The 72,089-nt window shown below is 48.6% G+C and overlaps 2 pseudogenes; one reads left to right on the forward strand and one right to left on the reverse strand.

Moving 5' to 3' along the window:
- Positions 1-3,734: 3,734 nt before the first annotated feature.
- Positions 3,735-3,862, reverse strand: LOC136601136 (U2 spliceosomal RNA; annotated as a pseudogene).
- A 20,341-nt stretch (positions 3,863-24,203) lies between these two features.
- LOC136601125 (U2 spliceosomal RNA) lies at positions 24,204-24,331 on the forward strand (annotated as a pseudogene).
- Positions 24,332-72,089: the final 47,758 nt, after the last annotated feature.

A 72,089-nucleotide genomic window follows, 5' to 3' on the forward strand; every position in this document is an offset into this window, starting at 1 on the left:
GAGCATGAAAAAAATCTGGACCATGCTCCATTTTCATGCGGGTCTCCCGCGGGGACGGCTCCCGCGGGCTTCTATTGAAGCCTATGGAAGCCGTCCGGATCCGCGGGACACAAAAATCATATTTTACTTACACGCTCCGGTTCTTCTCTTCGGCGCCGCGCCATCTTCTCTCAGTCGCGGCCGGATCATTTTGCTTCGGCCCGGCGCATGCGCGAGGCACGTCACCGACGTCATCATGCACATCCGCCGAGCCGAAGAATGAAGATCCGGCCGCGCCGAGAGAAGATGACGCCGCCGCGAAGAGAAGAAACGGAGCGGATGGGAGGTGAGTTTATTCTCATTTATTCCCATTTTCAGCGCTCATGTCCGCGGGGCAGGAGGGACCCGCTGCAGATTCTACATGGAGAATCTGCAGCGGATCTGATTTTCCCCGTGGACATGAGGCCTAAGTGTGTTGAGAAGAGGGACCCACAGTTAACTACAAGGAGAATACCTCCCCACCTTACTGCCAAGTGATCTGTGGAGGAATATCTGCATAGCCAGACTGCTATATAGAAACTGTCAGCAACCCACAAAGACAGACCCTGTGCCAAAGGGTACTGACAGAAAAACACTATATAGCCTCCTCAGCATTACAAAATAGCCTGGAAGCAAGTCCCAGCCCCCGCAACACCCAAGGAAGCAATACATCGCGCGCCTCGCAGGCGCAAATATCAAATTCCCGGTGCGACCCAGCGGACTCCTCAATCCCAAACACTTTCTTCTCAGCAAATACTGATAGTTCTAAAAAAGAAAGGACTCTTATCAGGCAAAGCCACACTTAACAAATCTTCAAAACTCTACAGGAGCGCTACCTAAGGCACTCAAGATGGAATAGCAGGACTCTATGTTCTAACTCCACCCGCCACATGAGGCTCCTCAGCAACACATAACAGGACCACTCAACATCAATGAGCTTCTAAAGGAACTTTTAACAAACAACTACGCCTTCCAACGCCTCCATAAAGAATACGCCACCCAGTAGACCACTATACAACAAATAGCGACCAATCCACAGCGCATATCCAAGAATTAACTATTCAGGATGGTTAAGCGACGTATTAAAGCAACGGCCCCCAGGAGACTCTCAGAGTACTTCCCGCCTGGCACACAGAGCAACAAAAACAAACCCGCCACATCTCATTCAAACATCCCCGTAACCGAAGAAATACCCAACACCCACAGCCCTGCGGCTCTGTCTCCATACTCCTCCACAGGATCTCTCCCGCCTACCCCAGCCAATCCCAACACCTCCCCTGGAAGCGAAGGGAAAAGGAATGTTCAGGACCCCCTACCAGCCTCCCCCTCCCCAAAAGGACCGGCGGCAAAAAAGAGCCAAAATAACAATCCACAAGAAACTCCCCCGCAGACAGATCCTATCAACAATCTCCAAGCTTATCCCGACTCTGAAAGCCCCTTAACTATAAACGCTCTGAAGACTATGCTAATCTCGCTGCAAAAGGACATTTCTAAAGATATACAGAGCCTCTCTGGTCAATTACAATCTAACATCGACCACCTAGCTACCAGAACTGACCACCTTGAACGGAAAATGGGAGAATTTACCAAAGCCCACAACGAGTTGGTAGATGCGCATGGCAGTATGGAAGAAGTCGCATATTTGAGAGAGAAGGTCATAGACTTGGAAGACCGATCCAGAAGAAACAATCTCAAATTTAGGGGAGTTCCAGAGACTGTGACCCCCCCTGACATTCCACAATATATACTCAAATTACTCCAAACGCTCCTCCCGGACCTTCCCGAGATCGAATATGCAGTTGACAGAGCCCACAGAATTCCAAAAGCACGCTCTGTCCCTGAGTCAGCCCCCAGAGAAATCTTAGCAAGAATACACTTCCATAAAATAAAAGAGGAAGTCTTGGCAGTTGGAAGGCGTAGAGGCACACTACCGACTCCATATGAAGACATACAAATATTTCCAGATCTTTCAGCCGCCACTCTGCAGTCTCGGAGAAAGTTTACAGAAGTTACAGCAGCACTACGAGAGGCGCACATCAAGTATAGATGGGGATTCCCAACCAAACTACTGATCTCAAAAAATGGAACCATCCAGGTTGCCACCTCGCCAGAAGAAGGCGTCTCGTTCCTGAAACAATGGGGGATCCCTATCCTTCAGAAGCCTCTGAGGACGGCGGTAGAATCTCCTACAAGAATCGAACAAGACTGGAAAACATCAGATAAGCATGGCAGACACGCATAAATTGATGTTGTAAAGGGTCTTGAACCCATAGTTATATTTCTCCTTTACGGAGCCTAAAGTGGATGGTTTAAAATGCCACCCCTACCTAAGGTTCATTCATCCAGTGCAGATAGGCGCTGGATGAACAATATTTTGATTTTGTTAACTGTTAATGATGTTTTTTTTCCTTATGTCAAATATAGTTATAAAAGGTTCAGTAGGAGGCCACTTCCCTACCCCCCCCCCACCATACTTAATATGAAAAAACACAACGACTCCCCAGCATATAAACCACCTACCAGTTATGCCCATTAGCATCACATCCCTAAATGTAAAAGGCCTGAACAGCCCCTATAAACGTAGCATGCTTTGGAGACAGGCTCTTAAGTCCCACTCAGACATCTTCCTCGCCCAAGAGACACACTTCCTGAGAGATAAACACCCCCCCTGCAACCACCCTAAATTTCCAAACATTTTCCTGGCATCAAATGAAGGGAAAAAAAAGAAAGGCGTAATGATAGCCATTAGCCGGAACGTTACATTTTCCCAAAAAAACGTATACGTGGACCCAGGCGGGCGATTTCTAATATTAGTCTGCGTAATTAACGCCACCACCTACACTCTAGTAAATGTCTACTTCCCATTTAAAAGGCAGGCCAAATTCTTCAAACATGTTCTTTCCGAAGTGGCTAAAATTCGAGAGGGGAATTTGGTGATCGGAGGAGATCTAAACTCAGTGGTGGACCCTACCTTGGACTCCACCGCGAGCGGCAGGGGCATGTCACCCATTGTCCCAATCATACACTCAGAAGAATTATACGACGTGTGGAGGTGCATGCATGGATCGTAGAGGGACTACACGTTTCTCTCCGCGCCACATGCATCTTATTCTAGGATAGATATGTTCCTGCTGCCGCGGGCAGGCCTCGAGGGGGTTTTACAGGCGGATATTGGAACAATATCATGGTCTGACCACGCTCCCATATCCTTAACGCTCCAAGAGAGCCCATTTCAATAAATGGCGGCATGGTTGCGTGTTTTTTTGCGCTTGCAAATGTGCTTGATTCGTGCTAACAAAAGTACAGTAAGGGCCGCTTCACACAAACATATTTGTTTCAATGGATGCCTTCAGAATTCTCTTTACTCACACATTTCGCATGCGTGCAAAACCTCACCATGCTCTATTTTTGTGCACATTTGCGCACCAAGGGTCCCTGTACAAGTCTATGGGAAGTGTGCACGTAACCGATTCCTATCTCCAAAAAAAGTTATAATAAACAGCGATAAAGTCTTATAAACTCCAAAATGGTACAAATAAAAACTACAGGACATCACGCAAAAACACGAGCCGTCGCACAAGTATCATGCGATACTTCCGCCATGTATCACGTGGACATGAGGCCTAAATCTAAGTGCTTGGTTGTTAGCAGCCGCAGCTGCGCTGCACCTCTTGCTCATCAGTTTTTTTTCCTGCTTTTGGAAACTGCTGTAGGAAAGGGGGTGCACCAGTACTGGAGGTACTGCAATACCAGGTCAATGTGCGGAGTGGACAGAGCAAGCACTTTTTCCAGCTCCCTGTTCTAAATATCCATTTAATATATGATCCCCAGATAGGGGACGTATCAGATGCAACACGCTCAGCCAGCACTCCGGGCACACCCACAATGCACTGAGGGAGCCGGAAGACCTTTGCATGGCCCCGCCCAACGCCTTCTCAACCAGGGTGAGCCGTCCCCGCGGGAGACCCGCGCCTGAATGGAGCATGTCCGGATTTTTTCCTGCACGCGGGACCCGCGCCTGCAGGGAAAAATGACATCCGCAGGTATTTTACTACCTGCAGGTGTCTAATGCATCCATATCCATTGCATAGCGCCGATCGCAATGTCGGGGGTGGGGGGGTCCGAACAGCCCGGGATGACAGCTCCATGCTGCGGACACCGACAGCATGGAGCTGTCACGTCCAGAGCCCGAGGGGCTTTATTCTCTGCAGGACACATGTTTTTACTTCCTCAGAGAATAAAGCCCACTTCGGGAGGACGTAAAAACACTATGGCCCGGGGCGTGGCTTAGCAAGCAAGGAGAGAGGTCGCACGCTGTTTTGCTCCTCCACAGAATCTCCCTTTTCAGCCCTTTTCTGGGTCAAATCAGTGACCCAAACAGAGGCAGACAAGAGCACAGCACCTGGGGACCCACCAGAACCCACAACCGGCCCGGACAAGGCTCACCTGGTGATCTCCAGCCGCCAAAAAGAAGCCGAAGAGCCGCGGCCCTGCACAGCGGCCCGCGCCCTAACCCGACAAGTACCGCGCTCAGAAACACCCGGCGAGGACCGCTCACGGAGCCCCAAGCAGAGGACTATGGCACAAGGTAACCCCTGCCGACTTGGAGGGGAGGCTCTGTCACCCTCAGTGCCCGCGCTCTCACCGCAGCGCCTTGCAAATACACAGCCGCGGCTCCCTCCCTCTGAATATACCGCCGTGGCCACCAACCTGCAACTCGGCGGCACATACAATCATCAGGGTGATCCCCCGCTGGACTAATCCCCACGCTGGTGGTTTTCCCCCTCCTGCTCCCCAGAGCCGACAATCAGCACGGGCGGGCACACCGGAAGATCTGCACCTAGTCTCTAGCTCCCTGTGAGGCAGCGGCCATCTCGCCCCCCCTCCCCCCTGAGTCGAGCAGGCTGCTTGGCATACTAGCCAGACCAGAGCAGAAAAGTAAAAAAGAGAGGATACTGTGATCCTCCCAGCACATCAACACCAGGCAAAGTTTAAAGCAGTACTCACTATTTCTGACGTGCAGCGGGGGAACGGAGGTCCTCTCCCCGGAGCTCTCAGACCGACAGCAGGCTCCATTAAAGTGTAGTGCAATTCAAATATCAATGCACCACAGCACCATCTAGTGGCCAAAACAGAGATAACCAGGACCTGAACCTCTTCTCATCCCTTTCTCAAAGCACTAAACAAAGCCAATCCTTGCCCATTAGAAAGAGCAACGAGGCCCCTAAGGCCTCCTTCCCACGAGCGTGACGGGCTCCGCCGCGTAATATTACGCAGTGAAGCCCGTCACGGCGCCCCCCAGAGACCCCATACTTACCAGCGGAAGATCGCGTGAAGACACTTCCCTGCACACCGCCGTCGCGTCATGTGACACGCCCACCGCGTCACATGACGCGGCCGGCCGTGTCACGTGACGCGCCGGCCGCGTCATATGACGCGCGGCGGTAGGCGGGGAAGCGTTTTTTCACGCTATCTTCCGCTGGTTGCAGCGGGAGATAGCGTGAACGGAAGCCGTCAGCGCGTACACCCGCAGCAAATAGAACATGCTGCGGGTGACAACGGGAGATTTCACGGTGCGTAATTCCGCGGTGGAATTACGCATCGTGTGCATTGTGCTATTAGGTTCAATAGAACCTAATAGCATGGGGCAACGCAGCGGATTTTTGCCGCGGATTTACGCGGCGTAAATCCGTTCGTGGGAAGGAGGCCTAAGGCCTCATGTCCACGGGGAAAATAAGAATTAAAATCCGCAGCGGATTTTAACTCTTCTCCCGCGCGCGGATCCGCACCCCATAGGGATGCATTGACCACCCGCGGGTAGATAAATACCCGCGGATCGTCAATAAAAGTGATTTTAAAAAAAATGGAGCATGAAAAAAATCTGGACCATGCTCCATTTTCATGCGGGTCTCCCGCGGGGACGGCTCCCGCGGGCTTCTATTGAAGCCTATGGAAGCCGCCCGGATCCGCGGGACACAAAAATCATATTTTACTTACACGCTCCGGTTCTTCTCTTCGGCGCCGCGCCATCTTCTCTCAGTCGCGGCCGGATCATTTTGCTTCAGCCCGGCGCATGCGCGAGGCACGTCACCGACGTCATCATGCACATCCGCCGAGCCGAAGAATGAAGATCCGGCCGCGACGAGAGAAGATGACGCCGCCGCGAAGAGAAGAAACGGAGCGGATGGGAGGTGAGTTTATTCTCATTTATTCCCATTTTCAGCGCTCATGTCCGCGGGGCAGGAGGGACCCGCTGCAGATTCTACATGGAGAATCTGCAGCGGATCTGATTTTCCCCGTGGACATGAGGCCTAAGTGTGTTGAGAAGAGGGACCCACAGTTAAAGGGGTTGTCCCGAGGCAGCAAGTGGGTCTATACACTTCTGCATGGCCATAATAATGCACTTTGTAATGTACATTGTGCATTAATTATGAGCCATACAGAAGTTATAAAAAGTTTTATACTTACCTGCTCCGTTGCTGGCGTCCTCGTCTCCATGGTGCCGACTAATTTTCGCCCTCCGATGGCCAAATTAGCCGCGCTTGCGCAGTCCGGGTCTTCTCCTCTTCTCTATGGGGCTCCGTGTAGCTCCGTGTAGCTCCGCCCCGTCACGTGCCGATTCCAGCCAATCAGGAGGCTGGAATCGGCAATGGACCGCACAGAAGCCCTGCGGTCCATGAAGACAGAGGATCCCGGCGGCCATCTTCAGCAGGTGAGTATGAAGACGCCGGACCGCCGGGATTCAGGTAAGCGCTGTGCGGGTGGTTTTTTTAACCCCTGCATCGGGTTGTCTCGCGCCGAACGGGGGGGGGGGGGGTTTAAAAAAAAAAAAAACCCGTTTCGGCGCGGGACATCTCCTTTAACTACAAGGAGAATACCTCCCCACCTTACTGCCAAGTGATCTGTGGAGGAATATCTGCATAGCCAGACTGCTATATAGAAACTGTCAGCAACCCACAAAGACAGACCCTGTGCCAAAGGGTACTGACAGAAAAACACTATATAGCCTCCTCAGCATTACAAAATAGCCTGGAAGCAAGTCCCAGCCCCCGCAACACCCAAGGAAGCAATACATCGCGCGCCTCGCAGGCGCAAATATCAAATTCCCGGTGCGACCCAGCGGACTCCTCAATCCCAAACACTTTCTTCTCAGCAAATACTGATAGAATTTACCAAAGCCCACAACGAGTTGGTAGATGCGCATGGCAGTATGGAAGAAGTCGCATATTTGAGAGAGAAGGTCATAGACTTGGAAGACCGATCCAGAAGAAACAATCTCAAATTTAGGGGAGTTCCAGAGACTGTGACCCCCCCTGACATTCCACAATATATACTCAAATTACTCCAAACGCTCCTCCCGGACCTTCCCGAGATCGAATATGCAGTTGACAGAGCCCACAGAATTCCAAAAGCACGCTCTGTCCCTGAGTCAGCCCCCAGAGAAATCTTAGCAAGAATACACTTCCATAAAATAAAAGAGGAAGTCTTGGCAGTTGGAAGGCGTAGAGGCACACTACCGACTCCATATGAAGACATACAAATATTTCCAGATCTTTCAGCCGCCACTCTGCAGTCTCGGAGAAAGTTTACAGAAGTTACAGCAGCACTACGAGAGGCGCACATCAAGTATAGATGGGGATTCCCAACCAAACTACTGATCTCAAAAAATGGAACCATCCAGGTTGCCACCTCGCCAGAAGAAGGCGTCTCGTTCCTGAAACAATGGGGGATCCCTATCCTTCAGAAGCCTCTGAGGACGGCGGTAGAATCTCCTACAAGAATCGAACAAGACTGGAAAACATCAGATAAGCATGGCAGACACGCATAAATTGATGTTGTAAAGGGTCTTGAACCCATAGTTATATTTCTCCTTTACGGAGCCTAAAGTGGATGGTTTAAAATTCGGATTTTAAATCCGCAGCGGTTTTCCTGCACGCGGATCCGCGCCCCATAGGGATGCATTAGACACCCGCAGGTAGTAAAATATCTGCGGATGTCATTTTTTCCTGCAGGCGCGGGTCCCGTGTGCAGGAAAAAATCCGGACATGCTCCATGCAGGCGCGGGTCTCCCGTGGGGATGGCTCCCGCAGGCGTGTGATTTCCATCTAGTGCAGGAAACGCGTTAATAGGGCTAATTCATGTATGGAAATTCGTTTTGCAGCTGTATGCAGCATGATTTAGGTATGGGTAAGCGGTGAGAAAGGGAAGGGGGGGCCCTGAGCTGAACTTTTGCACCCGGGCCCTTGAGCCTTTAGGTACGCCCCTGACCCTAAGGGTGTTTCTCACCTCATCTTTCTGCGTTTTACATACAAAAATGACAGGAAAGGGTTGTGACCCGGCGTCCGTCGCAGGCAGAAGATGACCATCGCCACTGTATGCCACGGAAAGGGGTGAACGCGCGTGTGAACTGGCATTTCAAGCGCAACCCGATTACTGTAAACCTTGTTTCTGCACAAATACGCTCCACTGCGACAATAGTCTTGGCGTGTACATTCGTCTGCCGAAGCCCTAGGGCCTCTTTCACACGGCGTGCTAAATTTAGCAGAAAAGCGGTCGCAGAAACCGCAATGATTTTTACGTGCATTTGCGCTCCCGATATTCCATTAGAGTCTAAGGGGGTAAGCAAATGCGCTCTCATATGCATAAAATTGCGCCGAGGGCTCCTTCACACGAATGTACTTTAGTCCCCTTATAATCACAAGCATATAAAAAGGGAAAAAAAACGAAACCGCGGATCTCTATGGGATTTCAGTGGTTTCGTTTTCACCACCTCCTTTCCTGCCTGTGATTTCTGCGCATGATTTGCCCGTGCTGCCGAGCGTAGTTTCGCCTGTGCCAGTCTGAATAAGCCTTAGGCCTTATTCACATGACGAATTATACATCAGTATTTTGTGAGCCAAACCAGGAACGGGCGCAAAATACGGAAGAAATGAAAATCTTCCCAATTAGACTTTCTCTACACTTCTGGTTTTGGCTCACAAAATACTGATGAAAAATATGCCCGTGTGAATAAGCCCCTAATTCTGTGCATTGGGGGAAGGGGGGAGAAAAAAACCCCGCAGCTTTAGGCCTCTTTCATACAAGCGTTGCATTCACACGCAAAGGCATCACGTGGAAGAATTGCGGCAGCGCAGCATTGCTGCAATCTAATCCCTTTTGGAATTAGCGCTGTCTCGTCCATTCACAGGGCTGCATCGCGTGAATGGACTCCGCTGCTGCGGTCGGCAGAATGGCTTTTGTTAAGCCTTAATAGCTAAATAGAAGCCCGCTGTCTTCTGCAACAAGTGCCGGTAAACTCCCTCCCCCTCTCTGCGGTTTTTGTCAAAAAATAGGTCATGGCTCATATTTTGATGCTGTGCGGGAGGGGAGGGGGGGTAATAATCGCCCGTGTGAATGAATGCATTGGAGTCCAATGCTTTACATGGCGACGATTTGTGGGCGACATTTATCTGCGAGAAAACATTTGTATGAAAGCAGCTTTATGAGTGCGATATCAGTCTGATTTTCTTGTAGCGATATTGCGCTTGCCCGCGTATGTGTATTCGCATCTGCAGATATTTTGCTGGCTTTTGTGCATTCAGAAAGATACCCACCGCTGATCCCAGCTATTGAAATTAGTCTAACGAGTTCTGGGTGTGTTCCTCTCCTGCGCAATTACGCAGCCAGCTCCCTCATTTGCATATTACCCAGAGGAGCGTGCATGGCCAGGTGCGTCTACTTACTCAGTTTGCAGTTGCTCTCCGTTAGGGGGATTCATGACAGTTCCCTTATTTGTATATTACCCAGAGGAGCGTGCATGGCCAGGTTCGTCTCCTTACTCAGTTTGTAGGTGCTCTCCCTAAGGAGGATTCATGCCAGCTCCTTCATTTGCATATTACCCAGAGGAGCGTGCACGGCCAGGTGCGTCTACTTACTCAATTTGTATATGCTCTCCCTAAGGAGGATTCATGCCAGTTCCCTTATTTGCATATTACCCAGAGGAGCGTGCATGGCCAGGTTCGTCTCCTTACTCAGTTTGTAGGTACTCTCCCTAAGGAGGATTCATGCCAGCTCCTTCATTTGCATATTACCCAGAGGAGCGTGCACAGCCAGGTGCGTCTACTTACTCAATTTGTACTTGCTCTCCGTAAGGAGGATTTATGCCAGCTCCCTTATTTGCATATTACCCAGAGGAGCGTGCATGGCCAGGTGCATCTGCTTACTCAGTTTGTAGTTGCTCTCCCTAAGGAGGATTCATGCCAGCTCCCTTATTTGCATATTACCCAGAGCAGGGGCGTAGATAGAGGCTCATGGGCTCGGGTGCATAAGTTTAGCTTGGGGCCCTCTACAGACCCCTCCAACCTCCACTCCCTTTCACGGCTACTACTTCTACATCACTTTTAGCTCCATTACTGTTTTTTTTTTTAATTGCCCACCAATAGATCATTGGTAATCAACTCTGCTAAAACCACTGATTACCAATGATCTATTGGTGGGCAATTAAAAAAAAAAACAGTAATGGAGCTAAAAGTGATGTAGAAGTAGTAGCCGTGAAAGGGAGTGGAGGTTGGAGGGGTCTGTAGAGGGCCCCAAGCTAAACTTATGCACCCGAGCCCATGAGCCTCTATCTACGCCCCTGCTCTGGGTAATATGCAAATAAGGGAGCTGGCATGAATCCTCCTTAGGGAGAGCAACTACAAACTGAGTAAGCAGATGCACCTGGCCATGCACGCTCCTCTGGGTAATATGCAAATAAGGGAGCTGGCATAAATCCTCCTTACGGAGAGCAAGTACAAATTGAGTAAGTAGACGCACCTGGCTGTGCACGCTCCTCTGGGTAATATGCAAATGAAGGAGCTGGCATGAATCCTCCTTAGGGAGAGTACCTACAAACTGAGTAAGGAGACGAACCTGGCCATGCACGCTCCTCTGGGTAATATGCAAATAAGGGAACTGGCATGAATCCTCCTTAGGGAGAGCATATACAAATTGAGTAAGTAGACGCACCTGGCCGTGCACGCTCCTCTGGGTAATATGCAAATGAAGGAGCTGGCATGAATCCTCCTTAGGGAGAGCACCTACAAACTGAGTAAGGAGACGAACCTGGCCATGCACGCTCCTCTGGGTAATATACAAATAAGGGAACTGTCATGAATCCCCCTAACGGAGAGCAACTGCAAACTGAGTAAGTAGACGCACCTGGCCATGCACGCTCCTCTGGGTAATATGCAAATGAGGGAGCTGGCTGCGTAATTGCGCAGGAGAGGAACACACCCAGAACTCGTTAGACTAATTTCAATAGCTGGGATCAGCGGTGGGTATCTTTCTGAATGCACAAAAGCCAGCAAAATATCTGCAGATGCGAATACACATACGCGGGCAAGCGCAATATCGCTACAAGAAAATCAGACTGATATCGCACTCATAAAGCTGCTTTCATACAAATGTTTTCTCGCAGATAAATGTCGCCCACAAATCGTCGCCATGTAAAGCATTGGACTCCAATGCATTCATTCACACGGGCGATTATTACCCCCCCTCCCCTCCCGCACAGCATCAAAATATGAGCCATGACCTATTTTTTGACAAAAACCGCAGAGAGGGGGAGGGAGTTTACCGGCACTTGTTGCAGAAGACAGCGGGCTTCTATTTAGCTATTAAGGCTTAACAAAAGCCATTCTGCCGACCGCAGCAGCGGAGTCCATTCACGCGATGCAGCCCTGTGAATGGACGAGACAGCGCTAATTCCAAAAGGGATTAGATTGCAGCAATGCTGCGCTGCCGCAATTCTTCCACGTGATGCCTTTGCGTGTGAATGCAACGCTTGTATGAAAGAGGCCTAAAGCTGCGGGGTTTTTTTCTCCCCCCTTCCCCCAATGCACAGAATTAGGGGCTTATTCACACGGGCATATTTTTCATCAGTATTTTGTGAGCCAAAACCAGAAGTGTAGAGAAAGTCTAATTGGGAAGATTTTCATTTCTTCCGTATTTTGCGCCCGTTCCTGGTTTGGCTCACAAAATACTGATGTATAATTCGTCATGTGAATAAGGCCTAAGGCTTATTCAGACTGGCACAGGCGAAACTACGCTCGGCAGCACGGGCAAATCATGCGCAGAAATCACAGGCAGGAAAGGAGGTGGTGAAAACGAAACCACTGAAATCCCATAGAGATCCGCGGTTTCGTTTTTTTTCCCTTTTTATATGCTTGTGATTATAAGGGGACTAAAGTACATTCGTGTGAAGGAGCCCTCGGCGCAATTTTATGCATATGAGAGCGCATTTGCTTACCCCCTTAGACTCTAATGGAATATCGGGAGCGCAAATGCACGTAAAAATCATTGCGGTTTCTGCGACCGCTTTTCTGCTAAATTTAGCACGCCGTGTGAAAGAGGCCCTAGGGCTTCGGCAGACGAATGTACACGCCAAGACTATTGTCGCAGTGGAGCGTATTTGTGCAGAAACAAGGTTTACAGTAATCGGGTTGCGCTTGAAATGCCAGTTCACACGCGCGTTCACCCCTTTCCGTGGCATACAGTGGCGATGGTCATCTTCTGCCTGCGACGGACGCCGGGTCACAACCCTTTCCTGTCATTTTTGTATGTAAAACGCAGAAAGATGAGGTGAGAAACACCCTTAGGGTCAGGGGCGTACCTAAAGGCTCAAGGGCCCGGGTGCAAAAGTTCAGCTCAGGGCCCCCCCTTCCCTTTCTCACCGCTTACCCATACCTAAATCATGCTGCATACAGCTGCAAAACGAATTTCCATACATGAATTAGCCCTATTAACGCGTTTCCTGCACTAGATGGAAATCACACGCCTGCGGGAGCCATCCCCACGGGAGACCCGCGCCTGCATGGAGCATGTCCGGATTTTTTCCTGCACACGGGACCCGCGCCTGCAGGAAAAAATGACATCCGCAGATATTTTACTACCTGCGGGTGTCTAATGCATCCCTATGGGGCGCGGATCCGCGTGCAGGAAAACCGCTGCGGATTTAAAATCCGAATTTTAAACCATCCACTTTAGGCTCCGTAAAGGAGAAATATAACTATGGGTTCAAGACCCTTTACAACATCAATTTATGCGTGTCTGCCATGCTTATCTGATGTTTTCCAGTCTTGTTCGATTCTTGTAGGAGATTCTACCGCCGTCCTCAGAGGCTTCTGAAGGATAGGGATCCCCCATTGTTTCAGGAACGAGACGCCTTCTTCTGGCGAGGTGGCAACCTGGATGGTTCCATTTTTTGAGATCAGTAGTTTGGTTGGGAATCCCCATCTATACTTGATGTGCGCCTCTCGTAGTGCTGCTGTAACTTCTGTAAACTTTCTCCGAGACTGCAGAGTGGCGGCTGAAAGATCTGGAAATATTTGTATGTCTTCATATGGAGTCGGTAGTGTGCCTCTACGCCTTCCAACTGCCAAGACTTCCTCTTTTATTTTATGGAAGTGTATTCTTGCTAAGATTTCTCTGGGGGCTGACTCAGGGACAGAGCGTGCTTTTGGAATTCTGTGGGCTCTGTCAACTGCATATTCGATCTCGGGAAGGTCCGGGAGGAGCGTTTGGAGTAATTTGAGTATATATTGTGGAATGTCAGGGGGGGTCACAGTCTCTGGAACTCCCCTAAATTTGAGATTGTTTCTTCTGGATCGGTCTTCCAAGTCTATGACCTTCTCTCTCAAATATGCGACTTCTTCCATACTGCCATGCGCATCTACCAACTCGTTGTGGGCTTTGGTAAATTCTATCAGTATTTGCTGAGAAGAAAGTGTTTGGGATTGAGGAGTCCGCTGGGTCGCACCGGGAATTTGATATTTGCGCCTGCGAGGCGCGCGATGTATTGCTTCCTTGGGTGTTGCGGGGGCTGGGACTTGCTTCCAGGCTATTTTGTAATGCTGAGGAGGCTATATAGTGTTTTTCTGTCAGTACCCTTTGGCACAGGGTCTGTCTTTGTGGGTTGCTGACAGTTTCTATATAGCAGTCTGGCTATGCAGATATTCCTCCACAGATCACTTGGCAGTAAGGTGGGGAGGTATTCTCCTTGTAGTTAAAGGAGATGTCCCGCGCCGAAACGGGTTTTTTTTTTTTTTAAACCCCCCCCCCCCCCCGTTCGGCGCGAGACAACCCGATGCAGGGGTTAAAAAAACCACCCGCACAGCGCTTACCTGAATCCCGGCGGTCCGGCGTCTTCATACTCACCTGCTGAAGATGGCCGCCGGGATCCTCTGTCTTCATGGACCGCAGGGCTTCTGTGCGGTCCATTGCCGATTCCAGCCTCCTGATTGGCTGGAATCGGCACGTGACGGGGCGGAGCTACACGGAGCTACACGGAGCCCCATAGAGAAGAGGAGAAGACCCGGACTGCGCAAGCGCGGCTAATTTGGCCATCGGAGGGCGAAAATTAGTCGGCACCATGGAGACGAGGACGCCAGCAACGGAGCAGGTAAGTATAAAACTTTTTATAACTTCTGTATGGCTCATAATTAATGCACAATGTACATTACAAAGTGCATTATTATGGCCATGCAGAAGTGTATAGACCCACTTGCTGCCTCGGGACAACCCCTTTAACTGTGGGTCCCTCTTCTCAACACACTTAGGCCTCATGTCCACGGGGAAAATCAGATCCGCTGCAGATTCTCCATGTAGAATCTGCAGCGGGTCCCTCCTGCCCCGCGGACATGAGCGCTGAAAATGGGAATAAATGAGAATAAACTCACCTCCCATCCGCTCCGTTTCTTCTCTTCGCGGCGGCGTCATCTTCTCTCGTCGCGGCCGGATCTTCATTCTTCGGCTCGGCGGATGTGCATGATGACGTCGGTGACGTGCCTCGCGCATGCGCCGGGCTGAAGCAAAATGATCCGGCCGCGACTGAGAGAAGATGGCGCGGCGCCGAAGAGAAGAACCGGAGCGTGTAAGTAAAATATGATTTTTGTGTCCCGCGGATCCGGGCGGCTTCCATAGGCTTCAATAGAAGCCCGCGGGAGCCGTCCCCGCGGGAGACCCGCATGAAAATGGAGCATGGTCCAGATTTTTTTCATGCTCCATTTTTTTTAAAATCACTTTTATTGACGATCCGCGGGTATTTATCTACCCGCGGGTGGTCAATGCATCCCTATGGGGTGCGGATCCGCGCGCGGGAGAAGAGTTAAAATCCGCTGCGGATTTTAATTCTTATTTTCCCCGTGGACATGAGGCCTTAGGCCTCCTTCCCACGAACGGATTTACGCCGCGTAAATCCGCGGCAAAAATCCGCTGCGTTGCCCCATGCTATTAGGTTCTATTGAACCTAATAGCACAATGCACACGATGCGTAATTCCACCGCGGAATTACGCACCGTGAAATCTCCCGTTGTCACCCGCAGCATGTTCTATTTGCTGCGGGTGTACGCGCTGACGGCTTCCGTTCACGCTATCTCCCGCTGCAACCAGCGGAAGATAGCGTGAAAAAACGCTTCCCCGCCTACCGCCGCGCGTCATATGACGCGGCCGGCGCGTCACGTGACACGGCCGGCCGCGTCATGTGACGCGGTGGGCGTGTCACATGACGCGACGGCGGTGTGCAGGGAAGTGTCTTCACGCGATCTTCCGCTGGTAAGTATGGGGTCTCTGGGGGGCGCCGTGACGGGCTTCACTGCGTAATATTACGCGGCGGAGCCCGTCACGCTCGTGGGAAGGAGGCCTTAGGGGCCTCGTTGCTCTTTCTAATGGGCAAGGATTGGCTTTGTTTAGTGCTTTGAGAAAGGGATGAGAAGAGGTTCAGGTCCTGGTTATCTCTGTTTTGGCCACTAGATGGTGCTGTGGTGCATTGATATTTGAATTGCACTACACTTTAATGGAGCCTGCTGTCGGTCTGAGAGCTCCGGGGAGAGGACCTCCGTTCCCCCGCTGCACGTCAGAAATAGTGAGTACTGCTTTAAACTTTGCCTGGTGTTGATGTGCTGGGAGGATCACAGTATCCTCTCTTTTTTACTTTTCTGCTCTGGTCTGGCTAGTATGCCAAGCAGCCTGCTCGACTCAGGGGGGAGGGGGGGCGAGATGGCCGCTGCCTCACAGGGAGCTAGAGACTAGGTGCAGATCTTCCGGTGTGCCCGCCCGTGCTGATTGTCGGCTCTGGGGAGCAGGAGGGGGAAAACCACCAGCGTGGGGATTAGTCCAGCGGGGGATCACCCTGATGATTGTATGTGCCGCCGAGTTGCAGGTTGGTGGCCACGGCGGTATATTCAGAGGGAGGGAGCCGCGGCTGTGTATTTGCAAGGCGCTGCGGTGAGAGCGCGGGCACTGAGGGTGACAGAGCCTCCCCTCCAAGTCGGCAGGGGTTACCTTGTGCCATAGTCCTCTGCTTGGGGCTCCGTGAGCGGTCCTCGCCGGGTGTTTCTGAGCGCGGTACTTGTCGGGTTAGGGCGCGGGCCGCTGTGCAGGGCCGCGGCTCTTCGGCTTCTTTTTGGCGGCTGGAGATCACCAGGTGAGCCTTGTCCGGGCCGGTTGTGGGTTCTGGTGGGTCCCCAGGTGCTGTGCTCTTGTCTGCCTCTGTTTGGGTCACTGATTTGACCCAGAAAAGGGCTGAAAAGGGAGATTCTGTGGAGGAGCAAAACAGCGTGCGACCTCTCTCCTTGCTTGCTAAGCCACGCCCCGGGCCATAGTGTTTTTACGTCCTCCCGAAGTGGGCTTTATTCTCTGAGGAAGTAAAAACATGTGTCCTGCAGAGAATAAAGCCCCTCGGGCTCTGGACGTGACAGCTCCATGCTGTCGGTGTCCGCAGCATGGAGCTGTCATCCCGGGCTGTTCGGACCCCCCCACCCCCGACATTGCGATCGGCGCTATGCAATGGATATGGATGCATTAGACACCTGCAGGTAGTAAAATACCTGCGGATGTCATTTTTCCCTGCAGGCGCAGGTCCCGCGTGCAGGAAAAAATCCGGACATGCTCCATTCAGGCGCGGGTCTCCCGCGGGGACGGCTCACCCTGGTTGAGAAGGCGTTGGGCGGGGCTATGCAAAGGTCTTCCGGCTCCCTCAGTGCATTGTGGACTGAAGTGAGACTTACAAAGTGCATTATTATGGCCATGCAGAAGTGTATAGACCCACTTGCTGCCTCGGGACAACCCCTTTAACTGTGGGTCCCTCTTCTCAACACACTTAGGCCTCATGTCCACGGGGAAAATCAGATCCGCTGCAGATTCTCCATGTAGAATCTGCAGCGGGTCCCTCCTGCCCCGCGGACATGAGCGCTGAAAATGGGAATAAATGAGAATAAACTCACCTCCCATCCGCTCCGTTTCTTCTCTTCGCGGCGGCGTCATCTTCTCTCGTCGCGGCCGGATCTTCATTCTTCGGCTCGGCGGATGTGCATGATGACGTCGGTGACGTGCCTCGCGCATGCGCCGGGCTGAAGCAAAATGATCCGGCCGCGACTGAGAGAAGATGGCGCGGCGCCGAAGAGAAGAACCGGAGCGTGTAAGTAAAATATGATTTTTGTGTCCCGCGGATCCGGGTGGCTTCCATAGGCTTCAATAGAAGCCCGCGGGAGCCGTCCCCGCGGGAGACCCGCATGAAAATGGAGCATGGTCCAGATTTTTTTCATGCTCCATTTTTTTTAAAATCACTTTTATTGACGATCCGCGGGTATTTATCTACCCGCGGGTGGTCAATGCATCCCTATGGGGTGCGGATCCGCGCGCGGGAGAAGAGTTAAAATCCGCTGCGGATTTTAATTCTTATTTTCCCCGTGGACATGAGGCCTTAGGCCTCCTTCCCACGAACGGATTTACGCCGCGTAAATCCGCGGCAAAAATCCGCTGCGTTGCCCCATGCTATTAGGTTCTATTGAACCTAATAGCACAATGCACACGATGCGTAATTCCACCGCGGAATTACGCACCGTGAAATCTCCCGTTGTCACCCGCAGCATGTTCTATTTGCTGCGGGTGTACGCGCTGACGGCTTCCGTTCACGCTATCTCCCGCTGCAACCAGCGGAAGATAGCGTGAAAAAACGCTTCCCCGCCTACCGCCGCGCGTCATATGACGCGGCCGGCGCGTCACGTGACACGGCCGGCCGCGTCATGTGACGCGGTGGGCGTGTCACATGACGCGACGGCGGTGTGCAGGGAAGTGTCTTCACGCGATCTTCCGCTGGTAAGTATGGGGTCTCTGGGGGGCGCCGTGACGGGCTTCACTGCGTAATATTACGCGGCGGAGCCCGTCACGCTCGTGGGAAGGAGGCCTTAGGGGCCTCGTTGCTCTTTCTAATGGGCAAGGATTGGCTTTGTTTAGTGCTTTGAGAAAGGGATGAGAAGAGGTTCAGGTCCTGGTTATCTCTGTTTTGGCCACTAGATGGTGCTGTGGTGCATTGATATTTGAATTGCACTACACTTTAATGGAGCCTGCTGTCGGTCTGAGAGCTCCGGGGAGAGGACCTCCGTTCCCCCGCTGCACGTCAGAAATAGTGAGTACTGCTTTAAACTATGGCCCGCCCATTACCCACAATGCCCTGGTTAAAGCAGCTGTAAACACTAATGCCCACTAGAGATATGATAGCCTCATCTGCTGGATGTGCAGCTCTGCCTGCAGGAACTGAAGTCCGGCCACCGCACCCACCCCAAAAGACATGAAGTTCAGAACTGCTGCGTTAAAAAACTAGACCCCTTAACGAATTCTTCTAGGGCTGTGCTGCGTATTTTGACCCACAGTATTTGAATGAATCTGAGCAATCCGCAGTTGTCGTCCACACGGAGGATCTGCAGCAAATCACATGCATTGAAAGATACATACTACTGCTACTTCCTTCACACTCGCGGTCATCCGCATTACAGATTCTGCAGGAACGCAGGGTCGCCGGCTGGGGTAACGGCCAGATTCCGCTGTGGTATCCTGCATTCGGAATGTGAAGTGGTTGTGTGCAGCTGGCCTTACTGAAGACAATGGAGTTGCGATACAACTCACAAGTAGCTGCGACCAATATATTGCAAAAATCCAACCTCGGTGAGGTTTTAGCAATCTATAGGTTGTGGGAACTTGCGCGACCCCATTGATATATTTGAGAATGCAAGTTCACAGGGCTGCACAGCGATCTTTGGTCACATGACCCATGGCATGGCGAAAGACTCCATAGAGCTCCAGCCTTAGGGCTCACGTCCACAATTGTGTTCTCACCGCAGAGACGCAGCGTTTTACGCATACCACCGTGGGCTCTTTGGCCAGATTCACACAGATGTATTTGCGCAGCATATTACTCATGAAAAATATACATGCTAAATACATGTCAGTAGAACCCGCTGATTGCAGCGAGTTCCTTCACATAAGTGTATTTTGCATGCGCATTTTGTCCAAAAAAAAAGCAGTCCCCTTTATTTTCTCGTGCATTTCTGCAGGGGAAGAACATGTATTATTCTAATTACACTAATTGCCCATTTCAATAAATGGCGGCATGGTTGCGTGTTTTTTTGCGCTTGCAAATGTGCTTGATTAATGCTAACAAAAGTACAGTAAGGGCCGCTTCACACAAACATATTTGTTTCAATGGGTGCCTTCAGAATTCTCTTTACAACGTCGTTGCGTATGGGCTGCGGGTATATCCGCGACCACGGAGCACAATAGGCTCTATGCTGCGGATATCCGCGGTAAAATAGAACTTGCTGCGTTCTCTTTTCTGCGAGTGGATTACATAATTCCAACCCACTAATGTGAGCGGAATTGTGTAATCCAATGCGATTGATCTGCTTATTACCGCGGATCAGACGCATGCGGAATCCGTAATTCCTATCCGGTCATGTGAGACCGGCCTAAGGTAGATCTCTACCTTTTTATCACGTGACCGGGGACCGCTCAACAAGGTCACTGCTCCAGGCTCTCCAGGGAGCAAGGAGATTTTACGTTTCCTGGACTCCCCGACTCCTGCGCATGTGTCCGGTGTTTTGCCAGCGGTCGCATGTGCAGAATCCGGGTAAGTTCACGGATGAGGATCGCGTTGGGGTGCAAATACGGAGGCCTCCGGTAAAAAGTTTCATCTCTCACCGATCGCATCGGTGAGGGGGAGATGAAACTTCAATTTAAAAAAAAAAACTTTTACGTGATCGCCATTATCCATTGTATAACGGCGAACACGGGATCAGGAACCACTCACCGGGGCCCCCCGTGAAATCTCCAGGTTCTTGCCTCAGTTTTGTAGCCAGGAGCAGGGAGATTTTAAATTATCCTGGCAATCCACAGCTTTTGCGCATGCGTCCGCCATTTTGGCGACAGGCGTGTGCGCAGAAGCTGGGGTAAGGTCCGCGGATAAATCTGGGGGCCTTACGTGCGTACTTTCATCCACCCTCACGGATATGATCCGTGAGGGGAGATGAAACGTACGCTTTTTAAACTTTTTTAAAACTTTAACTTTTTTTTTTTTTAACTTTTTCACACTTTTTTTTTTAACTTTACATGATCACTGTCATCCACCCAGACACATGTTTTTACGTCCTCAGGGATTAAGGCCCACTTGGGCAGGACGTAAAAACACTATGGGCTAGTCACTAAGGGGTTAAGAATTAAATTATGCAAACCGAATAATACGAAATGTAACGATTGGCCAATTTTGCATCTTTCAAATAATGTGGAATATGATTTAGACTTGTTACCACTGAGAAACAAGGCGAGGTTCATCCATAGACTCATCACAACAGTTCTTTTGTTTTATTATATACTTTATTATTGTGATTTGCATTTTATATACTTTGTCAAATCAATAATTTAGAAAATCAATTAAATATTTGTTGATGAAAATGGACAAATGTTTCCGCTTACCTGTACAGAGCTGACGGAAAATGCGTTTTTCCCATGGAATCGGCTCTTTAACCCCTTAACGACGGCCCCATCGGGATTCTACGTCCTGGCCGGCTGGGCTTTATTCCTAGAGGACGTAGTTTTATGCATCCTCTAGGAATGACAGCCCTGCAGGCTCAGGACGTGATAGCTCCATGCTGCCGGTTACCGGAGGTAGCCGACAGCATGGAGCTGTCATCCCGGGCCGCGGGACCCCACCCCCGGTCACGCGATCGCGTTAAACTCAATGGAAAGTTAAAAACAATTAAAGTTTCAGCTCCCCATACTGATTCGATCCGTAAGGGGAGCTGAGAGTACTCACTTCCGGTCCTCCGCAGCGTCCGGATCCTTCTGTCTTCTCCCCGGCACTGCCGCCGGCGTCTGCGCGTCAGACGCATTACGTCACGCGCATCCGCAGAGAGCCGGGAGGCCCGGGAAATTTAAAAATTCCCTGCTCTCGACTAGAATGAGTAGCCGAGAGCAGGGAGCTGTCACCGGGAGCCGCTGTATGCGGTTCCCACTCACATGATCCACCATTTTGCTTTTGTTGGTATCGGGTTGCATGCATTGATCGTGTCCTGTATGTGATAGTATAATAGTATAATATAAATATAAATATTTTCCCGCGGCTCGTTCTATCTTTGGGCGGGGCCTTGCATCACCCATTGTTTTAATGGGGCTGGCGGCAGCATCGCACCGCGTGCTAGGTGCGGACAGCCGCAGCGGGAGGGAGGGGAGGCAGTTTTATTACAAAAATGACTCACATCCACAGAAAAATCGTACGTTAGCGAGCGCGAAAACGGGCCGCGATTCACGGCCTGGTATCGCACTCGCTGTGTGACATTAGCCTTACTGCCAGATCTTCTTTGGATTACAGCGGATCGCTGGGGGTTCATATTTTGGAGACGTACAAATTTTACATTGATTTTTAACATTTTGAGGAACACTTTCTTTTCCTGCACCAAGCCAAGATTGCAAAGTCTCATGGGTATAAACTACACCCCTTAATGTATTCACTGAGGGGGTCAGGAGGATTTTTACCCCACAGTTTTTGTCAAGAATTAATGCAATTTGGAGGGGAAGAAATTAAATTTCATATTTTTGCAAATATGTCATTTTAATTTTAATGATGGGCTTTTTTTCTATATTGCACATGAAGATGAGGATTGGCACCCCAAAATGGAGACCCCCCCGTATGTCCCGTGTTCAGAGATATACCCATTGTGGCCCTAATCTTGTGTCCGTATGCACAATGGGGCCCAAACCGAAAGGAGCAGCCGGTGGCTTCGTGAACAGTTATTTTGCATGAAAGTGTGTTAGGTCCCATTGCTCACTTGTGGAGCCCTTGAGCGCTTTGGAGAACCCCCACAAATGACCCTGTTTAAAAAACTAGACCCCTTAAATATTTTCTCGGTCAAGTATTAACGGGAGAGAATACTGCTGGTGAAAACGAAACCACAGAAATCTTAGGCTTAGTTTTGTCCCAATATACGGCCGTGACCATCACCAGCGATGCTTTTTTTTAGAGGATTAAATCGCATCGCTGCCGCGCACATTAAAAACCGCATGTTTTTGTTTAACGCGCAAGTCGGTAGGACTTTCCAATGTTAACATTGCAGCGCATATTTGTCGCCTTGTGATGCGATAAAACGCAGCCTCCATAGGATTACATGGGAGATTTTAAAAAACGCACTGCGCAGAAGGACACAGCAGGCTGCGATTTTCTCTCTCAACATCACATCAGTGAAAACCTTGCTGAAGGGAAGGGAACCGTCGGGAATCATTGGCTGCGAAATCTATATAAGCAAAAGGACTCACTTAATGCGCTCCGTCCAACCGTATCAAAGTATTGAATTCTTACTTGAAGCGGGGTGCCTGGACTCCTGGCACCCCGATATCCAAAGGAAACAGGGAAATTCCAACGAGGCAGGAGTATTCTTCATAAAACAATTTATTGCATACAGAAACAGGTGGGTATCGCAACGCGTTTCGGCTTTTGACAAGCCTTTTTCAAGCATAGGGAGCAGTTATCAAGTGCTTCTTATTTATAGCAAACAAACACTAAAGGAAAAGGAAAGGGAGGAGCTTAGATGTGAACAATCACTATTTGCAATCTCTAAATAATTCTGTACATAGTGTCCTATCCTCATTTATACTATGTCCAGACCCGTGGTACAGCAATGGGCACGAAGTGTGCCCCCTGTTTTGCCAACCTTTACATGGGGGCATTTGAGGAGACTATTACAAACCCCTGCATACGTTTCTATAGACGCTTCATTGATGATATCATCATGATATGGGATGGGACAATCGATGAAGCAAACAATTTTGTTTCCAAATTAAATTCCAACAATTGGAACCTTAAATTCACAGGAACCCTTAGTCCTACTGAAGTCACATTCTTAGACTTAGATATCAGTATCAAGGGAGGTAAAATTGAGACCCAGACACACTTTAAAGAAGTAGATGCTAACAGCCTGTTGGATTTCCGGAGTAATCACCATAAAGCATGGAAAACTAACGCCCCCTATGGACAACTTAAGAGGATCAGAAGAAACTGTACCTCTAATGGAAACTTTGAAAAACAAGCCAAAATCTTGTGTGATAGGTTTCGAGAAAAGAAATACCCGATGACCCTTATAAACGATTTCTATAGGAAGGCTAGAGACGAGGAAAGAATAGTGGGAAAACAAAACAAAACATCATTTCAATCAGCAGAAAAGGGAGTGCTACGCTTCATCACAAAATACAATAATAAACATAAAGAATTGAAACAAATTTTTGGCGGCTGGAGATCACCAGGTGAGCCTTGTCCGGGCCGGTTGTGGGTTCTGGTGGGTCCCCAGGTGCTGTGCTCTTGTCTGCCTCTGTTTGGGTCACTGATTTGACCCAGAAAAGGGCTGAAAAGGGAGATTCTGTGGAGGAGCAAAACAGCGTGCGACCTCTCTCCTTGCTTGCTAAGCCACGCCCCGGGCCATAGTGTTTTTACGTCCTCCCGAAGTGGGCTTTATTCTCTGAGGAAGTAAAAACATGTGTCCTGCAGAGAATAAAGCCCCTCGGGCTCTGGACGTGACAGCTCCATGCTGTCGGTGTCCGCAGCATGGAGCTGTCATCCCGGGCTGTTCGGACCCCCCCACCCCCGACATTGCGATCGGCGCTATGCAATGGATATGGATGCATTAGACACCTGCAGGTAGTAAAATACCTGCGGATGTCATTTTTCCCTGCAGGCGCGGGTCCCGCGTGCAGGAAAAAATCCGGACATGCTCCATTCAGGCGCGGGTCTCCCGCGGGGACGGCTCACCCTGGTTGAGAAGGCGTTGGGCGGGGCTATGCAAAGGTCTTCCGGCTCCCTCAGTGCATTGTGGGTGTGCCCGGAGTGCTGGCTGAGCGTGTTGCATCTGATACGTCCCCTATCTGGGGATCATATATTAAATGGATTTTTAGAACAGGGAGCTGGAAAAAGTGCTTGCTCTGTCCACTCCGCACATTGACCTGGTATTGCAGTACCTCCAGTACTGGTGCACCCCCTTTCCTACAGCAGTTTCCAAAAGCAGGAAAAAAAACTGATGAGCAAGAGGTGCAGCGCAGCTGCGGCTGCTAACAACCAAGCACTTAGATTTAGGCCTCATGTCCACGTGATACATGGCGGAAGTATCGCATGATACTTGTGCGACGGCTCGTGTTTTTGCGTGATGTCCTGTAGTTTTTATTTGTACCATTTTGGAGTTTATAAGACTTTATCGCTGTTTATTATAACTTTTTTTGGAGATAGGAATCGGTTACGTGCACACTTCCCATAGACTTGTACAGGGACCCTTGGTGCGCAAATGTGCACAAAAATAGAGCATGGTGAGGTTTTGCACGCATGCGAAATGTGTGAGTAAAGAGAATTCTGAAGGCATCCATTGAAACAAATATGTTTGTGTGAAGCGGCCCTTACTGTACTTTTGTTAGCACGAATCAAGCACATTTGCAAGCGCAAAAAAACACGCAACCATGCCGCCATTTATTGAAATGGGCTCTCTTGGAGCGTTAAGGATATGGGGGCGTGGTCAGACCATGATATTGTTCCAATATCCGCCTGTAAAACCCCCTCGAGGCCTGCCCGCGGCAGCAGGAACATATCTATCCTAGAATAAGATGCATGTGGCGCGGAGAGAAACGTGTAGTCCCTCTACGATCCATGCATGCACCTCCACACGTCGTATAATTCTTCTGAGTGTATGATTGGGACAATGGGTGACATGCCCCTGCCGCTCGCGGTGGAGTCCAAGGTAGGGTCCACCACTGAGTTTAGATCTCCTCCGATCACCAAATTCCCCTCTCGAATTTTAGCCACTTCGGAAAGAACATGTTTGAAGAATTTGGCCTGCCTTTTAAATGGGAAGTAGACATTTACTAGAGTGTAGGTGGTGGCGTTAATTACGCAGACTAATATTAGAAATCGCCCGCCTGGGTCCACGTATACGTTTTTTTGGGAAAATGTAACGTTCCGGCTAATGGCTATCATTACGCCTTTCTTTTTTTTCCCTTCATTTGATGCCAGCAAAATGTTTGGAAATTTAGGGTGGTTGCAGGGGGGGTGTTTATCTCTCAGGAAGTGTGTCTCTTGGGCGAGGAAGATGTCTGAGTGGGACTTAAGAGCCTGTCTCCAAAGCATGCTACGTTTATAGGGGCTGTTCAGGCCTTTTACATTTAGGGATGTGATGCTAATGGGCATAACTGGTAGGTGGTTTATACGCTGGGGAGTCGTTGTGTTTTTTCATATTAAGTATGGTGGGGGGGGGGGTAGGGAAGTGGCCTCCTACTGAACCTTTTATAACTATATTTGACATAAGGAAAAAAAACATCATTAACAGTTAACAAAATCAAAATATTGTTCATCCAGCGCCTATCTGCACTGGATGAATGAACCTTAGGTAGGGGTGGCATTTTAAACCATCCACTTTAGGCTCCGTAAAGGAGAAATATAACTATGGGTTCAAGACCCTTTACAACATCAATTTATGCGTGTCTGCCATGCTTATCTGATGTTTTCCAGTCTTGTTCGATTCTTGTAGGAGATTCTACCGCCGTCCTCAGAGGCTTCTGAAGGATAGGGATCCCCCATTGTTTCAGGAACGAGACGCCTTCTTCTGGCGAGGTGGCAACCTGGATGGTTCCATTTTTTGAGATCAGTAGTTTGGTTGGGAATCCCCATCTATACTTGATGTGCGCCTCTCGTAGTGCTGCTGTAACTTCTGTAAACTTTCTCCGAGACTGCAGAGTGGCGGCTGAAAGATCTGGAAATATTTGTATGTCTTCATATGGAGTCGGTAGTGTGCCTCTACGCCTTCCAACTGCCAAGACTTCCTCTTTTATTTTATGGAAGTGTATTCTTGCTAAGATTTCTCTGGGGGCTGACTCAGGGACAGAGCGTGCTTTTGGAATTCTGTGGGCTCTGTCAACTGCATATTCGATCTCGGGAAGGTCCGGGAGGAGCGTTTGGAGTAATTTGAGTATATATTGTGGAATGTCAGGGGGGGTCACAGTCTCTGGAACTCCCCTAAATTTGAGATTGTTTCTTCTGGATCGGTCTTCCAAGTCTATGACCTTCTCTCTCAAATATGCGACTTCTTCCATACTGCCATGCGCATCTACCAACTCGTTGTGGGCTTTGGTAAATTCTCCCATTTTCCGTTCAAGGTGGTCAGTTCTGGTAGCTAGGTGGTCGATGTTAGATTGTAATTGACCAGAGAGGCTCTGTATATCTTTAGAAATGTCCTTTTGCAGCGAGATTAGCATAGTCTTCAGAGCGTTTATAGTTAAGGGGCTTTCAGAGTCGGGATAAGCTTGGAGATTGTTGATAGGATCTGTCTGCGGGGGAGTTTCTTGTGGATTGTTATTTTGGCTCTTTTTTGCCGCCGGTCCTTTTGGGGAGGGGGAGGCTGGTAGGGGGTCCTGAACATTCCTTTTCCCTTCGCTTCCAGGGGAGGTGTTGGGATTGGCTGGGGTAGGCGGGAGAGATCCTGTGGAGGAGTATGGAGACAGAGCCGCAGGGCTGTGGGTGTTGGGTATTTCTTCGGTTACGGGGATGTTTGAATGAGATGTGGCGGGTTTGTTTTTGTTGCTCTGTGTGCCAGGCGGGAAGTACTCTGAGAGTCTCCTGGGGGCCGTTGCTTTAATACGTCGCTTAACCATCCTGAATAGTTAATTCTTGGATATGCGCTGTGGATTGGTCGCTATTTGTTGTATAGTGGTCTACTGGGTGGCGTATTCTTTATGGAGGCGTTGGAAGGCGTAGTTGTTTGTTAAAAGTTCCTTTAGAAGCTCATTGATGTTGAGTGGTCCTGTTATGTGTTGCTGAGGAGCCTCATGTGGCGGGTGGAGTTAGAACATAGAGTCCTGCTATTCCATCTTGAGTGCCTTAGGTAGCGCTCCTGTAGAGTTTTGAAGATTTGTTAAGTGTGGCTTTGCCTGATAAGAGTCCTTTCTTTTTTTAAAATTATGCAAACCGAATAATACGAAATGTAACGATTGGCCAATTTTGCATCTTTCAAATAATGTGGAATATGATTTAGACGCGTTACCACTGAGAAACAAGGCGAGGTTCATCCATAGACTCATCACAACAGTTCTTTTGTTTTATTATATACTTTATTATTGTGATTTGCATTTTATGTACTTTGTCAAATCAATAATTTAGAAAATCAATTAAATATTTGTTGATGAAAATGGACAAATGTTTCCGCTTACCTGTACAGAGCTGACGGAAAATGCGTTTTTCCCATGGAATCGGCTCTTTAACCCCTTAACGACGGCCCCATCGGGATTCTACGTCCTGGCCGGCTGGGCTTTATTCCTAGAGGACGTAGTTTTATGCATCCTCTAGGAATGACAGCCCTGCAGGCTCAGGACGTGATAGCTCCATGCTGCCGGTTACCGGAGGTAGCCGACAGCATGGAGCTGTCATCCCGGGCCGCGGGACCCCACCCCCGGTCACGCGATCGCGTTAAACTCAATGGAAAGTTAAAAACAATTAAAGTTTCAGCTCCCCTTACGGATCCGAGCGTCCACCAAAAGAGATCTCTCAAAACGACCGACGGACGCACCTTCAGAGGCAAACTAGTGCTTGCTTCTAGTGTCATCGTCTGCTTAACCATCCTGCGTAGGGAGGTGACGAGTCCTGCAGGCTCTGCAAGCCTAGGATGCGTGAGCACGGTGCAAGAGGAAGGACTGAGGAGGATGTGAGGGGGAGGGGGGAGGGCGCGGTTGAGAAAGCGTTGGGTGGGGCTATGCAAAGGTCTTCCAGCTCCCTCAGAGCATTGTGGGTGCGCCCGGAGTGCTGCCTGAGCGTGTTGCATCTGATACGTCCCCTATTTGGGGATCATTTATTAAAGGGAGCATAGGTGCAGCACGTTTCTGTAAAACCAATAGAGGGCGCTGCAATGTTACTGTAGAAACCAATGGACAGCATGGGAGGTAGCTATACATAGATTTTAAAGACGACGACTGCCAAGGCTAAAGCCCGTGTATATTCCATAGACTATAGCTATCTCCAGGATAGCTGCATGCGCAGTCGTGTGCGGGGTGCGCAGTCGCGCCATTGTCTCGCACGGCTGCTTTCATTCCGTGCTTCCTGACAAGGCAATGTACGCATACGTCACTAGTGAAGGAAGCGGAAGGTAGCGCAATGTACACTTTTTGACCGGATGGAGGAAAATCGGGTTGCTGGAGGTCACGTGACCGAAGTGACAAGCGGCTCCAGGAGAAGATTTGGGATAAGAAGAAGAGGTAAGCAGGCTCCCTGGGGAGCAATAGGTAAGTATACAGTATATTTTTTTGTTTTTAATGACAGAACCCCTTTAAGGCTCTATTATGACACTTTTCGAACCGTGGTATGGTTACATGCGGGGAGTGTGAAGACGGTATGGTTACATAAGGGGGGTGTGGTGACAATACGGTTACACTAGGAAAGTGGGCTTACATGAGGGGAGCGTGGAGGCGGTGCGGCTACAGAAGGGGAGTGTGATGGAACCCCTAACAATAATCTGTGCCGTGTCATTTCCATAAATGTCATAGAAGGTAATGAAAATGAACAGTTTAGCATACAGTAATTGCACTTTCACATGGGCCAAAATTCTCACTATTCTCACTTACCCAAAGGAAGCAGCTGGTGACAAAACATGAAACGTGGGCAAGGAGGCTCTGGTGTCCTGTTGTACCACTTCTAGCTTGGATACAAGAGGTTATACAGATGGGAATGGAGGCTCTAGTACCCTGTTGTATGCCTTGTAGCTTGGATAAAAGATAAGATAAGGACAGGCAAGGGGACTCTAGTACTGCGTTGTACCACTTCTAGCTTCTAGTATAGAAGATGGGGAACAGGCGGCTATGGAGGCTCTATTCTAGAGAATCAATACAGTAAGCAGTGGAGTAGGTCAGTAAATTAATGGCTGAAATAACAGTTGAATTGTGTTACCACGTTACTACTGACAGTCCTCACCTCTTTAGTAACCGGTGGCATGGCTGAAGCCTCATCACAGTATTTCAGTGCCAGAGCTTTCTGTCCTCGGTCTTTGTAGCACTGGGATGAAAGATAAAAAACACCAAAAAAAGCAAAAACCAGTAAAGCAATAGAATCTTACAGTAACTTTGGGGCATTACAGCAGCACACAATGTCCCTGCAGGTTGGATTACAGATGAGTGCTGCTGTATGGTGCCTTCATACCTCTAGGGCAGGATACCTACCTGATATGTATTGTCATGGGGCGCACCAAGATCTTGTCTCAGGCTTTGCTTGCAGTCCTACCATATCGCACTAAATGCAGAAGTGCAGTCAATGCAGCTTTTTACCTAAAATAGTAAAAATTGGTCAAAGCCTCATGCAGTGTATTACCTGACCCTGGAATAACATCAATGGCAATTATAAGAATAATGCTGATAATAATACAAATTCTGTATGTCTGTTTTCAGCCTTACAAAACCATAACTATAGAAGTTTAAATTTATACGTAAAGCTAGATATTTTTAGAAATATCTATATTGATATATAACTATCTATTTTTATAGCTAGATATATATCTATGCAGTAAGATGCATTTAATTCTTAACCCCTTAGTGACCAGCCCATAGTGTTTTTACGTCCTGCCCAAGTGGGCCTTAATCCCTGAGGACGTAAAAACATGTGTCTGGGTGGATGACAGTGATCATGTAAAGTTAAAAAAAAAAGTGTGAAAAAGTAAAAAAAAAGTTTAAAAAGTTTTTAAAAAGTTTAAAAAGGGGGGGGCGGAGCTACCTGATGCCGGAGTAAGTCGCTTCTGAGACGCGCTCCGGCGGCCGCGGCTTCTTTAAGGCTCCACAAGCTATCACAGCGGCACAGAGAGACGTCATGGGGCGCAAGAGAGCCCAGAACACCTCGGGGCGCACTCCGGAACGCAGTGCAGGCAGTTTGGAGCCGTTCCTGAGACCGCAAGCAGAGGCGGCCGGTGAGCGGGGAAAAATCAAGATGGCGCCGACGGGAGGTCCGGCGCGACCTAGCAGCAGCGTGCAGAAGGAGAGAGCCGCTGAGACGGACGACTCGGACGATAGCGCAAGCTGCCAGTCCAGGGAGCCCAGATCCACAAACTGCTCACAGTCGCAGGGAGGATCGCAAAGCAGGTCAGATAAAATCCACCCTGACACGGCAACACCACAGGCCGAGCTACAGCACGGAGGAGTGAGGGAACCTACTGCATAGGCGGCGGGCCGGATTCGGCCCGCGGGCATTGTTTGACACCTGTGCTCTAGATCATACAAACTTCTAGGCTGTGGGAGTTGCCGTCCTAAATGCGCAGACCGGTGCCAGCGGCCGGGGAGTGACGTTTCTGTGTGGGGCTCTGCGAACCCCGCACAGAAATAGAGCATTCCGCGGTTTGTTTTCCACGTGTGATTTCGCGCGGACAAACCGCGGCCGTCTGCCTAGGATTGCGTTTTCTAACGCAATCCTATAGCAGCTTCCATGGGTGGAAATTCTGCGGGAAATCCGGCAGCGGAATTTCCGCCCGTGTGCACGGGGCCTAGGGCTGCTCTAAGACGTGCATTCAGAAAACACAGCTTAAAATCGTGGGTTTTTTACCTCAATTTTGAGCAGCACTTTTGAACGCATGGTAAAGCGGTTTTAATGCACCCCACAATTGTGATAGGTGGGGAGGTGCGTTAGAAAACGCAAATACAGGACAGATAGCGCTTAAAAATCACCGCTTCCGAGCTCACGTCTGAGTAATCGCATTCAAATCAATGGAAGCAGTATACCGCAATAAAAAGTGGTGTGTGTGTGTGTGATTTTCATCTAGTGCAGGAAACGCGTTAATAGGGCTAATTCATGTATGGAAATTCGTTTTGCAGCTGTATGCAGCATGATTTAGGTATGGGTACGCGGTGAGAAAGGTAAGGGGGGGCCCTGAGCTGAACTTTTGCACCCGGGCCCTTGAGCCTTTAGGTACGCCCCTGACCCTAAGGGTGTTTCTCACCTCATCTTTCTGCGTTTTATATACAAAAATGACAGGAAAGGGTTGTGACCCGGCGGCCGTCGCAGGGAGAAGATGACCATCGCCACTGTATGCCACGGAAAGGGGTGAACGCGCGTGTGAACTGGCATTTCAAGCGCAACCCGATTACTGTAAACCTTGTTTATGCACAAATACGCTCCACTGCGACAATAGTCTTGGCGTGTACACTCGTCTGCCGAAGCCCTAGGGCCTCTTTCACACGGCGTGCTAAATTTAGCAGAAAAGCGGTCGCAGAAACCGCAATGATTTTTACGTGCATTTGCGCTCCCGATATTCCATTAGAGTCTAAGGGGGTAAGCAAATTCGCTCTCATATGCATAAAATTGCGCCGAGGGCTCCTTCACACGAATGTACTTTAGTCCCCTTATAGTTCTGATCCCAGGAATGCACAAAAATAAAGACTGAAAAACTGGTTGCTCATTGGCAACCCCTGGCTGGGGTTCTGTACCAGCGAGAGATTATTTTAAAATTTAGTTCTTGGAGTCTGGAGTATACCGACCCCTTGTGTGTCAGGGCAAACGGTTTGACCCAATCATTCGGCTGCAGGTGCCTTCCCAATTCTTCTTCCCACGCGTGGACAAAGTCTAGGGGACCATCCCCCATCTCCCGGTCCAGCATCATCTTATAAAGTACTGAGATTGGGTGGCTGATGGGGGCTGTGGACATGCACAATTTTTCAAAGTCAGTGGGGTCTTCCGCCCCCCGGGACTCAGGACCCAGGGTGTCTATCGCACTCCTCAGCTGGAAGTATTCTAGTCACGTCCCTGGTGGAACGATGCGTCCTTCAAATAGTTCCGTCAGTGGTTTCAGATTGTCTCCTGTCATTACGTCTCTTAGTCGTGGCGCGGGGTTTATTGACGTGGTCGCTAGGGTTTTTCGGTGTAGGAAGGCCTCAAATTGGGGGTTAGCTAGTAGAGGTGTGAAGGGGCCTGGCACTGAGATCAGTTCTGTATCCCTTGCAAAGCCCGACCAGGCTCTTGTTAGCTGGTTCAGCAGTGGGGACATTACTGTAAGGCGCCTAATTAAGGTCTGCGGGATCCAGAATACTCCCTGCGTCTGCCTGGCATCTAGGTTGTATTCTAGTTCAACCCAGAGCTTGGAGCTCCGGTTCCTGAGCAGGTTTAGCACGCAGTTCGCTATGTTAGCTTTATTATACAGTGAAAAGTCTGGGAGGCCCAGGCCTCCCCTGGGTTTGTCTCTGGTCAGGGTTCTGTATTTAAGTCTGGGACTGCGGCCTCGCCAGACAAACTTAGTAATCAGGGAGCGGATGTGCTTAAAATAGGCCCTGTGCAGTTTTATGGGGAATGCTTGGCATATGTACAGGAACTTTGGTAAGACGTCAATTTTGACCGCGTTCACCCTTCCCGCCCAGGATAGGAAGAGGGGACTCCATTTCCCCAGGTCTCTCTCTAAGTTTGTTAGTAAGGGTTTAAAGTTTAGGTCGTATACGTTTGCGGGGTCTTCCGGCAGTTGTATTCCTAAGTATTTGAGGGATTTCGATTGCCATTTGAGTGGGAAAAGTTCCTGTAGGGAGTGTGCTTCGTCCCTTGGGAGGGAGATATTTAGCATTTCGGTTTTTTGCAGGTTGATTTTGAAGTTGCTAATCGCACTAAATTTGTCGAATTCCTGCAGAAGAACCGGGATCCCTATTCTCGGGCAGGATAAATATAGCAGGAGGTCGTCTGCGAATAAAGAGAGTTTAAGCTCCCTCTGGCCCAGTTTAACCCCTCTTATGGCATCGTTTTTTCTTATGGCGTTGGCCAGGGACTCCATCGTCAATATGTATAAAAAGGGGGACAGCGGGCAGCCCTGTCGCGTTCCGTTTCGTATGGGGATGTTATCTGAGAGGGCGCCGTTGATTCTGATCCTCGCCGAGGGGTTCCCGTATAGCGCCATAATCCACTCCCTCATGCGGGGCCCCAGTCCCACTCTCCCCAGTGTGCCCTCTAAGAACCTCCATCCGACCCTGTCGAAGGCCTTTTCGGCGTCGACCGCCATAAGGCCTAATGGAGACCTCTCTTGTCGGGCCCGCGAGATCAGTGACATGGTTTTTATTATATTGTCCCTCCCCTCTCTTCCCGGGACAAACCCCACCTGGTCTCTATGTATTAGTTTCGGGATGTATGGCTGAAGTCGGGTGGCGATTGACTTGGCGAAAAGTTTAACGTCTACGTTTAGGAGTGAAATAGGCCTGTAACTACCGCACTCCGTAGCGTCTTTTCCCGGTTTGGGTATTACGACCAGGTGTGCCTGCAAGGCCTGAGTCGGGAAGGGGCAGCCTCTGTTTATTGCATTGAAAGAATTGGTCAGCAATGGGGCTAATTCGTTTTTGAATAGTTTATAGAATTTTGGGGTCAGTCCGTCTGGGCCCGGGCTCTTGCCTACTTTTAGCTCTTTGATGAGGGCTGAGACTTCTGTGGGGGAGAAGTCCTCTTCCATTTCCGCGGACGCTTCTGGATCTATAGGTCCAGGAGCGTGGCTGTCTAGGTATTCCTCGACTTCACTGTCCCTCGGGGTCCGAGCGGGGTCTCTCTCTATGTTATATAGGCTGCTATAGTATTCGCGGAAGGCCTCGAGAATTTCGGTAGTTGAGTGGGCTACTCCTCCCTGTCGCTTTTGTATTTTCGGGATATAAGTCAGGGGGGCCTTGGGGTGTAGGGTCTTTGAGAGCCATTTCCCACATTTATCTCCATACTCGAACGCGCATCTGCGCATCTTGTCTCTGAATCCTAGTGTCCTTTGGTCGAGTATCGAGAGGATTTGTTGACGAATTGTGGAGATTTCCACTTTCGTGTTCTCTGTGGGTCTACCTTTGTTTAGTCTCTCTTTTGTCTGTAATTCTTCTAAGAGTCTTTTCAGTTTTGCTGACCTGTCTTTTTTTAAGCGGGATCCATGGGAGATGAAGACGCCTCGTAGGACGCACTTCAGGGCCTCCCATTTAATGGGGGGGTCTGTGTGGTCCTCCCTGTGTGTTTCCGCGAACATCTCTATTGTTTTTTTGATGTCTCCGGCGCAGACAGCGTCGTTAAGCAAATTGTCGTTGAGTTTCCACTGAAATGTTTTGGGAGGTCCTCCCACTCTAGAGAGACCCCCATAGATAGGGGCGTGGTCTGACCACAGGAAGGGGCCTATGGAGCACGAGGGGCCATGGTCCAACAGTCTGTGGGATATAAAAAGGTGGTCTATTCGGCTGTAGCTGTTATGCACCGCCGAATGGAAGCTATAGTCCCTGACCCCGGGGTGCAAAATCCTCCACAGGTCCACCAACCTCAGCCTATCTAGTTCTTTTTTGAATGTGCGACGTGCTGCGTGGGAGATGGGGGACTTACCAACCGACGAGTCCAGTCCTGGGTCCATCACTAGATTAAGGTCGCCGCCTAGGATCACGTCAGAGCCATCGGCGAAGTCAGCCAGTTTTCTCAAAGTTGTCAGCCCGAAGGAGATCTGGTCCTGATTGGGGAAATAAATGTTAGCAATTGAGATTATTGAATTCATGACCTCTAGTTTTAAGAAGATGTAACGGCCCTGTGGGTCGACCATTTGATCGATCACCTCATGTTGGAAGGACTTGTGTAGTGCCACCGAGACCCCCCTCGCCTTTTTTGTGGGGTGCGGGCTGTGGACCCACGTGGTGTAGAATTTAGAGGAAAAGCGTGGAATGTTGTCTGCTTTAAAGTGGGTCTCTTGCAGTAAGGCTACCATTATTTTTTTCTTATGTAAGTGATACAGAACTTGGCTTCTTTTCCCCGGAGTGTTCAGGCCTTTAACATTGTAAGTGCAGACTGTTACGTTGGCCATATCTCTAGTAGTTGAGTGAGCGTGTTTTGGAATGCTAGGTGACCAATCTTAGGGTGTGGGGGGGGGGGGGGGGTAAGGCACAAGTGGGAGAGGTGGGAAGGGGGGGTGAAAGAACAACACAGAAACAGACAGGAGAAATACCTACTAATAAACAGTCAGGAAGACTTTCTTCACTGACAGTCTTGTCTCCGTGTGATCTCTTACATTGTGCGCACAATCTCTGAACATAAATCTGGAAGGGTACAAACATTCCTATTGATTACGCCGTAGACCCCAAAATAAATCCACATCACTGAGAAGCTCCACTGAAATCAATGGAGGTGTTTTACAGTGTTTACCGTGGCTTTTCAAACGCCGAGCTAAACGCTGTAAAAACTGTCTGTGTGAGAGCGGCCCTAGTGACGAAGTCTGTTTGCTCCTTAACCCCTTAGTGACTTCCTGCCTAAGCGGCCTTTAATCTCCAGGGCCGTAAAAAGACACTTGCTCTGGGGATTAAAGCCCTGGGGGCTGTGGACATGACAGCTCCCTGCTGTTGGCGCGACCACCAGTCACCCTTAAAAGTAAACAAAGTTAAAAAATGGTAAAATGTAATCTTCGCTCATATTCGTGAGGGGAGATGTAATTACATACCTAAGGCCCCCGGATTTACCCTTGGACCTCACCTCGGCTTCTGCGCACACGCCCGTCGTCAACGTTGGCCGATGCAAGAGCCGCAGTTTGCCTGAGTAATTTAAGATATCCCTGCTCCTGGCTACCAAACATAGCCGAGAGCCTGGAGATTTCATGGTGGGCCGCAGTACATGGTCCCCAGTCACGTGATTGCCGTTAGCCAATGGATATCCATTCCGTAACGAATCCAATCCGTAAAGGAAGGTGACAATATTTCTATAGGCCTCCAGAGATGTCCCCCGGGATCCTTATCCTCGGTTGGATAGCGGCAATCATGTAAAAGTTAAGAAAAAGTTGAAGTTTAATCTCCCCTCTTAGATCGGTGAAACTTCTTACCGGAGGCCTCCGTATTTGAACCTCAATGTGATCCTCCTCCGTGGACCTTCTCCGGCTTCTGCGCATGAACCTGCCTTAAAATGCCAGAGACATGCGCAGCAGCTGGGGAGCCCGGTAAATTTTAAATCTCTATGCTCCCGGCTACCAAAGGTCACCGAGAGCCTGGAGCAGTGATCGGTGGTCTCGTTGAGCTGTCCCTGGTCACGTGATAAAAAGGTAGTGATCTACCGAAGGCCGGTCTCACACGACTGGATATGTTATACAGCCAGCCGCGGCGAAGGGAAGATCTGGAGCAGGTGAATTCCGATTTTGGTCTCCCGCACGAAAATGGAGCATGGTCCAGATTTTTTCATGCTCCATTTTAAAAAAAATCACTTATATAATTTATATATTTATATAATATATATATATTTATATATATATTTATATAATGGGCCTTTTTTGATATGTCATGGTGTATCACATTATAGGATGCCTATCATGTTATTACATGGGAAGGAGCTTTACATGTCAGCCGGGATAATAGGTGACGGCTAGCCCACCTCTCCCGCTGTGAACCCCCATACGTAATGTGCCGTGTCTGTGCCGGTCACATGACAGTGCCAGTCACGTGACCTCCTCACTGTCAATTCCATCTGCGGTGTCACATGACATTGCCAGTCATGTGACCGCTTGCTCCGCCCACTTTTCGGCATCATCACAGGTCCTCCAGCAGCGTTATTATGACGCGTGAGCCGGTGGCAATGCAGGGACGCACGCCAGGATGTATACTTCGCCCGATACAACGTGGCTCTTCCAGGTGATTGAATTGTATGTCTAGTAGTTTTATATTTAAGTTAGCTATCTATGAGTGGCAGGATATACTTGAAAAAGGCTTCCAACAGCCGAAACGCGTTGTATGTATATGCCGGGTCCCCTCAAAAAGGGACCTATTTGTGTTTGTTTAATAATAAAAACTATTTCCTGATATTGGATCGTGAGGAAGCAACTTTCGATTCTGGTGGAGGTAGTCTTCGGAGTTAACAATTGTTTAGAGCCATCTCGGACTCCTGAGGGGGGAGGCTGACACTCCCCTCTCCTAAGTGAGTATACATCATCTATCCTGTGTGTTCGCAGCGCAGCTTTATTGTGATCGTTACACGACTGGATATGTTATACAGCCAGCCGCGGCGAAGGGAAGATCCGGAGCAGGTGAGTAAATTCCGATTTTGGTCTCCCGCACGAAAATGGAGCATGGTCCATGTGAGCGCATATGCCCATCAGCAAGATGGTGGACGCAAGCGCAGAAGCTGCAGAGGGCCTGGTAAATTTAAAGTCTCCTTACTCCTGGCTACTAAAGGTAGCCGAGAGCCTGGAGCAGTGACTGAGGGCCGCAGTGAGCGGTCCCCGGTCATGTGATCGCTGTTATCCGATGGATAATGGCGATTACGTAAATGTTAAGACAGTTGACGTTTGATGCGCCTTTCGGTTTGGGCCCTGTTGTGCATACGGTCATAATATTAGGGCCACAATGGGTAGGTTTCTGAACACGGGACAAACGGGGATCCATTTTGGAGTGAAAGTCTTCATTCCTATGTACACTGTACAAAAAAATGCTTTTAAAATGACACAATTGCCCAAAAAATTAAAATTGTAATTTTTTCCTTTTGCTTTGCTCAGATTCATTCAAATACTGTGGGTCAAAATACGCAGCACAGCCCTAGAAGAATTCGTTAAGGGGTCTAGTTTTTTAACGCAGCAGTTCTGAACTTCATGTCTTTTGGGGTGGGTGCGGTGGCCGGACTTCAGTTCCTGCAGGCAGAGCTGCACATCCAGCAGATGAGGCTATCATATCTCTAGTGGGCATTAGTGTTTACAGCTGCTTTAACCAGGGCATTGTGGGTAATGGTCGGGCCATAGTCTCCGCTGGGGCATTGTGGGTAATGGGGAGGGCTCTCTAGTCTTCGCTGGGACTAGTGGGGTCATAAATGGAGAGGTTTATGCGCACAACAGAAGCAGCTGCACAGCGCAGGCCGAGTCTTCATGCATGGCTACTGCCGCACAGGAGGCTGGAGGGGCGGGTGAATAACAGCACCTAGCGGACATGGCGCGGCCCCAACTGCACCGCTCTGCGCCATCTGCGTGCAGCGCGGGGACTTCTTACAGATGCGACACCATTGTACCCTTTACATTCCACGGTCAGCATAGATTGCTGTCAGTCCCAACCAGCTCCCACTGTGAACCCTTTACATTCCACGGTCAGCATAGATTGCTGTCAGCCCAAGCCAGCTCCCACTGTGCTCCCTTTATATGCCACGGTCAGCATAGATTGCTGTCAGCCCCAGCCAGCTCCCTCTGTAAACCTTTTACATGCCACGGTCAGCATAGATTGCTGTCAGCCCCAGCCAGCTCCCTCTGTGAACCCTTTACATGTCACGGTCAGCATAGATTGCTGTCAGCCCAAGCCAGCTCCCTCTGTAAACCTTGATGATAAGTGCGATTGGGCGGTGAATTTGCAGGGGTACAATCTCTTCAGAAGAGACCGAAGGAACCAGAAAGGGGGAGGGGTATGTCTGTACGTCAAATCGAACTTGAAGCCGAGGCTACGGGAGGATATAGGGGTAGGAGACGAACAGGTGGAATCTCTGTGGGTAGAAATACAGGGAGGAAAAAATAACAAAATCCTGATAGGGGTCTTCTATCGACCACCAAAAGCAACAGAAGAAACTGAAGACTTACTACTAAGGCAGATAGAAGAGGTGTCAAAACGAAACGAAGTAATTATCATGGGGGACTTTAATTACCCAGATATAACATGGGAGAACGAAACCTGCAAATCTCACAGGGGTGATAAGTTCTTGAGAGTAATTAAAGACAATTACCTGAACCAACTTGTGCAGGAACCAACAAGAGGGAGGGCCATTCTGGACCTAGTACTAACTAACAAACCGGAACGTATAAGGGGGGTTCAGGTTGAGGGGCACTTGGGGAACAGCGACCACAATATAATCAACTTCCAGCTGTCAATCAATAGGAAGCCTTATCAGGGAGTGGCAAAGAAACTAAACTTTAGTAAAGCAAAATTTGATGAGCTTAGAACTACTATCGGTAACATTAATTGGGACAACATCCTCAAAAATATCAGTACGGAGGAAAAATGGGAAAAGTTCAAAAGGATCCTAATCACCTCATGTGAGCAGTTCATTCCCTTTAAAAATAAAAGAAACTCAGCTAAAAGGAAACCAATGTGGCTCGACAAGACGGTACGAGGGGCAATAAACAAAAAGAAGAAAGCGTTCAAACTACTAAAGCAAGAAGGCAGCGAAGAAGCGCTAAAATCATACAGGGAAAAAAACAAAATATGCAAAGATACGATCAAAACTGCCAAGGAGGAAGCAGAAAGACGGATCGCAAAAGAGAGCAGAAACAACCCGAAGCTATTTTTCAACTACATAAACAGCAAAAGGATTTGCAGGGAGAGCGCTGGCCCTTTAAAAAACAATGCAGGAGAAATCATTGATGATGACGAAGGGAAAGCAAATCTACTAAACAGCTTCTTCTCAAGTGTGTTCACCAAAGAAAAGGAAATGCCACACGAGATGCAGGGGAATAAAACGAACCCCTCACAAAATATCTCATACCTAACGCAGGAGGAGGTGCGGAAGCGTCTAAAGAAAACTAAAATTGATAAATCACCGGGCCCAGATGGATTACACCCAAGGATACTAAAGGAACTAAGTGACGAGATAGCTAGGCCGCTATACCTAATATTTCTAGACACTATCAAGACCGGAGTAGTACCATTGGACTGGCACATTGCCAACGTGGTTCCAATTTACAAAAAAGGGAGCAAAAGTGAGCCTGGTAACTACAGGCCAGTAAGTCTCACTTCAGTAACAGGAAAAATTTTCGAGGGGATTCTGAGAGACGCCATCGATGAGTACCTCAAGGAGATTAAAGGAGATGTCCCGCGCCGAAACGGGTTTTTTTTTTTTTAAACCCCCCCCCCCGTTCGGCGCGAGACAACCCCGATGCAGGGGTTAAAAAAACCACCCGCACAGCGCTTACCTGAATCCCGGCGGTCCGGTGACTTCAATACTTACCGCTGAAGATGGCCGCCGGGATCCTCCGTCTTCGTGGACCGCAGCTCTTCTGTGCGGTCCACTGCCGATTCCAGCCTCCTGATTGGCTGGAATCGGCACGTGACGGGGCGGAGCTACACGGAGCCGCTCTCTGGCACGAGCGGCTCCATAGAAGACTGCTGAAGACCCGGACTGCGCAAGCGCGGCTAATTTGGCCATCGGAGGCCAAAAATTAGTCGGCTCCATGGGAACGAGGACGCTAGCAACGGAGCAGGTAAGTAAAAAACTTTTTATAACTTCTGTATGGCTCATAATTAATGCACAATGTATATTACAAAGTGCATTATTATGGCCATACAGAAGTGTATAGACCCACTTGCTGCCTCGGGACAACCCCTTTAAGGGAATAACTCCTCACCAGCATGGATTCATGAAGGGTCGCTCATGTCAGACAAATCTGATCAGTTTCTACGATGAAGTAAGCTCTAAGCTGGACCAGGGGGAATCTATTGATCTTGTATATCTGGACTTCTCTAAAGCCTTTGACACTGTGCCACATAATAGGCTAATAAACAAAATGAGGCAGCTCGGACTGGGCGAAAACGTGTGTAAGTGGGTAAAAAATTGGCTCAACGATAGAAAGCAGAGGGTGGTAATAAATGGTTCGTACTCTGATTGGACCACAGTCGCTAGCGGGGTGCCACAGGGTTCAGTATTAGGCCCCACTCTGTTCAACATATTTATTAATGACCTGATAGAGGGGCTGCACAGCAAAATATCAATATTTGCAGATGACACAAAATTATACAATATAATTAATGCAACGGAGGACAATGTGCGGCTACAAACGGACCTGGATAAGATGGGGGCTTGGGCAGAAAAATGGCAAATGAAGTTCAATGTTGAAAAATGTAAAACTATGCACATGGGCAGGAGAAACGGATGTCACCAATATTCACTTATTGGGGTACCACTAGGGAAAAGTGATATGGAAAAGGATCTAGGGGTATTAGTGGATAATAGACTAAACTGGAGTAACCAATGCCAGTCAGCTGCTGCAAAGCCAAATAAAGTCTTGGGGTGCATTAAAAGAGGTATAGGGGCGAAGGACGAGAACATTATCCTTCCACTATATAAGGCACTTGTCAGGCCTCACATGGAATACTGCGTACAATTCTGGACACCGGTGCTCAGGAAAGATGTCACAGTGCTTGAAGGGGTTCAAAGAAGGGCAACTAAACTAATACATGGAATGACGGGACTGGAATACCCAGAGAGGCTATCCAAATTGGGACTATTTACTCTAGAAAAAAGGTTAAGAGGCGACCAAATAACCATGTATAAGTACATGAGGGGACAACACATGGATCTCTCCCGTGATCTGTTTACACCCAGGACCACAAAGGTAACAAGAGGACATCCGCTACGATTAGAGGAAAGTAGGTTTCATCACCAACATAGAAAGGGGTTCTTTACTGTAAGAGCAGTTAGACTGTGGAACTCTCTACCGGAGGAAGTGGTGATGGCAAAATCGATAGAGGAGTTTAAAAGGGGACTTGATGTCTTTCTGGAGAAGAAGGATATTACAGGATATAAATATTAGGTTAAGTGTCAATCCTGGTATACAGGCAGGTAGGAACTATTAGGGGTTGATCCAGGGAACAGTCTGATTGCCATTAGGGAGTCGGGAAGGAATTTTTCCCCCAAAAAGGGCTAATTGGCTTCTGGCCTTGGGGTTTTTTGCCTTCCTCTGGATCAACACAGTAGGATAGACAGGCTGGACTAGATGGACAATGTCTCCATTCGGCCTTACATACTATGTTACTATGTTACTATGTTTTTCATGCCACGGTCAGCATAGATTGCTGTCAGCCCCAGCCAGCTCCCTCTGTAAACCCTTTACATGCCGTGGTCAGCATTTATTACTTTCAATCCCAGCCAGCTCCCACTGTGAACCCTTTACAAGCCGCGGTCAGCAAAGATGGCTGTCAGTCCCAGCCAGCTCCCTCTGTAAACCCTTTACATGTCGCGATCAGCGTAGATTGCTGTCAGTCCCAGCCAGCTCCCTCTGTGCTCCCTCCACATGCCGCGGTCAGCATAGATGGCTGTCAGTCCCAGCCAGCTCCCCCTGTAAACCTTTTACATGCCCAGTCAGCATAGATTGCTGTCAGTCCCAGCCAGCTCCCTCTGCGAACCCTTTACATGCTACGGTCAGCATAGATTGCTGTCAGTCCCAGCCAGCTCCCTCTATAAACCCTTTACATGCCACGGTCAGCATAGATTGCTGTGAGCCCCAGCCAGCTCCCACTGTGAACCCTTTACATGCCACGGTCAGCATAGATTGCTGTCAGTCCCAGCCAGCTCCCTCTGTGAACCCTTTACATGCCACGATCAGCATAGATTGCTGTCAGTCCCAGCCAGCTCCCACTGTGGGATAGTACAATCTCAGATTCTGCTCCCACGAGTTTACAGCAAGTACCAACCACCCAGGACATAAGTTATCTCTTAAGGGGTTAAACCCTTAATGCCACCGGATGTACGTCTGTCCTGGCTGTGTGGTACTTGCCACAACAGGACACAAGCGTACATCATGTGGATGGCGTGGGATCAGAAGCTGAGCTCACACCATCCGATAGCGGGCTTCCCACTGCTACAGCAGGGTACATAAGGATAGCGATCCCTACTATTAAACTCCTACATTCTGTTGAGATGGCAGCAAGTAGAGGATTCCCCGAGGGAGCATGCTCCCTATGTTATGTCGTCTGGCCCTTGTAATCGTGGCGGGCCGATTGGTTGCCATGACAACAGGTGTCCCTGCTTGCCATTACCTATGATCACTACTGTAACTGATGAGGCATTGCGGTACAGAAGCCTCTTGTATAATCATGGCTGTTGTGGCCCCTATAGAGAGAGATATAGATATTCAACTTTTCTGTGCATTTTCCTCTATTTCATATGGGAGGGGGGGTGAAGACCCCCATATTTGGTATCACCATATCCGTAATGGCCTGTACAATACACTGAATACACTATCAAACACAGAAAAACTGGAGAAAAAGACAAACCTCTAATAAATGGAGGCAAAATACTAAGTGATCAAAAGTATGGACCCAAAATGGGGCAAAAAGGTCGTCACGTAGAAAGCAAGGCCTCACCTACCTCTGACCGGGGAAGATGCAGAAGTTATGGGATGCTGAATGCAGGGATGGGAAAAGAACTTCCAAAACCAAGCGTTGTGTTTGATATGGAGATAATCTGCCCCCCGCAGGACACAATGTATCCGGGCATTAATGCTGGAATACATCACAGGCATCGAGAGATGGGAAAATAAGAACTACACTTCACCAGGCCTCATATGGCCATGTTCTCAAGGGGCTTCCAAGAAATACATTGACCCCTGAGCCGTGGGGAAGGGGGGGACAAACACAGGGCAGTCAGAATATGACAGTCATGGGACCAGCCCTCCGGAACAGGACCAATGCTCTCTACAGGTGCCAGGAGCAGAAGAATGATGATGTCATCATCCGGCTCCACTACATACACCGCGTCGGCCGACACTCCACCCCTCCCACAACAGGCGTCCGGCAGTGTGAAGGGACCACACAGGCGCCAGGAGCAGCATGATGATGTCATCATCCAACTCCGCGCCGTACACCGCGTCGGCCGACCCTCCACCCCTCCCAAAACAGGCGTCTGGTAGTGTGAGGAGACCACACGGGTGCCAGGAGCAGAAGAATGATGATGTCATCAACCAGCTCCGCGCTGTACACTGCATTGGCCAACCCTCCACCCCCTCCCACAACAGGCAGTGCGGCAAGGGAGTAATGCACTCCATGCACATTCTTTATATGGTGGGGGCCTCTGAGTTCCCTCACCGCAGGGGCCGGTTTGCAATTGTGACACCTGACGGTACACCTATGCTTTTCCTAAAGGCACACAATCTGCTGGTCAGTACGATTAAGGGTTAATACATTTGTGGCATTTATGCGCATCGTTTACTTAGACTAGTAACGTCCCCGCGCTCTCGTGGAAGGTTGTACATACACTGGAACTATAAGATTTGGGCTCTCCCATTCCCCGACCATAGATGCAAAAACTTCAGACGAGACACCCAATAAGTATTCCGGAATTTTCTCCCCCCACCCCCGAAACAAATACCAATCATCATCTTCCGCCAGGAGCTGTCATGTCCACAGTCCCCAGGGCTTTACTCCTCAGAGTGAGTAAAAACCGCTTCCCCGCCCACCGCCAGCCACGTCATATGACCCAGTAGATTTTGGTAGGCCGCTGTCTCCCCCTTGTGTGCTGCATTAAAAATGCACTCTGCTAAAAATAAAAAGGGTCCAGTTCTGTGGCTTCTCGGAGGAGATAGGGGTTCCCCCACCTCCCGTCTCCGAGCTGCAGCGGAGACTGACTAACATGGCTGCCAAGTCCGGTATTTATACTTCTAAATTGATGACATCACAATGCAGTGACATCAGCCTGCCAGACACCTGGCTCATTTGCATACAGTGTGTATGTATGTATGTATGTATGAATGAATGAGTATGAATGAATGAATCTATCTATTTATTTATTAATTATGTAGATATAGATTATATAGATTTTGTGCATATAGATTAAAGATAGATTTTAGATGATATATATATATATATATATATTTATATATCTACATACATACACAAACACATAAAGCTGTATTATGTATATATGTAGATTCTATAATGTATGTTGATTATATAATAGATCTATTGATTGATAGATAGATAATAGATCTATGGATTATCTAATTAATATAGATGATAAAATCTACACAGATATAAATAATCTAAAATCTATCATGTGGATATAATGTATGTCTATAATCTACTCACTCTATCTATCTATCGCTATACAAATAGCAAGATTTATTTCTCTATATAATCTATAGTTATGGATGGATGGATGAATTTATTTATGTATGGCGGGGAAAAAAAAGGCCTGCTGTACATTTTAACTTCTTCAGATGACCATGCTGATCTATTCTTATTCTTACTAGGGTCTACTAATGCCAGCCCAGGGGAAGCCAATAAAGCCCTATGGGCTCGAAGCCAATTTTCCTTTTTTTGGGAAAAAGTTTACGTCCGTCCCCACTCGAAATGCGTCCACCAAAAGAGATCTCTCAAAACGACCGACGGACGCACCTTCAGAGGCAAACTAGTGCTTGCTTCTAGTGTCATCGTCTGCTTAACCATCCTGCGTAGGGAGGTGACGAGTCCTGCAGGCTCTGCAAGCCTAGGATGCGTGAGCACGGTGCAAGAGGAAGGACTGAGGAGGATGTGAGGGGGAGGGGGGAGGGCGCGGTTGAGAAAGCGTTGGGTGGGGCTATGCAAAGGTCTTCCAGCTCCCTCAGAGCATTGTGGGTGCGCCCGGAGTGCTGCCTGAGCGTGTTGCATCTGATACGTCCCCTATTTGGGGATCATTTATTAAAGGGAGCATAGGTGCAGCACGTTTCTGTAAAACCAATAGAGGGCGCTGCAATGTTACTGTAGAAACCAATGGACAGCATGGGAGGTAGCTATACATAGATTTTAAAGACGACGACTGCCAAGGCTAAAGCCCGTGTATATTCCATAGACTATAGCTATCTCCAGGATAGCTGCATGCGCAGTCGTGTGCGGGGTGCGCAGTCGCGCCATTGTCTCGCACGGCTGCTTTCATTCCGTGCTTCCTGACAAGGCAATGTACGCATACGTCACTAGTGAAGGAAGCGGAAGGTAGCGCAATGTACACTTTTTGACCGGATGGAGGAAAATCGGGTTGCTGGAGGTCACGTGACCGAAGTGACAAGCGGCTCCAGGAGAAGATTTGGGATAAGAAGAAGAGGTAAGCAGGCTCCCTGGGGAGCAATCGGTAAGTATACAGTATATTTTTTTGTTTTTAATGACAGAACCCCTTTAAGGCTCTATTATGACACTTTTCGAACCGTGGTATGGTTACATGCGGGGAGTGTAAAGACGGTATGGTTACATAAGGGGGGTGTGGTGACAATACGGTTACACTAGGAAAGTGGGCTTACATGAGGGGAGCGTGGAGGCGGTGCGGCTACAGAAGGGGAGTATGATGGAACCCCTAACAATAATCTGTGCCGTGTCATTTCCATAAATGTCATAGAAGGTAATGAAAATGAACAGTTTAGCATACAGTAATTCCCCTTTCACATGGGCCAAAATTCTCACTATTCTCACTTACCCAAAGGAAGCAGCTGGTGACAAAACATGAAACGTGGGCAAGGAGGCTCTGGTGTCCTGTTGTACCACTTCTAGCTTGGATACAAGAGGTTATACAGATGGGAATGGAGGCTCTAGTACCCTGTTGTACGCCTTGTAGCTTGGATAAAAGATAAGATAAGGACAGGCAAGGGGACTCTAGTACTGCGTTGTACCACTTCTAGCTTCTAGTATAGAAGATGGGGAACAGGCGGCTATGGAGGCTCTATTCTAGAGAATCAATACAGTAAGCAGTGGAGTAGGTCAGTAAATTAATGGCTGAAACAACAGTTGAATTGTGTTACCACGTTACTACTGACAGTCCTCACCTCTTTAGTAACCGGTGGCATGGCTGAAGCCTCATCACAGTATTTCAGTGCCAGAGCTTTCTGTCCTCGGTCTTTGTAGCACTGGGATGAAAGATAAAAAACACCAAAAAAAGCAAAAACCAGTAAAGCAATAGAATCTTACAGTAACTTTGGGGCATTACAGCAGCACACAATGTCCCTGCAGGTTGGATTACAGATGAGTGCTGCTGTATGGTGCCTTCATACCTCTAGGGCAGGATACCTACCTGATATGTATTGTCATGGGGCGCACCAAGATCTTGTCTCAGGCTTTGCTTGCAGTCCTACCATATCGCACTAAATGCAGAAGTGCAGTCAATGCAGCTTTTTACCTAAAATAGTAAAAATTGGTCAAAGCCTCATGCAGTGTATTACCTGACCCTGGAATAACATCAATGGCAATTATAAGAATAATGCTGATAATAATACAAATTCTGTATGTCTGTTTTCAGCCTTACAAAACCATAACTATAGAAGTTTAAATTCTGAACCCTTTACATTCCACGGTCAGCATAGATTGCTGTCAGCCCAAGCCAGCTCCCACTGTGCTCCCTTTATATGCCGCGGTCAGCATAGATTGCTGTCAGCCCCAGCCAGCTCCCTCTGTAAACCTTTTACATGCCACGGTCAGCATAGATTGCTGTCAGCCCCAGCCAGCTCCCTCTGTGAACCCTTTACATGTCACGGTCAGCATAGATTGCTGTCAGCCCCAGCTAGCTCCCTCTGTAAACCCTTTACATGCCGTGGTCAGCATTTATTGCTTTCAATCCCAGCCAGCTCCCACTGTGAACCCTTTACATGTCGCGATCAGCGTAGATTGCTGTCAGTCCCAGCCAGCTCCCTCTGCGAACCCTTTACATGTCGCGATCAGCGTAGATTGCTGTCAGTCCCAGCCAGCTCCCTCTGTGCTCCCTTCACATGCCGCGGTCAGCATAGATGGCTGTCAGTCCCAGCCAGCTCCCTCTGTAAACCTTTTACATGCCCAGTCAGCATAGATTGCTGTCAGTCCCAGCCAGCTCCCTCTGCGAACCCTTTACATGCCACAGTCAGCATAGATTGCTGTCAGTCCCAGCCAGCTCCCTCTATAAACCCTTTACATGCCACGGTCAGCATAGATTGCTGTGAGCCCCAGCCAGCTCCCACTGTGCACTCCCCGCATGTAAACGCACCGTCAATACACTCCCCAGCATGTAACCACACCGTCACCACACTCCCCGCATGTAACCCCACCATCACCACACCGCCCTTATGTAACCGTACCGCCACCACACTCCCAGCATGTAACCCCACCGTCTCCACACTCCCTGCATGTAACCGTACCGTCACCACACTCCCTGCATGTAACCCCAGGTCGCCACATTTCCCTCATGAAAACCCACTAGTCATTTGAGGGGGTTCTTTATAGTTTTGGCCGCTCAATGGCTCTATAAGTGGGCAATGGGGCCTGAAATTTATTCAGTGGTACCCTGAAATCCAACGGGTATTCCTTTCATTGTAGGCCTAGCCATGGGTCCTGTAAGTCTATTAGGGCCACAATGGGTATGTTTCTGAACACGGGACAAACAGGGGTATCGATTTTGGGGTGAAAGCCTTCATTTATATGTGTGCTGTACAAAAAAACCTGTTTTTAAATTGACACAATAGCCCAAAAAATGAAAATCCTATTTTTTTCCTTTTGCTTTGCTTGAATTTATTCAAAAACTGTGGGGTCAAAATATGCAGTACATCCCTAGATAAATTCGTTAAGGGGTCTAGTTTTTAAAATGGGGTCATTTGTGGGGGTTCTATATGGTTTTGGGCGCTCAAGAACTCTACAAGTGGGCAATGGGGCCTAAAAGGACTTCAAGCAAAATCTATGTTCTGAAAGCCACCCATATATCCTTTTATTTTGGGCCCCGTTGTGTATCCAGACATAAGATTAGGGCCACAATGGGTATGTCTCTGAACACGGGACAAACGGGTATCCATTTTTGGGTGCAAGTCTTCCTTCATATGTGTGCTGTACAAAAAAAGCTGTTTTTAAAATGACAGAATTGCCGAAAAAACGAAAATCACAATTTTTTCCTTTTGCTTGGTTTGAATTCATTCAAAAACTGTGGGGTCAAAATATGCAGTACACCCCTAGATAAATTCCTTAAGGGGTCTAGTTTTCAAAATGGGGTCATTTGTGGGGGGTTTCTATTGTTTTGGGCGCTCAAGAACTCTACATGTGTGCTATGGGGCCTAAAAGGACTTCAAGCAAAATTTCTGTTTTGAAAGACACTGACTACTCCTTTCATTTTGGGCCCCGTTGTGGACTCAGATATAACAATAGGGCCACAATGGGTATATTTCTGAACACGGGAGAAATAGGGGTATCCATTTTGGGGTGTAAATCCTGATTTTCATGTAAACTATAGGAAAAAAATATGTCTTTAAAATAACAGATTTGCAAAAATATGAAATTTTACTTTTTCTCCTCTAAATTGAATTAATTCCTGAAAAAAAACTGTGGGGTCAAAATACTCATGACACCCCTCAGTGAATACATTAAGGGGTGTAGTTTTTAAAATGAGGTCATTTGGGGGGGTATCTATTATTCTGACACTCATGAGCCTTTCCAATCTCGGCTTGGTATAGAAAAACAAAGTGTTCCTCAAAATGCTAAAAAGTAATGTTAAATTTGTACGTCTCCTAAATAGTTAAAAAAAAACGAAAGTTTTTCCAATGTGCGCCCAAAATAAAGTAAACGGGTGGAAATATAAATCTTAGCAAAAATTTCTATATTATGTTTGCACATATTTAAGATATTGCAGTTGGAAATGTGAAAAAATGACGATTTTTTTCAAAATTTTCCCAATTGTGGCGCTTTTAATAAATAAACACAATTTCTATCGGTCTATTTTTTCCGCCTAAATGAAGCACAACATGTGGCGAAAAAACAATGTCAGAATCGCTTGGATATGCAAAACCTTTCTGGTGTTTTTCCATGTTAAAGTGACACATGTCAGATTTGGAAAATTTGGCCTGGTCATTAAGGCGCAAACAGGCTTGGTCACTAAGGGGTTAAATATGAGCCATACAGAAGTTATTCACTTACCTGCTCCGTTGCTGGCGTCCCCGTCTCCATGGCTCTGTCTAATTTCGCTGGCTTCTTGCTTTTTTAGACGCGCTTGCGCTGTGCGGTCTTCTGCCTGGTGAATGGGGCCGCTCGTGCCGGAGAGCTGCTCACCGCGTCGTCATCGTAGCTCCGCCCCGTCACGTGTGCCGATTCCAGCCAATCAGGAGGCTGGAATCGGCAATGGAACGCAAGGAAGGAGAAGAAAATCCACGGTGCACCATGGGAGAAGACCCGCGGTCCACCGTGGGAGAAGACCAGCGGCGCCATCTTTAAAAGAAGAATAGAAGAAGCTGCAGAACGCTGATGCAGGTAAGTGCAATGTGCTTTTTAAAAACTAACCTATGCTTTCTTTTTAACAGACTTTAAATGCACACAAAAGTAGAGCATGCAGCGGTTTTTTCGCATTTGGGCAAAAAAAGGAAACGAAAACCAATCCGTTGAAATCAATGGGTTTTATTCTCTGCATATTGTGCTCAGAAAGTTTGCGCATGCTAACACACGCGTGTAAATGTCCATGTGAAGGAACTCTTAAGCCTGGCTTCACATCGGTGTGTTTGTGTGCGCATTTATGCAGCGAATAGAGCCCTAATGAACGGGTTCGTTCACAAGTGCGCATCTTTACATTTCATGCAAAAAAAAATATGCAGCATACTCTATTTTGCGGCACTTTTGCACACCAAAAGTCCCCATAGAAGTCAATGGGGATGCACAAATATACATGTGATATGCCAGGAGGTGCGTGATACGCTGCGTAATTGCGCAGGAAAGGAACACATCCAGAACTCGTTAGACTAATTCCATACATATTTTTAGGTGACTTGGACATTTTCGTTCCTAAGATCTGAGTTCGACCAACAGACGGGCCTAATGTCACACGATGTCAATAGTAAGTAGCTTGTGTTCTCCCGCGGGGTTTTGAACGATAATTGTCCCATGTAAAAACATGCAGAAACTGAACGACTGGATCAGAATCGTCCAGTTGTTCACTTTTAAGCAGCTTAAAATCCAAACACATTTCTCGGTGTAAGCAGCAGCCGTCCAGTACTGAACGTCTGCTGCTTACAGTGAATGGAGGTGAGCAGAACTCTCCTCCAGCTGCCCCGCCTCCCTGCTGGCTGCGCTGTCAGCGATCCAGCAATGCTCGCTCCTGTGCAGAGCGAGCACCACAGGGATGAATGTCGGGCATTGTTTGCCTGACACTCGTTTTGTGTAAAAGGACCCTTGGACCTCCCTCACACAGGTGTTTTTGTACAGTTTTTAGTGCTGCGCTAAACGCTGTACAACGCACCCATACATTTCAATGGGGCTGCTCACACAAGGCTAAAAATGCTGTGTCTTCAACGCTGCGCTTTAACAGCGTTGCATGTTCTATTTTGGGACGTTTTCAGCCCTGTGTCACCCATTGAAATGAATGGGCAGCGGCCCGGGCTTCCCCTGCACTGACAAATGATCTATTGCTGTAAGCGAGGTTTGAGAACTCTCCTCCAGCAATAGATTGCTGTGATTGGACAGCATGGAGCTGTCATCCCGGGCCGCGGGACCCCACCCCCGATCACGCGATCGCGTTAAACTCAATGGAAAGTTAAAAGCAATTAAAGTTTCAGCTCCCCTTACGGATCGGATCCGTAAGGGGAGCTGAGAGTACTCACCTCCGGTCCTCCGCAGCGTCCGGATCCTTCTGTCTTCTCCCCGGCACTGCCGCCGGCGTCTGCGCGTGCGCGCCAGACGCATTACGTCACGCGCATGCACAGAGAGCCGGGAGGCCCGGGAAATTTAAAAATTCCCTGCTCTCGACTAGAATGAGTAGCCGAGAGCAGGGAGCTGTCACCGGGAGCCGCTGTATGCGGTTCCCGCTCACATGATCCACCATTTTGCTTTTGTTGGTATCGGGTTGCATGTATTGATCGTGTCCTGTATGTGATAGTATAATATAGATATTTTCCCCGCTGTGGTGGTGGCGTTACCTATTATGTCCGCCACTATGTTCGTTGTCACTGTTATTTCCGCCAAATTCTTTTACATCTGTGACTGAAGGCTTAGAAGGGTATTTCAATCTCAGCAAATAAAAGTAATACCTTGTATAATCAAAAATTAAAATTTTCCAATATAATTTATAAGCGACTATATGCATATGCATAAATATATATATATCCTAGAATATCCTAGCATCCCCGAAGGAAACAGACAGGCCTGGACAAGCTGATTTCTCCTGCGGAAACAAAGGCAAACCCCCATAGATTAAGGGCTCACTCAGACGGGAGTATGTGTCCCACGTATTTTTCATATGCACATTTACTACGCCTGTTAAATCCCCAAAAACTAGATAAGGTGCATATTCCGCACCAAAATAGGACACGTTGCAATTTTTTTTCCACAGACGTGAATAAAAAACGCTGGTGTGAGAAGCCCTAGACAAATCAGTGGGCTTTTAGCACTGCTTACTACGCATGTATTTTTCACATTGGGAGACATATGTCCATGTGAATTAGCCCTAAGGGTGTGTGTTCAGAGAAGAGTGCGCACAAGATACAAGCAGACCATGAGCATCTAGAATAGGGTTTTCCAACATTCCTTGGCCAAGTATTCCCTTCTCAAATAAATTACTTAAAAATTCAGCAAAGGTTATCATGGCACTATGTGTTGTACCTACCTTCATCACAATACCAGGACAGACTAAGTACTCCCTAGAGGCAATGACTGTACTCCTTGATAGAAAAATAAGGTGTACAGAGGTGGCAGTCACTCTCCTGCCACACTAGTATTATAAATGGCACATGGTGGGGAAAGCCCTGTTAGGGCCCTAGAAGCTTCAAGGTACATCTCTAGCCCATGAGATACATATATGACTGGCTCAGAGCCAACCATCCGATGGTTTAACCCCTTAACGACCAGCCCATAGTGTTTTTACGTCCGATTAAATTGATACAACTGCCAAAATAATGAAAATTGAAATTTTTCCTACTGCTTAGATTTATTCAAAAATTGTGCGGTAAAAATACGCAGTACACCACTAGATGAATTCGTTAAGGGGTCTAGTTTTCAAAATGGGGTCATTTGTAGGGGTTCTCTGTCGTTTTGGCCGCTCAAGGGCTCTACAAGTGTGCTATGGGGCCGAAATCCCCTTCATGCTAAATTTCAGTTCTGAAAGCCACCGACTACTCCTTACATTTTGGGCCCCTTTGTGCATCCAGACATAAGATTAGGGCCACAATGGGTATGTCTCTGAACACTGGACAAACAGGGGTATCTATTTTGGGGTGCAAATCTTAATTCATGTGTGTGCTGTACAAAAATGCTGTTTTTAAAATGACAAAATTGCCAAAAAACGAAAATCACAATTTTTTTCCTTTTGCTTTGCTTGAATTCATTTAAAAGCTGTGGGGTCAAAATGTGCAGTACACCCCTAGATAAATTTGTTCTGGGGTCTAGTTTTCAAAATGGGGTCACTTGTGGGCGTTCTCTATGTAATGTGCAGGGGGGGGGGGGGGGGGGGAGGATGGAAGAGCCAGGAGAAGGAACTGAGCTCTCGTCCCCCTCTCCGCCCCTCTGCACTATTTGCAATGGGAAGAGGCAGGGCGGGGCTAAGTTCTGAGAATTAGCCCCGCCCCTGTCCCACCTCTCCCCATTGCAAATAGTGCAGAGGGGCGGAGAGGAGGCAGAGAGGGGGGGCGGGAGCTCAGTTCCTGCTCCTGGCTCTTCCATCCCCCCCCCCTGCACACGAGGACAACGTATATCTGTGCATGGGGGAAGGGGGGAGAAAAAACCCCCCGCAGCTTTAGGCCTCTTTCATACAAGCGTTGCATTCACCCGCACCCGGCTTAGGTAGTTAACCATGTGCTGCCTGCTTGCTGGAGAAGAACCCCTCTGTCTGCTGGGAGTCCCCCAAACTATTGCAGATTTACATGCAATTCACCTAACAACCCTCCATCTGTAACCTGACTGACCAGCAGTGAATGCCCGCAGTTAACTCCTTCATGACTGACCTGGTTTAAGCACTAATGAGCAACCAGTTTTTCAGTCTTTATTTTTGTGCATTCCTGGGATCAGAACTATAAGGGGACTAAAGTACATTCGTGTGAAGGAGCCCTCGGCGCAATTTTATGCATATGAGAGCGAATTTGCTTACCCCCTTAGACTCTAATGGAATATCGGGAGCGCAAATGCACGTAAAAATCATTGCGGTTTCTGCGACCGCTTTTCTGCTAAATTTAGCACGCCGTGTGAAAGAGGCCCTAGGGCTTCGGTAGACGAATGTACACGCCAAGACTATTGTCGCAGTGGAGCGTATTTGTGCATAAACAAGGTTTACAGTAATCGGGTTGCGCTTGAAATGCCAGTTCACACGCGCGTTCACCCCTTTCCGTGGCATACAGTGGCGATGGTCATCTTCTCCCTGCGATGGCCGCCGGGTCACAACCCTTTCCTGTCATTTTTGTATGTAAAACGCAGAAAGATGAGGTGAGAAACACCCTTAGGGTCAGGGGCGTACCTAAAGGCTCAAGGGCCCGGGTGCAAAAGTTCAGCTCAGGGCCCCCCCTTACCTTTCTCACCGCGTACCCATACCTAAATCATGCTGCATACAGCTGCAAAATGAATTTCCATACATGAATTAGCCCTATTAACGCGTTTCCTGCACTAGATGAAAATCACACACACACACCGCTTTTTATTGCGGTATACTGCTTCCATTGATTTGAAGGCGATTACTCAGACGTGAGCTCGGAAGCGGTGATTTTTAAGCGCTATCTGTCCTGTATTTGCGTTTTCTAACGCACCTCCCCACCCATCACAATTGTGGGGTGCATTAAAACCGCTTTACCATGCGTTCAAAAGTGCTGCTCAAAATTGAGGTAAAAAACCCACGATTTTAAGCTGTGTTTTCTGAATGCACGTCTTAGTGCAGAGGGGCGGAGAGGAGGCAGAGAGGGGGGGCGGAAATTCCACTGCCGGATTTCCTGCAGAATTTCCACCCATGGAAGCTGCCATAGGATTGCGTTAGAAAACGCAATCCTAGGCAGACGGCCGCGGTTTGTCCGCGCGAAATCACACGTGGAAAACAAACCGCGGCATGCTCTATTTCTGTGCGGGGTTCGCAGAGCCCCGCACAGAAACGTCACTCGCCGGCCGCTGGCACCGGTCTGCGCATTTAGGACGGCAACTCCCACAGCCTAGAAGTTTGTATGATCTAGAGGCTCAGTCACAGCAAATGTGGACACATAATACCATATGGAACCTGTATGCCTCAATTGCCCCCCATATCACATCTTGTATCCAAGCTAGAGGCGGTACAACAAAGTACTAGAGCCTCCATACTCGCCTGTATCACATCTTGTATCCAAGCTAGAGGTGGGACAACAGGGTACTAGAGCCTCCATGTTCGCCTGTATCACATCATCTTTTTTTATGATCGCAGGGAGAGAAAACGAGAGAAGTGGGTTTTCATGAGGGAAATGTGGCGACCTGGGGTTACATGCAGGGAGTGTGGTGACGGTACGGTTACGTGCAGGGAGTGTGGAGACGGTGGGGTTACGTGCAGAGAGTGTGGTGACGGCGGGGTTACGTGCGGGGAGAGTGGTGACGGCGCGGTTACGTGCGGGGAGCGCGGTGACGGCGCGGTTACGTGCGGGGAGCGCGGTGACGGCGCGGTTACGTGCGGGGAGCGCGGTGACGGCGCGGTTACGTGCGGGGAGCGCGGTGACGGCGCGGTTACGTGCGGGGAGCGCGGTGACGGCGCGGTTACGTGCGGGGAGCGCGGTGACGGCGCGGTTACGTGCGGGGAGCGCGGTGACGGCGCGGTTACGTGCGGGGAGCGCGGTGACGGCGCGGTTACGTGCGGGGAGCGCGGTGACGGCGCGGTTACGTGCGGGGAGCGCGGTGACGGCGCGGTTACGTGCGGGGAGCGCGGTGACGGCGCGGTTACGTGCGGGGAGCGCGGTGACGGCGCGGTTACGTGCGGGGAGCGCGGTGACGGCGCGGTTACGTGCGGGGAGCGCGGTGACGGCGCGGTTACGTGCGGGGAGCGCGGTGACGGCGCGGTTACGTGCGGGGAGCGCGGTGACGGCGCGGTTACGTGCGGGGAGCGCGGTGACGGCGCGGTTACGTGCGGGGAGCGCGGTGACGGCGCGGTTACGTGCGGGGAGCGCGGTGACGGCGCGGTTACGTGCGGGGAGCGCGGTGACGGCGCGGTTACGTGCGGGGAGCGCGGTGACGGCGCGGTTACGTGCGGGGAGAGCGGTGACGGCGCGGTTACGTGCGGGGAGAGCGGTGACGGCGCGGTTACGTGCGGGGAGAGCGGTGACGGCGCGGTTACGTGCGGGGAGAGCGGTGACGGCGCGGTTACGTGCGGGGAGAGCGGTGACGGCGCGGTTACGTGCGGGGAGAGCGGTGACGGCGCGGTTACGTGCGGGGAGAGCGGTGACGGCGCGGTTACGTGCGGGGAGAGCGGTGACGGCGCGGTTACGTGCGGGGAGAGCGGTGACGGCGCGGTTACGTGCGGGGAGAGCGGTGACGGCGCGGTTACGTGCGGGGAGAGCGGTGACGGCGCGGTTACGTGCGGGGAGAGTGGTGACGGCGCGGTTACGTGCGGGGAGTGTGGTGGCGGCGCGGTTACGTGCGGGGAGTGTGGTGGCGGCGCGGTTACGTGCAGGGAGTGTGGTGGCGGCACGGTAACATGAGGGAATTGTGGTGACGGTGCGGTTACGTGCGGGGAGTGTGGTGACGGTGCGGTTACGTGCGGAGAGTGTGGAGGCGCAATGGTTACATGAGGAAGGTGTGGTGATGGTACGGTTACATGCTGGGAGTGTGGTGGCGGTACGGTTACATAAGGGCGGTGTGGTGACGGTGGGGTTACATGCGGGGAGTGTGGTGACGGTGTGGTTACATGCTGGGGAGTGTATTGACGGTGCGTTTACATGCGGGGAGTGTGGAGGCGGCACGGTTACATGCGGGGAGTGTGGAGGCGGCGCGGTTACATGCGGGGAGTGTGGAGGCGGTACAGCTGCACAAGGGGAGTGTGGTGGGGATGCTGATTTTCGCACCTGTGATGGAACCCCTAACAATAATTTGTGCCGTGCCATTTCCATAAATGTCATAGAAGGCAATGAAAATGAAGTGAACAGTTTAGCATACAGTAATGCCCCTTTCACACGGGCCAAAAATCTCACTTACCCAAAGGAATTCATATCGCAGAGCCCGGCTGGTTGTTATGGCAACAGGACGCCAGATACTGGCGTCCTGTATTGCCAGCGCCTAAGATTGCTATAGTAAGTATTTTAGCATTTTGCCTCACAAAAAAACGCAATAAAAGTGATTAAAAAAGCGTATGTACCCCAAAATGGTACAAATAAAAACTACAGCTCGTCCCGCAAAAAATAAGCCCTCAGAGAGCTCCGTCCATGGGAAAATAAAAAAGTTATAGGACTTGGAATGCAGTGAGTTAAGAAAAAAATAATAATTTCCAAAAAAAGGCTTTTTATTGTGGAAAAACCTAAAAAAAATATAAGAATTTTGGTATCATTGTAACCGTACCATCCCGCAGAAAAAAATGTAGTGTATCATTTATGCTGCATGATTAACGCTATAAAAAGAAAATCAAAATTCTATGGCAGAATTGATGCGTTTTCTCTCCCTGCGATCATAAAAAAAGATGATGTGATACAGGCGAACATGGAGGCTCTAGTACCCTGTTGTCCCACCTCTAGCTTGGATACAAGATGTGATACAGGCGAGTATGGAGGCTCTAGTACTTTGTTGTACCGCCTCTAGCTTGGATACAAGATGTGATATGGGGGGCAATTGAGGCATACAGGTTCCATATGGTATTATGTGTCCACATTTGCTGTGACTGAGCCTCTAGATCATACAAACTTCTAGGCTGTGGGAGTTGCCGTCCTAAATGCGCAGACCGGTGCCAGCGGCCGGCGAGTGACGTTTCTGTGCGGGGCTCTGCGAACCCCGCACAGAAATAGAGCATGCCGCGGTTTGTTTTCCACGTGTGATTTCGCGCGGACAAACCGCGGCCGTCTGCCTAGGATTGCGTTTTCTAACGCAATCCTATGGCAGCTTCCATGGGTGGAAATTCTGCAGGAAATCCGGCAGTGGAATTTCCGCCCCCCCTCTCTGCCTCCTCTCCGCCCCTCTGCACTAAGACGTGCATTCAGAAAACACAGCTTAAAATCGTGGGTTTTTTACCTCAATTTTGAGCAGCACTTTTGAACGCATGGTAAAGCGGTTTTAATGCACCCCACAATTGTGATGGGTGGGGAGGTGCGTTAGAAAACGCAAATACAGGACAGATAGCGCTTACAAATCACCGCTTCCGAGCTCACGTCTGAGTAATCGCATTCAAATCAATGGAAGCAGTATACCGCAATAAAAAGCGGTGTGTGTGTGTGTGATTTTCATCTAGTGCAGGAAACGCGTTAATAGGGCTAATTCATGTATGGAAATTCATTTTGCAGCTGTATGCAGCATGATTTAGGTATGGGTACGCGGTGAGAAAGGTAAGGGGGGGCCCTGAGCTGAACTTTTGCACCCGGGCCCTTGAGCCTTTAGGTACGCCCCTGACCCTAAGGGTGTTTCTCACCTCATCTTTCTGCGTTTTACATACAAAAATGACAGGAAAGGGTTGTGACCCGGCGGCCGTCGCAGGGAGAAGATGACCATCGCCACTGTATGCCACGGAAAGGGGTGAACGCGCGTGTGAACTGGCATTTCAAGCGCAACCCGATTACTGTAAACCTTGTTTATGCACAAATACGCTCCACTGCGACAATAGTCTTGGCGTGTACATTCGTCTACCGAAGCCCTAGGGCCTCTTTCACACGGCGTGCTAAATTTAGCAGAAAAGCGGTTGCAGAAACCGCAATGATTTTTACGTGCATTTGCGCTCCCGATATTCCATTAGAGTCTAAGGGGGTAAGCAAATTCGCTCTCATATGCATAAAATTGCGCCGAGGGCTCCTTCACACGAATGTACTTTAGTCCCCTTATAGTTCTGATCCCAGGAATGCACAAAAATAAAGACTGAAAAACTGGTTGCTCATTAGTGCTTAAACCAGGTCAGTCATGAAGGAGTTAACTGCGGGCATTCACTGCTGGTCAGTCAGGTTACAGATGGAGGGTTGTTAGGTGAATTGCATGTAAATCTGCAATAGTTTGGGGGACTCCCAGCAGACAGAGGGGTTCTTCTCCAGCAAGCAGGCAGCACATGGTTAACTACCTAAGCCGGGTGCGGGTGAATGCAACGCTTGTATGAAAGAGGCCTAAAGCTGCGGGGGTTTTTTTCTCCCCCCTTCCCCCATGCACAGATATACGTTGTCCTCGTGTGCAGGGGGGGGGGGGGATGGAAGAGCCAGGAGCAGGAACTGAGCTCCCGCCCCCCCTCTCTGCCTCCTCTCCGCCCCTCTGCACTATTTGCAATGGGGAGAGGTGGGACAGGGGCGGGGCTAATTCTCAGAACTTAGCCCCGCCCTGCCTCTTCCCATTGCAAATAGTGCAGAGGGGCGGAGAGGGGGACGAGAGCTCAGTTCCTTCTCCTGGCTCTTCCATCCTCCCCCCCCCCCCTGCACATTACATAGAGAACGCCCACAAGTGACCCCATTTTGAAAACTAGACCCCAGAACAAATTTATCTAGGGGTGTACTGCACATTTTGACCCCACAGCTTTTAAATGAATTCAAGCAAAGCAAAAGGAAAAAAATTGTGATTTTCGTTTTTTGGCAATTTTGTCATTTTAAAAACAGCATTTTTGTACAGCACACACATGAATTAAGATTTGCACCCCAAAATAGATACCCCTGTTTGTCCAGTGTTCAGAGACATACCCATTGTGGCCCTAATCTTATGTCTGGATGCACAAAGGGGCCCAAAATGTAAGGAGTAGTCGGTGGCTTTCAGAACTGAAATTTAGCATGAAGGGGATTTCGGCCCCATAGCACACTTGTAGAGCCCTTGAGCGGCCAAAACGACAGAGAACCCCTACAAATGACCCCATTTTGAAAACTAGACCCCTTAACGAATTCATCTAGTGGTGTACTGCGTATTTTTACCGCACAATTTTTGAATAAATCTAAGCAGTAGGAAAAATTTCAATTTTCATTATTTTGGCAGTTGTATCAATTTAATCGGACGTAAAAACACTATGGGCTGGTCGTTAAGGGGTTAAACCATCGGATGGTTGGCTCTGAGCCAGTCATATACACTACCGTTCAAAAGTTTGGGGTCACATTGAAATGTCCTTATTTTTGAAGGAAAAGCACTGTACTTTTCAATGAAGATAACTTTAAACTAGTCCTAACTTTAAACAAATGCACTCTATACATTGCTAATGTGGTAAATGACTATTCTAGCTGCAAATGCCTGGTTTTTTGTGCAAAATCTACAAAGGTGAATAGAGGCCCCTTTCCAGCAACTATCACTCCAGTGTTCTAATGGTACAATGTGTTTGCTCATTGGCTCAGAAGGCTAATTGATGATTAGAAAACCCTTGTGCAATCATGTTCACACATCTGAAAACAGTCTAGCTCGTTACAGAAGCTACAAAACTGACCTTCCTGTGAGCAGATTGAGTTTCTGGAGCATCACATTTGTGGGGTCAATTAAACGCTCAAAATGGCCAGAAAAAGAGAACTTTCATCTGAAACTCGACAGTCTATTCTTGTTCTTAGAAATGAAGGCTATTCCATGCGAGAAATTGCTAAGAAATTGAAGATTTCCTACAACGGTGTGTACTACTCCCTTCAGAGGACAGCACAAACAGGCTCTAACCAGAGTAGAAAAAGAAGTGGGAGGCCGCGTTGCACAACTAAGCAAGAAGATAAGCACATTAGAGTCTCTAGTTTGAGAAACAGACGCCTCACAGGTACCCAACTGACATCTTCATTAAATAGTACCCGCAAAACACCAGTGTCAACATCTACAGTGAAGAGGCGGCTGCGGGATTTTGGGCTTCAGGGCAGAGTGGCAAAGAAAAAGCCATATCTGAGACTGGCCAATAAAAGAAAAAGATTAAGATGGGCAAAAGAACATAGACATTGGACAGAGGAAGACTGGAAAAAAGTGTTGTGGACGGATGAATCCAAGTTTGAGGTGTTTGGATCACAAAGAAGAACGTTTGTGAGACGCAGAACAAATGAAAAGATGCTGGAAGAATGCCTGACGCCATCTGTTAAGCATGGTGGAGGTAATGTGATGGTCTGGGGTTGCTTTGGTGCTGGTAAGGTGGGAGATTTGTACAGGGTAAAAGGGATTCTGAATAAGGAAGGCTATCACTCCATTTTGCAACGCCATGCCATACCCAGTGGACAGCGCTTGATTGGAACCAATTTCATCCTACAACAGGACAATGACCCTAAACACACCTCCAAATTGTGCAAGAACTATTTACAGCAGAAGCAGGCAGCTGGTATTCTATCGGTAATGGAGTGGCCAGCGCAGTCACCAGATCTGAACCCCATTGAGCTGTTGTGGCAGCAGCTTGACCGTATGGTACGCCAGAAGTGCCCATCCAACCAATCCAACTTGTGGGAGATGCTTCTAGAAGCGTGGGGTGCAATTTCTCAAGCTTACCTCAACAAATTAACAGCTAGAATGTCAAAGGTGTGCAATGCTGTAATTGCTGCAAAAGGAGGATTCTTTGACGAAAGCAAAGTTTGATGTAAAAATAATGTTATTTCAAATACAAATCATTATTTCTAACCTTGTCAATGTCTTGACTCTATTTTCTATTCATTTCACAACGCATGGTGGTGAATAAGTGTGACTTTTCATGGAAAACACAAAATTGTTTGGGTGACCCCAAACTTTTGAACGGTAGTGTATGTATCTCATGGGCTAGAGATGTACCTTGAAGCTTCTAGGGCCCTAACAGGGCTTTCCCCACCATGTGCCATTTATAATACTAGTGTGGCAGGAGAGTGACTAGGAGTACAGTCATTGCCTCTAGGGAGTACTTAGTCTGTCCTGGTATTGTGATGAAGGTAGGTACAACACATAGTGCCATGATAACCTTTGCTGAATTTTTAAGTAATTTATTTGAGAAGGGAATACTTGGCCAAGGAATGTTGGAAAACCCTATTCTAGATGCTCATGGTCTGCTTGTATCTTGTGCGCACTCTTCTCTGAACACACACCCTTAGGGCTAATTCACATGGACATATGTCTCCCAATGTGAAAAATACATGCGTAGTAAGCAGTGCTAAAAGCCCACTGATTTGTCTAGGGCTTCTCACACCAGCGTTTTTTATTCACGTCTGTGGAAAAAAAATTGCAACGTGTCCTATTTTGGTGCGGAATATGCACCTTATCTAGTTTTTGGGGATTTAACAGGCGTAGTAAATGTGCATATGAAAAATACGTGGGACACATACTCCCGTCTGAGTGAGCCCTTAATCTATGGGGGTTTGCCTTTGTTTCCGCAGGAGAAATCAGCTTGTCCAGGCCTGTCTGTTTCCTTCGGGGGTGCTAGGATATTCTACATTAACACATCCTGTCCTCTAAAAAGGGTGTGGAGAATGGGAGTAACTACCCTGTTTCCCCAAAAATAAGAACTACCTACAAAATAAGCTCTACCATTATTTTTCAATGGGGCTTGAAATATAAGCCCTACCCTGAGATCTACCAAGCAAGTTTTTGTCTTTGGCCATAGTCTTAGAAGCTTCAATGTTCAATAGGCCTGTACGTTTACAGTATTCTGGGAGTACAGAGCTGTATTAGTGTTACTGACCAGTACATGAATGCCATGTATTACATAGAAGGCCAATGTCTACCTGAGCGAGAGCTATTGCTTGATGGCATCTCTCCCCTCTGGCTAAGTGGAGTAGGTATCCCATACGGACATGATAATCCTATGGGAAGATCCCTTATTATATTTATTTACTTATTTATTTATTCAGCTTTTCTTCTACTTACAATTCTCGGGGCAAAACTTTTACTCATGACCGTGTGTCAAGTCTGTACCAATGTAGAAGTAGAGGTAAGGAATACTATATGAAATATAATGTTCCCAAAACGTTTTAGCGGAGATCTGTAGTAGAATCATTCCTGTTTATTAAAGTAAACTATGCTATGGGGCTGAAAGGTAAGGAATTGGGGGTAACAGGGAGCTGCTCTTTATACTCACCAGGTTCCTCTTTTCCAGCACTGTGTCTCCGAGAAATCAGAACACGCGCAGCGTGACCCTTTTTAGAAGATAATGCGCATGTGCTCTCTCATTAAACTCTATACGAGAGCGCATGCTTACAGAGCCGTCTGCAGAGTCGTGCTGTCTGCTTCTCCGATTTCTCAGGGTTACAGCGCTGGAATGAGGGACCTGGAGAGTATAAAAAGCACCCCCCCCCCCCCTCTACAAGTTCCTCCCTCAGCTTTGAGCCCCATAATGTGGGTGCTGATATGTTCCCTTTAACTGGACCTTATCTTTCCCTTTTAGTTTCTGCCTGTTTATGTTCCCTCTGAGGAGGAGGAGAAGGATTATTTTTTATATGCAAACAATGTTCGGGATTACATGGCACAGTATGTAACCAAATCTATATAGGATTGTATTTCATTTTTTGAATTGATCAAAAATATGTATACAATAAAGCGTGTCTCCAAATTTTAAACATTTTGTAGGATATTTACTTAAACCAGCATTTTATACACCAGTCTAAGGCTTCCCTCACACAGCTGAAAAAGCAGCCAAGGATGCTGGAAAAAAAAAAAGCATGTGCCGTCCGGGTCCCGGCCACCGATCTCTGCCACTACTCCGGGCTTCCCCTGCACTGACAAATGATCTATTGCTGTAAACAAGGTTTGAGAACTCGCCTCCAGCAATAGACTGCTGTGATTGCCTGGGACAGCCATGAATGGCTGTGATTGCTTCTCGACGCTGGCTCGATGTCCAATCACAGCAATCTATTGCTGGAGGAGAGTTCTCAAACCTCGCTTACAGCAATAGATCATTTGTCAGTGCAGGGGAAGCCCGGGCCGCTGCCCATTCATTTCAATGGGTGACACAGGGCTGAAAACGTCCCAAAATAGAACATGCAACGCTGTTAAAGCGCAGCGTTGAAGACACAGCGTTTTTAGCCTTGTGTGAGCAGCCCCATTGAAATGTATGGGTGCGTTGTACAGCGTTTAGCGCAGCACTAAAAACTGTACAAAAACACCTGTGTGAGGGAGGTCCAAGGGTCCTTTTACACAAAACGAGTGTCAGGCAAACAATGCCCGACATTCATCCCTGTGGTGCTCGCTCTGCACAGGAGCGAGCATTGCTGGATCGCTGACAGCGCAGCCAGCAGGGAGGCGGGGCAGCTGGAGGAGAGTTCTGCTCACCTCCATTCACTGTAAGCAGCAGACGTTCAGTACTGGACGGCTGCTGCTTACACCGAGAAATGTGTTTGGATTTTAAGCTGCTTAAAAGTGAACAACTGGACGATTCTGATCCAGTCGTTCAGTTTCTGCATGTTTTTACATGGGACAATTATCGTTCAAAACCCTGCGGGAGAACACAAGCTACTTACTAGTATTAAGAGGCACAAGCTACTTACTATTGACATCGTGTGACATTAGGCCGGTCTGTTGGTCGAACTCAGATCTTAGGAACGAAAATGTCCAAGTCACCTAAAAATATGTATGGAATTAGTCTAACGAGTTCTGGATGTGTTCCTTTCCTGCGCAATTACGCAGCGTATCACGCACCTCCTGGCATATCACATGTATATTTGTGCATCCCCATTGACTTCTATGGGGACTTTTGGTGTGCAAAAGTGCCGCAAAATAGAGTATGCTGCATATTTTTTTTTTTGCATGAAATGTAAAGATGCGCACTTGTGAACGAACCCGTTCGTTAGGGCTCTATTCGCTGCATAAATGCGCACACAAACACACCCATCTGAAGCCAGGCTTAAGAGTTCCTTCACATGGACATTTACACGCGTGTGTTAGCATGCGCAAACTTTCTGAGCACAATATGCAGAGAATAAAACCCATTGATTTCAACGGATTGGTTTTCGTTTCCTTTTTTTGCCCAAATGCGAAAAAACCGCTGCATGCTCTACTTTTGTGTGCATTTAAAGTCTGTTAAAAAGAAAGCATAGGTTAGTTTTTAAAAAGCACATTGCACTTACCTGCATCAGCGTTCTGCAGCTTCTTCTATTCTTCTTTTAAAGATGGCGCCGCTGGTCTTCTCCCACGGTGCACCGTGGATTTTCTTCTCCTTCCTTGCGTTCCATTGCCGATTCCAGCCTCCTGATTGGCTGGAATCGGCACACGTGACGGGGCAGAGCTACGATGACGACGCGGTGAGCAGCTCTCCGGCACGAGCGGCCCCATTCACCAGGCAGAAGACCGCACAGCGCAAGCGCGTCTAAAAAAGCAAGAAGCCAGCGAAATTAGACGGAGCCATGGAGACGGGGACGCCAGCAACGGAGCAGGTAAGTGAATAACTTCTGTATGGCTCATATTTAATGCACGATGTATATTACAAAGTGCATTAATATGGCCATACAGAAGTGTATAACCCCCACTTGCTTTCGCGAGACAACCCCTTTAAGGCGCAAACAGGCTTGGTCACTAAGAGGTTAATGGGGTCGGCTGCAGCATCGCTGGCTTCATTGAAAGCAATGGCTAAACCTCTGCGGCAGTAATAGTGACTCCCCAGCGATAATTGTGACCCTGAAGGGATGCGAGGCTGTTTTCCAATGAAAACTCTCGCATCCCTGGGGAAATCACATGGTAAGCAGCACGATATGGAGGCGGGATTCACGGCCCCACATCACGCTCGCCCGTGTGAATTGGCCTCAGGGCTCATGTCCACGACCGTGTTTTTATGGAGTATCAAGTGTGCGTTGCATGACACGCAGTGAATGGAGGCAATGAAAGTCAGTGGACATGCTCTATTTCTCTGCACATGATATGCAGCCCTTTTATGGATTGCGTATGATACGCTGTCCATACGCACACATTGCGAGAGGGCAGTGTTTCGATACACATTCCTGCTCTGAACAGAGCGGGAATTTAAAAAAAAATAAAAATCACACTGCGCATGTCCGTGATGTGAGATTAGTGGGCATGCGCAGTGCTATACTTGCCACATACACGACCTCTGCCGGCAGAGAGTATTGGTTGTAATTTATAAAACACCGCGGGAGACCCACAGTGTATTACGTATACGCCCGTGGACATGAGCCCTAAGGTTGCTTTCACACAGGCGTCTGATAAAATGCTGCATTTTAAAGCGTTTTCGAACGCCATTTTTAAATGTGTTCAACAGCGTTGTGTAACGCACTCCATCATTACAATGGGTGATATGGGGCATTAAAAAGGGCTGAAACAAACTAAACTAGAGCAGATAGCGTTAGAAAATTGTAGTGTTCGAACGCTCCCTGAGAAGCTCCATTGTGATCAATCAGTGGGTTTTTTTGCGGCTTTTCACAAACCACGCTAAATGCTGTAAAAAACATTCTGTGTGAAAGAGGCCTTAGTGACAACGTCTGTTTTCTCCTTAACCCCTTATTGACCGCCCTATAGTGTTTTTAATCCCCACAGCCATAAAAACATGCTCACTCTGAGGATTAAAGCCCTGGGGGCTGTGGACATGACAGCTCCTTGTTGAAAGCTGCCGCAGTGACCCCCAGTCACGCTATTGCCGTTATCCAAGTAAACAGTTAAAAAATTAAAAATTTCATCTTTCCTCATATCCGTGAGTGGAGATGAAATTACATACCTAAAGCCCCCGGATTTATCCGCGGACCTTACCCCAGATTGCTGGGGTAATTTAAAATCTCCCTGTTGCTGGCTAGCAAACGTAGCTGAAAGCCTGGAGATTTCACGATGGGCCGCGGTCCCTGGTTACGTGTAAAAATAAAAAAGTTTAATGTTTCATCTCCCGTCATGGCTCCAATCAGTGAGGGGGAGATGAAAATATTTCCCTAAAGCCTCCGGCAATGTCCCCGACGGGATCTTTATCCTTCATCACATGATCAACCATTATCCAAATGATAATGGTGATCACGTAAAAGTTGAAGTTTAATCTCCCCTCTCCGTTGCGATTGGTGAGAGCAGATGAAACGTCTTACCTGAGGCCTCCGCATTTGAACACAGACACAACCCTGCTCCTCGGACCTTCGCCGTCTTCTGCGCATACATCTGCCTGCAAAATACCGGAAACATGCGTAGGAGCCGGGGAGGGTCCAGGAAACTTAAAATCTTCCTGCTCCCGACTACTAAAGGTAACCGAGAGCCTGGAGCAGTGACCGGCAGCCTTGTTCAGCGGTCCCCGGTCATGTGATAAAAAGGTAGCAATCTACCTTACGCCGGTCTCACACGACCTAATAAAAAATTGCGGATTCGCACGCATTTGATCCGTGCTAATACACGGATCAATCAAATGCATTGGATTACACACTTCCGCTCACATTAGCAGGTCGGAATTAAGTAATCCACTCGTAGGAAACAGAACGCAGCATGTTCTATTTTACCACAGATATCCACAACATAGAGGCCATTGTGCTTCATGGTCACGGATATACCCACAGCCCATACGTTACTACATTGTGTACGGGCAGTGGGTACCCGCGTCATCGCTAAGCGTCGCCAGCTAAATACAATATCAAATGGAGGAAATTATGACAAGACAGTGGGGAGACATGTAGCTGGGGGTGTGCTGCTGATTGACAGACTATACATGGGCCAGCAGTGTGGTGCCCACCTATTACCCCCAGGACTGATAATGGTGGCTGTGTGACAGGACAGCGGGGAAACATGTAGCTGGGGGTGTGCTGCTTAGTGACAGACTATACATGGACCAGCAGTGCAGTGCCCACCTATTACCCCCAGGGCTGATAATGGCGTCTGTGTGACAGGACAGGGGAGACATGTAGCTGGGGGTGTCCTGCTCAGTGACAGACTATACAGGGAGCTGGTGCAACAGTGCTGTGCCCACCTATTACCCTCAGGGCTGATAATGGCGGCTGTGTGACAGGACAGCAGGGAGACATGCTTCTGCTGGCTAAAGTTAGGGCTCCTTCCCACGGAGGGATTTCCGATGCGTAATACGCTGCGTAAGTCCGCTGCATTGCCCGCAGCTATTAGGTTCTATTGAACCTAATAGCTCAATGCTCATGGTGCGGCATTCCATTGCGGATTTCCGCACCGTGAAATCACCCGACCTCACCCGCGGTATGCTTTATTTGCCGTGGGTGTAAGCGTGGCCGGCCTCCATTCTAGTCAATGGAAGCCGTCCGTCACGCTATCTTCCGCTGTAGCACAGCGGAAGATAGAGTAAAAACCGCTTCCCCGCCCACCGCCAGCCGCGTCATATGACCCAGTAGATTTTGGTAGGCCGCTGTCTCCCCCTTGTGTGATGGAACCCCTAACAATAATCTGTGCCGTGTCATTTCCATAAATGTCATAGAAGGTAATGAAAATGAAGTGAACAGTTTAGCATACAGTAATTCCCCTTTCACATGGGCCAAAACTCTCACTTACCCAAAGGAAGCAGCTGGTGACATCACCAGCTTGTCCACACTCATGAAGCTCTGTTAGACTACACATGCGATACTGGACAATGCACCCATCCTCAGCCCTTGTTGGCCTGTGGTTCACATTCCTATGTGGGTCAGAAGCGGTGTTGTGTCTCCTTAAGGAGAGCACCCAAAAAGTATGTGGAGACACCTAAGGGGTAAATGGGTCAGGGAATGGTATAGTCACTACCCAAGCACTGCACACAGAAGAGGCATTTGAAAACCTAAAAAATGAGTAAGAACACTTATAAGGTGATGCTAGCTCCTCTGGGATATCTATGCAAATAAGGATGAGAAAATACCTCTATAGCGCCATCTATTGGATGCAGCATTGCTTCAAATCCAAGTGATTTATCACAAGCCTTAACCTGACTTAAATGGTTATTTACCCTAATGAGTAGGCAAAAAAAAAAAGTTCTGATCCCAGGAATGCACAAAAATAAAGACTGAAAAACTGGTTGCTCATTAGCAGGGGCGTACCTAAAGCCTAAGGGGCCCGAGTGCAAAAGTTCAGCTGGGCCCCCCTCCATCTGTACCCGTACCTATACCTAAACCGTGCTAATTTACAAACATGATCTAGCCCCTTGGTGCTTTTTATTGCGGTATACTGCTTCCATTGATTTGAATGCGATTACTCAGACGTGAGCTCGGAAGCGGTGATTTTTAAGCGCTATCTGTCCTGTATTTGCGTTTTCTAACGCACCTCCCCACCCATCACAATTGTGGGGTGCATTAAAACCGCTTTACCATGCGTTCAAAAGTGCTGCTAAAAATTGAGGTAAAAAACCCACGATTTTAAGCTGTGTTTTCTGAATGCACGTCTTAGAGCAGCCTTAGGCCCCGTGCACACGGGCGGAAATTCCGCTGCCGGATTTCCCGCAGAATTTCCACCCATGGAAGCTGCCATAGGATTGCGTTAGAAAACGCAATCCTAGGCAGACGGCCGCGGTTTGTCCGCGCGAAATCACACGTGGAAAACAAACCGCGGCATGCTCTATTTCTGTGAGGGGATCGCAGAGCCCCGCACAGAAACGTCACTCGCCGGCCGCTGGCACCGGTCTGCGCATTTAGGACGGCAACTCCCACAGCCTAGAAGTTTGTATGATCTAGAGCACAGGTGTCAAACAATGCCCGCGGGCCGAATCCGGCCTGCCGCCTATGCAGTAAGTTCCCTCACTCCTCCGTGCTGCTGTCAGTAGGCAGTCTGCTCTCGGCTTGTTCTGTCTAATGCAGACAGTAATAGAGGAGTGCCGATAGCAGACTGACAACGGCCGCGGAGGAGGGAAGGGGAGTGCAGAGAACATGATCTCTGCAGCAAGGAGAGCATCGCTGAGGAGGAGCAGCTGCAGGGTGAGAGCCTTGTGTGTGTGTGTGTGTGTATATATATATATATATATATATGTGTGTGTGTGTATATGTATGTGTGTGTCATATATATATATATATATATATATATATATATATATATATATATATATATATATATATATATGTGTGTGTTTGTGTATCCCCCTGTATATAGTGGCATGTCTGGCCAAGGCTGGTGTAACCTGTGTATTCCCTCTATATAATTATATATATACAGCTGATATAACTTATACCAGCTATACATATATAATTATAATTCCTTCTCAATAGAACCTAATAGCTGCGGGCAACGCAGCGGATTTTCGCCGCGAATTACGCGGCGGAAATCCGTTCGTGGGAAGGAGGCCTATGTGTGTAAAATATATACACATACATACACACATACATATACAAACACACACACACCGCTGTAGGAGCAACTGTAAGAAACAAAATAAATGGTGGGAATATGGCGGCCGCCTGATCTTTCACGCACATAGTATTCATAGGGGAGGTCCTATATTTTCTCGGTCAAGTATTAACGGGAGAGAATACTGCTGGTGAAAACGAAACCACAGAAAGCTTAGGCTTAGTTTTGTCCCAATATACGGCCGTGACCATCACCAGCGATGCTTTTTTTTTTTAGAGGATTAAATCGCATCGCTGCCGCGCACATTAAAAACCACATGTTTTTGTTTAACGCGCAAGTCGGTAGGACTTTCCAATGTTAACATTGCAGCGCATATTTGTCGCCTTGTGATGCGATAAAACGCAGCCTCCATAGGATTACATGGGAGATTTTTAAAAAACGCACTGCGCAGAAGGACACAGCAGGCTGCGATTTTCTCTCTCAACATCACATCAGTGAAAACCTTGCTGAAGGGAAGGGAATAGAGATGAGCGAACGTACTCGTTTCGAGTACTTACGCACCCGAGTACCGCCATTTTCGAGTACATCAGTACTCGCGCGCAAAGATTCGGGGGGCGCCGTGGCGGCACGGGGGGTAGCAGTGGGGAGTGGGGGGGAGAGGGAGAGAGGGCTCCCCCCTGTTCCCCGCTGCTACCCCCCGCACCGCCACGCCTCTCCCCGCCCCCCGAATCTTTGCGCGCGAGTACTGAAGTACTCGAAAATGGCGGTACTCGGGTGCGTAAGTACTCGAAACGAGTACGTTCGCTCATCTCTAGAAGGGAACCGTCGGGAATCATTGGCTGCGAAATCTGCTTTTTTTTTTTTCAATAACCAACGCATCAGTTAAAAATGGCGCGATTTTACCCGCCGGTTTGAAACCACCCTAGAGAAAAATAGGGCAAAAAGATCATTTCCTGCAGATCTGACGTCCTTGAGAATGGGAAGGCTGTCCGACAGTGAAGAGACCCTCGACGTTCAGCAATCTTGAAACCCTTCGTTTTATGGACTGCTTTTTGCCTGTGACTCACCTTTTTTTTTTTTTATAAGCTTTTTCTTTCAAAGAATTATGACGGAGGATCCTGAAAAACTGCGCAATATTTTACACCGATTGAGTAAACAGAAAACATACCCAAACACAGCGGCCTTTGTTTTATCTGGGAATGACACTTGGTGTAAAATCCACATTTTTAATAAATAATAAAACGTGATTTGAATTTGTTTTTTTGTTTTACCTTATTTATGTTTTTAACTCCTGATTACCCACGCTGTAAAGCCGGCTGCACATGGCTGTGACGGGCTCCGCCATGGAATTCCAGGGCGGAGCCTGTCACGGCGGCCCCAAGAGACCCCAATACTTACCTCCAGTTTCGGAGTCCCGCATGACGCCTCAGCGCGCATGGGCAATCGAGCGCGTGACGCACCGCAGCGGCATGTGACGCGGTAGGCGTAGAGGCGGTTTCACACTATCTTCCGCTGTGCTACAGCGGAAGATAGCGTGAATGGACGGCTTCCACAGACTTTGGGACGTTTTCAGCCCTGTGTCATCGTAGCTCTGCCCCGTCACGTGTGCCGATTCCAGCCAATCAGGAGGCTGGAATCGGCAATGGAACGCAAGGAAGGAGAAGAAAATCCACGGTGCACCGTGGGAGAAGACCAGCGGCGCCATCTTTAAAAGAAGAATAGAAGAAGCTGCAGAACGCTGATGCAGGTAAGTGCAATGTGCTTTTTAAAAACTAACCTATGCTTTCTTTTTAACAGACTTTAAATGCACACAAAAGTAGAGCATGCAGCGGTTTTTTCGCATTTGGGCAAAAAAAGGAAACGAAAACCAATCCGTTGAAATCAATGGGTTTTATTCTCTGCATATTGTGCTCAGAAAGTTTGCGCATGCTAACACACGCGTGTAAATGTCCATGTGAAGGAACTCTTAAGCCTGGCTTCAG

This window comes from Eleutherodactylus coqui, unplaced genomic scaffold, assembly GCF_035609145.1.
Source record: "Eleutherodactylus coqui strain aEleCoq1 unplaced genomic scaffold, aEleCoq1.hap1 HAP1_SCAFFOLD_30, whole genome shotgun sequence".
NCBI lineage: Eukaryota > Metazoa > Chordata > Amphibia > Anura > Eleutherodactylidae > Eleutherodactylus > Eleutherodactylus coqui.